Raw genomic sequence first — 72,089 nt, 5'->3', positions numbered from 1 at the left:
AGACAATCGTTTTGACAGGTGCTGTGCAGCTGAGCATCGCGCTTTCAGCGCTTGTGTGTCTGCAGATGCATGGCGAGGACCAGTGTGCAAAGAAGGTTCTTGCTATGGTTACCGAAACTGAAACAGGTCATCCTGATGGCTTTACTTATAAGCTAATAGAAAACTCCGGTCATCTATACTGTACTGGCTCACAGTTGTCATAATTAGATATAATTATAAAAAAAAACCCTTGCCAATATAAGACTCAGAAAAACACTTTTAAAGGTTGTTTTATGCTTATACATCTATCTTATGTACTTATGTTTCCTATTGACTTAATACACACAAGCTACCCAGTACTGAATCAACCAGTAAAGCCATGAACATAGTGCTTTTATAAAGAGAAGTTGGAAATGTACTCTGTAGTGAGACCCCAGAAGCTATTTTGGAAAACAAGACACAGTGGAGAATGAAAAAAAGGCAAGTGAACCATTGATCAGAGACCTAAGGAGAGAGAACAAGTTTTGTGTGCACCCTTCTGAGAGCCACCGCTGCCACCTCCTTCTTTGGTTTCTAGCCCTGCCTGTGTGAGGATTCATTACAGAATAAGTAATCTCATCTGTGAGACAGCTAAGGAGACAGCACTGCTCTCTACTCCAAGGAAGGAGTGGACACTGAGAACAACAGCAACAAAAGATACTTATTTGAAAGGGCCGGGTGTGGTGGCGCACGTCTTTAATCCCAGCACTTGGGAGGCAGAGGCAGGTGGATCACTGTGAGTTCGAGGCCAGCCTGGTCTACAAAGTGAGTCTAGGACAGCCAAAGCTATCACAGAGAAACCTTGTCTCGAAAAAAACAAAACAAAACAAAAAAACCAAACCAAAACAAAACAAAACAAAACAAAAAAGTATCAGGGCAAGGGTGTTTCTGTGGAGCAGCTTAAGAGGGAGGGGCAAACACCACTCAGTAAACAAAGAAAGCCCATTATAAATGGTGTGACTTGTCCGTGAAGCAGAGTTTGTGGTTTCTGATTTCAAGGCAACCCATCGTTAAGAGATAACCTTCGCAAAGTTGGAAATGATAGTTGAAGTGGAAGAGACAGTAGATCTGGCCCCAGAAGCGGAAAGGAAGTGTCATAAAAAGAGAACCTGAGCCGGGCGTGGGGGCGCATGCCTTTAATCCCAGCACTCGGGAGGCAGAGGCAGGCGGATCGCTGTGAGTTCGAGGCCAGCCTGGTCTACAAAGTGACTCCAAGACAGCCAAGGCTACACAGAGAAACCCTGTCTCGAAAAACCAAAAAAAAAAAAAAAAAAAAAGAACCTGTTAAAGACCCACAATACATTCTCAGCCAGGATGCTGTAATCTGGCCCTCACCCTTACCCATGATGCTCTCTCCCTGAAGGAGCCCCTCCTACCACACTTCACTTCCTGGGAACTCTGCCGCTTGATTCAGACTAAAGGTCCTTGTCTTTCCTGCTGCCCTTCCGCGCCTTTCCTATTAGCTATTCTTTATGTTACTGACCTCTCTGGTAGAGACGCTCGCTACCAAGGACCCCACAGCCACCACACTCGCTTAGGGATCCAGCGTGGGCAAGAGCAGGAAGGACTGGAACACCCACGCAGGAAAGACTAGACGAGATAGTGTGTACAAAGAAACAGTGCAAACATCGTAACTCCAGATGCTTAGGTCCCAGTGCAGAAAGAAAAACCTGAACAGCTAAGGCATATACCGTGTTTCCTCCAGAAGCCACCAACTGTGCTACAATAGACCCTAAGGAAAGATATTTATCTGAAGCATTAGGAGAAGGATTTCTTTAAGTGCCAACACTTACTTACCATGCCAGGGCCACCTGATATGGCCACAAGGACACAAGGAATGAAACCAGGCTTAGGTTGGAGGGACCACAGCAAGACTGAGGCTGCGACATTTAATTGAGAGCAACCAGACTTTGTATACCTTTATCAGAAACAGAGTCTAATGGCAATTGCAAAGGTAAATCCAGCTACGATTGACAGGATACAGCAAAGTATGCAAGCTATGCAGGTTATACAAGATTAATGTCTAAGACCAATTGTCAGCCACATAGGGTCTCAGCTTCACTCTCTGCCCTTCTGGTCCCACACACTTAAGCTACTGTACACTTTGTTTTATTTGATATAATTTTCCAATTCCCATACTTTCTGTATAAACCTTCTGAAGTGGCCAATTTGGATTCCAGAACTTTTTGAGAAAGGATAAAGACATCTGCTTCTGTGTCCACCAAACCTTTTATTTCAACACCATTCACTGGTATAATTAATTTAGGTCTCTGATCATTAACTATTGTTTGCCAGAACACATGTGTCCATGTACTTTCAAATGCACCTGTTCTTTCCACTGGAGCGGCTTTGCCCTTAATGTAAGGAGAGAGTAACAGCTGAGCAATTCTATTCCCTGCATTAATTTGCATCTCCTGCTTTACACATGCCATGATTTTTATTTGCTCTTTACAGTCCCCATCTATAATACTGGGATGCACAGCAAGACCTTGAGAAGTCAACTCATTTCTTCCTAGAATTATTCCTACTGTGCCTGAAGGCCAAGGACTGAAAACACCAGTACTTAATTTGTAACATTCAACCTGTGGAAATAGTGTAAGGGGCATATCTGAGGCCAGATCCAAGGCTGCACTGCCTTCAATAGCATGCATCAGGTCATTGACACCTAATTCTGTTTTACTGCAAGTCCATTACTTGTGGACTGGCCAGGGAAATCTGGCTTGTATTGTTGGTGGGGCCCCAAGCCGATGGGCCCCTACTGCCATTTCCTGTTGGCAAGATATTACCAATATTTTCCTTCCCCACAGTGCTACAGTGCCCTGGAAGTCTTGGCACCTCATTACCATCATGGCCAGAAGATCCTTTTACTCTCCTATGAGTTATATTTTCTTCTGGGTTATTGCACTGGTTATTCTGAGGTCTGGAACTTCTGCCTCTACAGTTTCTTTGTACATGCCCAATTTTACCACAATGAAAGCGCCAGGTGTTATGATATTTGGGACCTCTGGCTATAGCTTGTCCTACAATATTGTTTTAATGCTCCTGAGAGTTAATATTAACTGTCTCTTTTACCCGTTCATCTAATGGAGCTCCTCTTTCCTTTAATGGTCTAGTTGCCCTCTTACATTTAGTATTTGCATTCTCATAAGCCATAATCAGTTTTAGTGCCTTTTTGATCTCAGAATCTGGTATCGCTCTATCCAGAGCAGATCCCAATCTCTGCAAAAATTCTGTGAAGACTTCGCCAGACCCTTGAAATACCGTAGTAAACGGAGTGGTTGTTATACCACAATTTTCTACCAGCTCCTAAGCTCTTTTTTTGTTTTTTTTGTTTTTTGCTTTTTGTTTTTTTTGAGACAGGGTTTCTCTGTGTAGCCTTGGCCATCCTGGACTCACTTTGTAGACCAGGCTGGCCTCGAACTCACAGCGATCCGCCTGCCTCTGCCTCCTGAGTGCTGGGATTAAAGGCGTGTGCCACCACGCCTGGCTCCAGCTCCTAAGCTCTTAAGGCTGCACCACGAGATTGTTCAATCACTATCTTCAGATTGAACTTGTTCTCTTAAGTCAGCATGTCGCTCTTCACGAAGCAATTGATCTTTATCAATATTTATCTCCCTTGCCCTGTTTTTTTTGTTCCATTCTTGTGGCCTCACTTTACCACCACGACAAACGTTGTAACTGTTGCACCGCTTTTAATACTGCTGAAACCAACCTTTTCCAATCTTGGGGAGCAAGTCTATGTTGCATGGCCCAGTTATTCAACATTTGTTTAACAAAAGTCAAGTGCACTCCATACCTGATGATAGATTCCTTAAAATGTCTTAAGCCCAACATATCTATTGGATGCCATGCCATCTTATCATAAGCTGCAGCACCATTTTGAGCAGTCATGTGTCTTATAGTAACTGGAAAAGATGAAGGTGTCTGAGTGACTCTGGAGGGTTCCTCCATTGGAACATTTTCCCCCAAAGACCCTTTTGTTTGTCTGCTTCCTTGTTCCTCTAGTTTGTGTCTTTCCTCATCCTCTTTTACCAAAGGTGCTTTCTGCCTTTCCAGCCCTTCATTTTTTTTTCTTCACTTTTCCCCATCTGTTCAGTCAAGTCTGTAATTCTTTCCAGAAGGATAGAACTTTTTGACTCTTCCAGTTTTTCTATTTCATCAGTCTTTCTTCTAATCCTACTAAGAATGGAACACAATAAAAGGACATAGAAAAAACAGAAAATTCCCTCTAAGTATAAATCAGGAAAGAGTTTTGCAAGGCAGTTGCAATTTTACTGATACAATGAAACAGTATTTCTATATCTTTGAAATTTGAACCTTCCCTCATACCATTAGAAATTACAGAACCCATCGTGCCCCACATCAAGCGCCACTTGTTAATTTACCAATATTATTAGGCCTAGCATGTTAGGTGTCACTTGTTGGCTCCTCAGGTTCCTTAGCAATTAAACTATATTATGAATTTATTAAACAAAGGTATCTTCCTTACAACTTATCCTAAGCAGGATGGAAAAGAGATTAAGGAGAATAAGAATGGAACCTTCTGGGTGTCAGTTCTGCGCTATCCTTTTGCATAATTCTCCGGGAATCTCGAAGAACCTCTGTCGGACAGAAGAAAACAACTCTGCTTGTGGCCCAAACTTAGAACCTTCTTCCTTGCTCTGCAGGCTCCTCTCCTCTCCAACCACTTGCGCCATTGGACAGAACCACTGGTCTCTCCTCAGGATGCCTCCTCCAATCCATGGTCATAATTTTGCAATTCAATAGCCCCGCTGGAGTTCTGCTCTCCCCCGCCCCCCTACCTTGTCCTGAATCCCAGGCCCAAAATGGCTCCTCTCAGTCTATCACAGATGTTTATCTCACTGAGGTGTCTGTGGGGTCTCAATGGGGTCAAGCCACCAGGTCTAAGGCATGATCACATTCCCTTCACAGCCAATTGTCCTGTCAAGTTTCCATGATACCTTGACTACTAAGGGAACAGACAGAGAAACTCAAAGTGGCCTGAGTGCTTCACTGCCTGAGGGAGCACATTGGTGTCTTGGGATCTGGAAGGGACCTTCTGCTCTATGACACATGCCTGTCAAGGCTGCTAGGCCAGGCCAACTCCGTGGTTCCCTGAAAACTTCAAAGCATCAATTGTGTGTATGTTTGAGGATTTTAAAGAAGATAGTAATAAATGCCTTAATAAAGACCACCCCCAAACACAAACAATTTAATGAAATAATGAACATGGGCTGGAGAGATGGCTTAGAGGATAAGAGCGCCGGCTGCTCCTCTAGAGGACCTGGGTTCAATTCCCAGCAACCACATGGCAGCCCACAATTGTCTGTAACTGTCTATGGGACCCATGGCAACAGGCATGCATGTGGTACATACATCTGTGCAGGCAAAATACCCAGGCACATAAAATAAAGAAGAAAATGAAAACATTATAAGACATGAAAATAGACTTAAAAAAAAAAAAATAAAATCACTAAAGAAAACCCAAGCAAAAATAGAACTGAAAATAAAAAACTTAGGATACAAACAAAAACTTCATAGTTAAGCCTTACCAACAGATTCAAAGATGTAGAAGAGAAAATTTCAGGCCTTGAAGCCAAAATAAAAGAAATGAATAGCTCAGTGAAAAGAAATGTGAAATAAAAAACAAAACAAAACAAACAAACAAACAAACAAACAAACAAAAAACACTCCAGGAACAAAATATCTAAAAAAATCTGGGACATCATGAAAAAAACCAAACTTATGAATAATAGGTATAAAGGCACAGATTTTTTAAAAAGCAAAATCATTGAAAAAGTTCCTCATTAAAAAAAAAAAGATGCTTATCAAGGTACAAGAAGTATACAGAAAAGCAAATAGGATCAGAAAAAAAAATTTTCACAATACCTAATAACCAAACCATTAAGTATATAGAACAAGGAAAGGAAAGGAAAAGGCTACAAGGGAAAAAGCCCAGATCACACATAAAGGCAGGCCCATTAGGATAACACCTGACTGACTACTTAGAAAGGACTCCGCAGATGCTGTACAGGATCTGAGAGACCAGAGGTGCTGGCCCAGACTGCCATGCTCAACAAAACCATCAATGACAACCGATGGAAGAAGAAACACATTCCACTATAAAACCAAGGAAACTTCTGTCTGCCAGTCCAGCTCTGCAGGCTAGAATGAAAACTTCAGTCTGAGGAGGTTAACCACATCTGAAAGGACACAAAGAACAAGTAACCCAAGAATAGTAAACCAAAAGAGACAGAGAAACAACCACAGCACAGCCACAACATAACAGGAATAAGTAAGAAACTTCTTTTTGATGACTATAGTGTCTCAATTCCCCCAATAAAAAGACACAGACTAAAAGATTGGATTAAAAAACAGGGTCTATGCATAGCCGGGCGTGGTGACCCACGCTTTTAATCCCAGCACTCGGGAGGCAGAGGCAGGCGGATCGCTGTGAGTTCGAGGCCAGCCTGGTCTACAAAGTGAGTCCAGGATGGCCAAGGCTACACGGAGAAACCCTGTCTCGAAAAACCAAAACCAAAACCAAAACCAAAAAAAAAAAAAAAAAGGGGGGGGGTCTAATTTTCTGCTGTGTCTAAGAAACACACCTCATCAAGGACAGCTATCTCTTCAGGGAAAAAGGACAGCAAAGGGATAGCTAAGCAAATGGGTCCAAGAAGCAAGCAAATATAGCTATTTTATTTTTATTAAAAAATAGATTCTTCTTTCATACAATACACCCTAATCACAGTTTCCCCTCCCTTCACTCCTCATAGCTCCCTTCCCCTCCTCTCTTCCCCAGATCCATTCCTCTTCTGTTTCCTCTTTCTTTTTGGTTTTGTTTTGTTTTGAGAGACAGGGTTTCTCTGTGTAGCCTTGGCTGTGCTGGACTCACTTTGTAGACCAGGCTGGCCTTGAACTCATAGAGATCCACCTGCCTCTGTCTCCTCGAGTTCTGGGATTACAAGAGTGCTGTGTACAATTTACCCTTGTTTATTTGAATGATGATTTCTCTACCCTACTATCTGGGTCAATTGGGACACTGCACTGTGATATTCATTCTAAGTATCTCTTGTTTCGTTTGCATAAACACGTCACCATTTGTTCTCTGTGTTGTCAATAAAACAAACTAACCAATGCTGAGCAACAGCAGAGAATAGGGTGGGACATCCTGATGGAGTGAGGGGAGGAGAAAGAGAAAGAAGGAGAGGATGGAGCCATGAAGAGACCAGGAAACATCAGGAGAAATGAACCAGGTCTAGCAGACGATTTAAAAGCAAGTAAAATGTGGGAAATCAGGATGGGAGGAAACTATACTAGCATGGAGGTTTAGGATGAAGTAATTATTGTACAGCATTGTGCTCTAGGCTAATTAAATAGATCTTGGTCTCTCTGTGTGGGTATTTGGGTATAAAGCTGGTTAAGGAGTAACCACTGCTGTTTCCCTGATTAACTTTCTTAGCCCATGACACTTGTATATAGGAGGGCTACTTTTTATTTTTATTTATTTATTTTATTTTATTTTTTGGTTTTTCGAGACAGGGTTTCTCTGTGTAGCCTTGGCCATCCTGGACTCACTTTGTAGACCAGGCTGGCCTCGAACTCACAGCGATCTGCCTGCCTCTGCCTCCCGAATGCTGGGATTAAAGGCGTGTGCCACCACGCCCGGCTTTTTTTTTTTTTTTTAATGAGTTAATATTGTATCCAGCAACTCTGCTGAAAGTGTTTATCAGCTACAGTTCTTTGGTGGAACTTTTGGGGGTCACTTCTGTATACTATCATATCCTCTGGAAATAACAATACTTTGGCTTCTTCCTTTCCTGTTTTTATCCCCTTGATCTCCTTCAGTTGTCTTATTTTTCTAATTAAAACTTCAAGTAGTAAGCTGAATCGATACGGAGGGAGTGGACAGCTTGGTCTTATTTCTAACTTTAGCGGAATTGCTTTTAGTTTTTCCCTGTTTAATTTGATGTTGCCTATAGGGTTGCTGTATATTGCCTTTATTACGTTTAGGTATGTCCTTTGTATTTATAATCTCTCCAGGACTACTTATGTCATGAAGGGGTGTTGGATTTTGAATTGAGATTCTGAGCTTTGGGTCTGAAGAGCCTGCCGTGCTTACTTAACATGAAGCCGGCACCATTGACGCGTAGGACAATTGATAGAGGATTAGCTGGAATCAAGAAATCAGTGGTGATTGAGACCAAATTCATTGAACGAGTGGTTCTGGCATTTCTAGTCTCCAGGCAGAACATTCCTGAAAGCAGCTGCATTCGGGTCCCTGCCTTAAGCTGCCGGGCTCTCACCTGCTACAAGAGTGCTGAAGCTCAGAAACTTCACGCAGACTGGGTGCACGTTGTTATGTAGAAAACCTAGTGCAGATAGTGCCTCCCTGTGGCTTGTCCTAGCATTGCAACAAACGGAATAAGGCTCTCTCCAGTAGCATGGTTATTGTTTTAAACATGAGGAACCCGGTCTTCCAGTTGGAAGTTGGAAAGAGAGGCTACTGAGTTTAGAAGACCCTTGAGGATTGTCTGCTTGGACAAGATTGTTGCTTAGTTCTGGCCTGATCAACTTGAAGGAGTGGGCGGCTATTTTGCATTTCATTGTGGGTAAAAATTAATGTGCACAAAACTTATACATCGTGTTACGAATGAGTTAATTTTATCTGTTAGCTATGCAATTGAGCAAAGAGAAAAGATTACCACACATTACATTTACATTGCATTCTAGGATATTAAACAGTTTGGCATCTGTCATCAAAGTCGATTCACCATCCATGGTTGTGTATATATGTTTATGTTTCTGAAGTTTCCTTTAGGCACCTTACTGTTAATGAATGCGATGGATAAAATCTTCCACTGGTTTTCATTTTATATTTGCACGAGAATAAAGATTGCATGCTGTTTTCACTTTAAAGACATTGTAATTTAGGGCTGGAAAGACTAGCTGCCCTCCCAGAGCACCTGAGTTCCATTCCCAGTCCCTGCATAATAGCTCACAATTGTCTGTCTCTCTAGTCCAAAGGGATCAATTGCCTTTTCCTGGCCTCTGAGAGCAACAGGCATGAATACAGTGCAAAGACGTAAGTGTAAGTAAAGCCTCACAAACATTTAAAAAGATTATAGTTTAACAATAAAATGTTTGATACTTTTCTTCTCACGTTTAAATACTTTTCATTTAAAAAGCCAGTCGGTTAGGTTATCAAATGTTTACATTTCAATTAGACAAAAGTGAGTCGTGAGGCCTGGGCTAGAAAGAGCCCTTATGACTTTAATTTTTGTACGCAGTGTAGAAATTGTGTAACATGTAGCATCTTCTAAGGTAAGAGGATGTCCATGACACGTGCCATCTGTGAATCTTGCTTCTGCGAGACCTGGCCTTCTTACATAGCCTAGTCTGGCTTTGAACCCCGGATGCTCCTGATTCATCCCATGTGCTGAAATTGTAGGTGTGTACCTCCATGACAAGGCCTGCTTAAGCTTTTGAATCCAAAAAGTGGAAAAAGCAGTTTTCGAGATGGCGAAGTTAGGCAGTTACGAAATGAAGACACCAATCACCTGTGTCTTTCTGGACGAGGTCTCCATGCAGGCCTTGGGTGTTAGAAGCTCAGCCGGTCCCAAGAGAATGCTTGCTTCTCATCACAGTGAACCCAGTGGTTTCTCTGTCTATCAGGAAGGATGTAAATGCTCCACAGCCTGAACACAGATTCCTCTACTGTAGTTTTCTCTCTTAGAAAGAGCCAAAGCACAGTCATTTGGCAGCTTTTAAAATACAATTGTTTCAGAGGTGTCCCCTCCCCACATCAGTTTCCTTTCTCCCAACCCTCTCATTTTTCCCCCCCTGCTCTCCCCCCACCTGATCCCCACCCTTGTTCCCGTTCCTACCTCCACTTCCCCCCCCCCACTACAGGGTAGGCTTCTGGGTGGAATTGTGGATGACTCTGGCTGAGACTCCTAGCTGTGGGGGATATGGGGACTGAAGTGGACATCTCTTATATCCAGGCAAGCTTCCAGTGGAGGAAGTGGGCACCAACCCATCCACAAAGCCCTTGACCCAGATTTTGCCCTGCCAACAAGGTATACAGGAATAAAGATGGAGCAGAGATTGAGGGATGGGCCAAGCAATGCCTCTCCCAACTTGAGACCCACCCCATGGGGGAGAGAACCAACCCCTGACATTATTAATGATACTTTGCTTTGCTTGCAGACAGGAGCCTAGCATAGCCATCTTCTGAGAGGCTCCACCCAGCAGCTGATGGAAACAGATGCAGAGTCCCACAGCCAAACATTAGGAGGCGCTCAGGGATTCTTGTGGAAGAGTTGAGGGAAGGATAGAGAGAGCTGGAGGGGTCAAGGACACCTCAAGAAGGCCAACAGAGCCAACTAACGGAGGTCCATGGGGGCTCACAGAGACTGAACCACCAACCAAAGAACATGCATGGACTGGATGTAGGTCCCCTACACACATGTAGCTGATGCGGGCAACTTGGTCTTCATGAGAGTCTTCTAGCAATTAAGGGGTCGGGGAGGCCGTCTCTGACATGGACTTTGGTACCTGCTTTTGGATCATTTCCCCCTATCTGGGTTGCTATGTCGGGCCTCAGCAGAAGAGAATACACTTAGTCCTAATGGAAGTGGGGTGTTTGTGTCTGGCGGAGTGGGGGGTGAGGGGCTGGGGGGGCTCCTCCTGTTTTCTTTTGTTTGTTTTTTGTTTTCAAGACAAGGTTTCTCTGTGTAGCCTTGGCTGTCCTGGACTCACTTTGTAAACCAGGCTGGCCTCGAACTCTCAGAGATCCGCCTGCCTCTGCGTCATTGAGTGCTGGAATTACAGGGGTGCGCTACCGAGCCCAGATAGTGAATATATTTTTAAAAGTTTAAAAATATCACACATACATACACACACACACACACACACACACACACACACACACACACACACACACACACACACACCACACCACACACACTAAAAATACAATTGTTTTCTTAGGAGCAATTTACTTAGTGGATTTACAAAAGAAACGAGGATGTTGCCATCTAGTGGTTTAACTGAAGAAACTCAGCTAAGCAAGTTTTTGCAATGAGGACCCGAATATGAAAGCAGATCTGGCCACAGATCATTCTTTTTCAGGCCATATGCCGTATTGAATACAGTAGGATATGATTCCGAAAACACAAAAATCTTTTCCTAATTGAAAATACTAACAAAGTACAATGTTTAACTAAAAAAATTAAACTTGTCAAATTAGGACTTACAAATATGGAAACAACTAAAATAAAATATATAGGTACATAATATGTAACAATTATATATACCTATGGGTGTAAGTAATGTTTCCTGAAATATGTCAAAGCTAGTGTTTTTATATTTTATTGAAAACTTTCATTAGAGCTGGCAATATAGCTCAGCAAGTCAAGGTACTTGCTGCAAAGCTTGAGGACCTGAGTTTAATCCCCAGGACCCACATAGTGGAAGGAGAATACGGGGACCCCATAAGTTGTTCTCTGTGTAAATGTCATAGCATGAACGTAGGAATGTACATATGCATGCACATATACAGAGATACAGAAATAAATATTAAAAAAACTTCATTACAATAAGAGTGAATACAAAGCAATGTCCTATTAAATATTATATTATCACTGAATTGTAGTATAAAATACTTCTGTGGCACTCCCTAAGAAGCTTGACATATAAGCATTTAAAAATAATATCTATACTCCAAGCAAAATGTTAATGTGTAAATCAGATAAGTCGCTGATAACATTATTTACTTTTCTTATTAATGTAAGCTTTTTTTCCTCTGAAAAAGAGAATCAGGCACTCAGGAGGCAGAGGCAGAGGCAGGTGGATCGCTGTGAGTTCGAGGCCAGCCTGGTCTACCAAGTGAGTCCAGGACAATCAAGGATACACAGAGAAACCCTCCATTCTGCTGTAGATCTATTTTGTTTCTAATGAAGATGGCAATAAGGACAAAATATGTTACAGATAGCACCACAATACATGGACGATTTTTTTCAGACTCCCCTTAAAGGCCAAAAATTATCATTAAGTTGAGTGGAAGATCTATCCCCCAATTCCTAAGCATTTTGACTCCACTTTTTTTCTCTTTTAAAAAGAAGATTTAAGATTTAGTTTATGTGTATAATGATTGTTCCATGTACAATAGCTTGGTCTGACCTGAGAAGATAAGAAGAGGGCATCTGATTCCACAGAAGTAGAGTTAGGGACGGTTGTGAATCACCATGTGGGTGCTTGGGATTGAACCAACGACCTATGAAGGAGCCGCAAGTGCTCTAAACACCGAGCCATCTATGCAGGCCCTTCACTCTGTTTTTTAAAGCAAGCTTTGGATTTGTGGGAGCATAATCACTTACCCAGGATTAATCAGTGACCCAACTTGCGGGGTTCGACTAAAACTCGGGAGGAGGGTCACCTGTTGAAAATGCAAGACACAAAGAAGAGGAGAGCAAGTCTGATTGATCAAACTCTCAAACTTTATTAGTCAGGCAGCAGCTTTTATAAGTCAGAAGGCAGGGGAGCATATTGCTATAGCAACGCAGCTGCAGGTTTTTCTCAAAACACAGGGAATTCCAGGCAGGGTCATGACATCCTGCTACACAGGGTATCTTGCTTTGTCTTCATCTAGCTTTAGTCTAACTGCTGACTCACAACAGGGTCACTCCATCCCTGTCTGTCTTTGGCTGCTGACTCACAACAGGGTCGCTCCATCCCTATCTGTATTTAGCTGCTGACTCACAACAGGGTCAGCTAGTTTCTGGTGAAAGATAAGCTCTGGGAAAGACAGAGACTTAAAGGTGCAGACTTGGACAAGATAGCTGAACATTGGCCATATGGCCTATTGTCCCCAGCAAATCAGCAGAGTGCTTCTTTCTCAGCCGTAGTCTGGAAGGCTCTGCTATAGTGCCCATTGAGGGCTCTGCCACAGTGCCCATTCAGCCGTAGACAGGCAAGATTCTGGCTCTTTTATGGACAATTTCCTGGACAGATTGAAGAGTCTAGAGGGGAGATAAAGAACTAAACCGAAGAACAGAGGAGCTCTGTCTATGGACCCTCCACAAACATTCTTATACTTTCTTCCATTCTGAAGGTGTTGTGGCGCAGAGGCCTTGACACTCCTGGATAGTTTCCATGGGAGTAGAAATGTGTGTTCTAGTCTCTGTCCTGCTGCCCTCCAACTGTCCTTACAGCTTCTGCTAAGATGCAGAATAGAAGAGTGGAGGTCACATCAGCACACATGCACTGTGGTGGCTGAGAGATCACATTTGCGAGCTACGTTTCTATAGAAGCAGAAGCAGTCAAAGAAGAAAGAGGAGGAGAAGAAGAAGGAGGAGGTCTTTAATCCACTTGGACTTGAAGTGGATCAAAGACCTCAACATAAAACCAGAGACACTAAATCACTTAGAAGAAAAAGTCGAGAAGAGCCTGGAACACATTGGCACAGGAGACAACTTCCTGAACAGAACACCAACAGGCCAGGCCTTAAGATCAACAATTAATAAATGGGACCTCATGAGGCTGAGAAGCTTCTGTAAGGCAAGAGACACTGCCAACAGAACAAAGTGACTGCCTGCAGAGTAGGAAAAGATCTTCACCAACCCTACATCTGACAAAGGTCTAATATCCAAAATATATAAAGAACTCAAGAAATTAAACATCACTAAACCAAATAACCCAATTGAAAAATGGGGCTCAGAACTAAACAGAGAATTCTCAACAGAGGAATACTGAATGGCTGAGAAACACTTAAAGAAATGCTCAACATAGCTGGGCGTGGTGGCGCACGCCTTTAATCCCAGTACTCGGGAGGCAGAGGCAGGTGGATTGCTGTGAGTTCGAGGCCAGCCTGGTCTACAAAGCAAGTCCAGGACAGCCAAGGGTATACAGAGAGACACTGTCTTGAAAAACAAAACAAAACAAAACAAAACAAAACAAAAAAAAAAAAAAAAGAAAGAAAGAAAGAAACGCTCAACATCTTTAATCACCAGGGAAATGCAAATCAAAAATGACTCTGAGATTCCATATTACACCCATCAGAATGGCTAAGATCAAAAACTCAAGTGACACCACATGCTGGCAAGGATGTGGAGAGAAAGGAACACTCCTTCATTGCCGATGGGAATGCAAACTAGTACAGCCACTTTGGAAATCTATCTGGAGCTATCTCAGAAAACTGGAAATAAGGCTTCCTCATGACTGAACTATTCCACTCCTTGGAATATACCCAGAAGACACACCAGCACACAGGGACATTTGCTCAACCATGTTCATAGCGGCTTTATTCATAATAACCAGAACATGGAAACAGCCTCAGTGTCCCTCAGTAGAAGAATGGATAAAGAAACTGTGGTACACTTACACTATGGAATACTACTCAGCTATTAAAAACAAGGAATTCCTGAAATTTGTGAACAAATGGATTGAACTAGAAATGATCATAATGAGCGAGTTAACCCAGAAGCAGACAGAGTCAAATGGTATATACTCACTGATATCTGGACACTAGCCTAAGGGGCATGTCCCATGAAAGTCTTCACTTACCAGAAAAGTGGAACAGAGGGGAGAACTTCCTATTGGGACTCCAGGTGAGAGAAGCAAGGGAGAATGGGGAAATAGAAGGATCCAGAGGGTCCCAGAAACCTACAAGTAGAACATTATGATGGGAGGATCTGGGCCCAGGGGTCCTGCTCAAACTAGGGCACCAGCCAAGGACAATACATGCAGTAAACTTTGAACCCCTACCCAGATCTAGCCAATGGACAGGACATTCTCCACAGTTGAGTGGAGAGTTGGGTATGACTTTCACACGAACTCTGGTGCCCCATATTTGACCACATCCCCTAGATGGGGAGGCCTGGTGGCACTCAGAGGAAGGATAGCAGGCTACCAAGAAGAGACTTGATACCCTATGAGCATATAATGGGGGAGGAAGTCCCCCTCAGTCACAGTCATAGGGGAGGGGAGTAAGGGGAAAATGGGAGGGAGGGAGGAATAGGAGAATAGAAGGGATGGGATAACAATTGAGATGTAGTATGAATAAATTAATAAATATATCTTTAAAAAAAGAAAGAGGAGGGGGAGGAGGAGCCGGGTGGTGGTGGTGCACACCTTTAATCCCAGCACCTGAGAGGCAGAAGCAGGTGTATCTTTGAGTTCGAGGCCAGCCTGGTCTACAGAGTAAGTTCCAGGACAGTCAAGATTACACAGAAAAACCCTGTTTTGAAAAATCAAAAAAGAAAAAAAAAAAAAAATCAAAAAAGAAGAAGGAGGAGGAGGAGATGAAAGAAGGAGATGATTAAACAATGGATTTTATTTAGACGCACTAAACAGATGCATAAATCTAAAATATGAAAATACTATTCAATTTCAAGAGCTGTTTGTCAAGTGTTCTGATAACTTCTTCAAACAAGTCACTTTCTTTTCAAGTGAAAACAAAGATAATAGTGGTGGTTTCCCTTTGTAGAATGCCTTTTTCCAGGCTGTTTATATGATATGCAGATATTTTTGTTACGAAGCATAATTTTTTCCTTGAAGATCTTATTAAAGATACTGAACTTTAGTCTGGGGAGGAGGCTCATTGCAGAGCATGAGGGTAGCATGTGCAAGGTGCTCTATCCAGCCCACTGCACCACAAAAAGAAACAAGCAAACAAACCCAAGACTTCAAACAATGAAGACTAGCGCTTGGCCATCTTTGTTTTTTAAAAAAGGTTCTCCTGGGCCTTTCTGACATCTGAGTTTGAGAAGTTCTTTTCCAGGCTCCAGTGGATAAACTAATACAACTAAAGACCTTTTTGGAAGAGGTTTTAAGGCAATCAAGGGTGAAAAAATAGAACAACTGGTCAATTTTAGTAGCCCCTTAGCTATAGAACTGGCAGATCACCAATAAGATTTAATACTTAACACGCCCATCTGTATGGGGACTGTACTTTTAAGGCGTTTTATTGCCACAGATGGCAACTTGGTAAAAACCAGTGCGCAATAGTGGACATATTCAAAACACATTTGTATTGATTAACTAAAATGTTACTTACAGAGCACCAAGGGCAAAGTTAGGATTGATGAGAGGCATCAGAATTCCAAAAAGAGGGGTTCTCTGCTTTAGGAAACCTGTTGCATGATCAGATGATTGATAGACGTCAGTGTAGCTATGACTCATCTGTGAACTTCTCAAGAACTCAAGTACTCAACATCTGCTTGTAAAGAATAGTAACGCAATTAGCAAGACAACATAAATGCATATTTATAACGCAAGCGATAAGGTCCACGTTGCTACTGCTATTGTTTTGAGACAGTATCTCACAGTATAGCCCACGCTGGCCTGGAACTTGCTATCTAGTCCAGAGTGGCCTGGAACTTGCAGTGATTGGCTTTCGTGTGCTGTGATTACAGACACGTGCCACCGTGCTTGACATAAGTGGTACATTTTAAAAGACATCTACAAAGATGCTGCCTGACCACTGGTTCAGACCAGAAGAGAGAGAAGGTAATGGTGATCTCTTTTCATAGAAACTGACAGTACCTTGAATTGCTGAATAAGAGCTGGGCTTACTGATGACAGAGGGAAAAGACTTGGACAATGGCTAGGAATGAGAAGTGTGGAACATAGTAAACACTATTCTACGTTAGGGATTTAAGGGTTGAGAGGAAGACAGGAAGAGGACAGACTGAAGAAGAAGAAGAAGAAGGAAGGGAGAAGTGTGAAGGTGGAGATAGACTGTAGAGAAATATGGAGGTAGGGAGGAAGAGGAAGATGGGGGGTGAAAGCATGACTGCCAGATTTTATTCCACTCATTTTAGTGATGATATGATAACTCCATTTGTGGGAAACCCCTCCTTTTGTCATCTTCATACCCAGTAGTTTGTATTTAAACTGCTGTGTCTCTTGTTGGGTGGTTGCAACGTTCTAGGCTCTGGAATGGGAAGCACGTCATCTCACTAGGACAAATGCTGTCAGCATCCCACTTATCCTCCTTCCGGGAGGTGTTGGCAGCCTTAAAAGGTACTTCCCGTTCTAGAGGAACATTACTCCTGCAACACAGCTACTCTGGCAAATCATCACACCCAAAGACTGTGTGATCCAGCGGGAACACAGACACACCCTTAGTGCACACCTTTAATCCCAAATGATGACATCCAATTCAGAGGCAGAGAAAGAGATGAACCAGAGAAAGATTTAAACGAGTGAGTCAGAGATAGGACACACCCAACTTTCAGGAGAACAGACAGGAAAGAGAAGCTAATTAAGAGCAGCACAGAGAGAGCAGAGAGGAGGGGAGCACAGTACAGGCATGTAGTAGACTTTGTGCAGTCAGTACAGTTTGTGCAGGCTGGTGGAGTTCTGTGCAGGCAGTTTGGTGCAGTTCATTTCGTGGAGATCACAGGCAGTTTTTCCAAGCAGAGTTATTCAGTGAGAAACTGAGAGAGGCCAATTGGAACCTGTCAGTTTGGAGAGGAGTTTTGAACCAGAACAGCTGAGTTGAACCAGCCAGCCAGAGTTCAGAAAGAACTGGAAAGTATGCATTTATTCAGAAGTAAGTTTCAGTGGCTGAAAACATTTTAGGCTTGGGTTAGCAGATAAGGTCTGCAAGTTGAAGCCTTCAAGGTCTGGGCTTGCAGAAGGTTAGATCTGCAACTAGAAGCTTCCAGGCCTAGGCCTAGGGATATTCAGATAGAGATGCTCTGGGCTCAGCCCAAGCCATGTATTAGTAACAGCTGGGTACAGCTCTCATCTCATCCTGAGGAAATAAAAGTGACATTTACATCTTATGGACACTCAAAGCTTTCTGCCTTAAGCCCCAAGTCTTTATGTAGGGATTGTTTCTGTGCACTCTTATGTGATCCAAATCTGTGGTCAGGGCAGAAGCATTAGGGAATTAACGACCAGTGAATGGAGACTGGAGATATGGGCCCTTCTGTGATGCCCAGCCCTTTAAGTAAAGCTGATGCCCCTGTTAAGACAGTGTTCTTGTTGGCCTTTCTTCCTTCCCTGCCTCACTGCAATGTGGCCTCACCGTTTCCTGGGGTCATTTGTCAACTAACCGACTTGTATTCAGATCATGTCCTGGAATTGCTTTGGGCCACAAATAAAGGTAGTACGCCTCCTAACAACTCAAAGAAAAGAGTAAAGAGCAACTTCTAGTCGTTTATACATGTGCAGATGGATGCTTGAAAAGATTAGTTCAGTTGTCTGGATCACTTAGCTGGTAAATGCTAAAACCTGGACTCAAATCCAAATCAAGTGATTGTAACACCGAACGACATTGCCAGTCCCAGATTCCAAAATGCAAAGTAAGCCTCACCGATGTGGTGTGGAAGCCAGGGGCAGTCTGTCTGTCAGTTTGTTTTAAGGTAGTGTGAAACTGACTACTATTTTCAAATTCTGATTCTAATTGCTATAAATGCTGAACCTGAGACATGCCTGCTAGCTCATTATGCTTTTCCTCATGCCCACTTTAGTAGGCTGAAAATTCATCTTGTACTTTCTTCCTCTGGCTGGGAATGGCAGGCACAGAGCATTTAGAAGGGGGGGGGGGGGGGGAATCACATACCCCCTCACTCCCACCCCCCGCTCCCCAGGCAGTCAACTGCAATCACAAATTGGAAAGTGCTTTGGCCCATCAAGTTTGTTTGTTTGTTTTTTGGTTTGTCAAGACAGGATTTTTCTGTGTAGCCTTGGCTGTCCTGGACTTGCTTTATAGGCCAGGCTGGCCTCGAACTCACAGGGATCTGCCTGCCTCTGCATCCCTGAGTACAGGTGTGCGCCACCACACCTGGCTTTCATCAAAGTATTCTTGATCCATTTCTGTACTGATCTCACACACACACACACACACACACGCACGCACGCACGCACGCACGCACGCACGCACGCACGCACGCACGCGCACGCACGCGCTCGCGCGCGCGGCCCATAACACGTCATTGCTTTGCTTTTTCTTGAGTACGAATATGAAGTGGACGTGAGTGACCAGAAGAAGTGGAAAAGAAGGATTCCGTCTAACACATTAGCATCTCCGAGTGGCCTCTCCTTATCCGTGACCAAAATGACACACGTGCCTCCACACGGTAGGAAAACACTGCCAGGAAGGCAGACCTGGTCTCAGCTCCTTCACCAAGGGGCTGTGTGAAACTGAGCAAATCACCTCACTGCTCTGGGTCCTTCTGGCTCTCTGCAAACAAAGGAGTTTCAAATGCAGTTTGTTTCCTGTTTCAGCACTTCCTTGGGGCTCTCACTCCTGAGAGAGCGGCTGAAGGAGCATCAGAGTTGCCTGCCACATTCCACTTTGCGCTCTGCAGGAACTGTTGACTCCTGAGTTTCCGCGTCCGTTTTAGCGTTCCCTGCCGTCTAGAAAGCTGTTCCTCTTTCAGAAGTTCGAACCGACTTTTAACATTCTTAATGATTACAGGAATAATCGGGCCCTCCTCTGAATCCCTAAGTATTTATTATCGCACCACTCATGCATATGGCACTTAGCATTTATAGCACAAGAAAACCCTGCAAGAGACTTTACGGTATGCACAGACTATGGTATTAATTGCTGGAGAAGTGGTTCGGAGTGGAGTTCTCAACATGTGGTGGAAAAGTCGCATTGCGAATCACTAATCTAAGACTGTGCTCCTTTCTTCCTGATCAGACCCATGCCAGCACACCGCACACTGCAGGATGAGGATAATTAGTATATAAATGAAGTCAAATACCCATATACTCCATAATGCACCAAATGAAACAGTAGCTGGCAGAGAGAGAAGGGACTCGCACATAGGAAACCATAATTCCCACCTGCAGGGGGCAGCAGCGCCTCGACTGTGAGGGCACAGCACCCGTGTGCAGGATCTGGCTTCTTTAAGAAAAGCCCTAAACTGAAAGTCTTTGTTCTTTGTTCCTGATTTTATAATGCTAGCAACAAAGCCAAGTATTTTAAATATACCCTTTTAAGGTCTTCTTTTGCGGTAGGTAGTCTCTTTAGGCTATGAAGAGTTCTTCTTCAGTCCAACGTGGGGCGGCTTTTCCAAAAGCGTGTAATTGCCCCCAAGGGTTCCCTAAACCAGCTTTGGTGACCAAGAAAACTAACTTGACAGGACCAAACCGTGTGCCAACCAGATTCTCAGATCACCTCTCCCTTTCTCCATCCCTTCCCCTTTCTTTCTCTTTTGATAGAAACCTCACAAGATAAATAAATTATATTAAATTATATATGTGCAACACATGGAGGGAGTGGAACTACAACACAAAAACGAGTAGCTCTATTCTGCTGCACTTCCAGAAGGAGCAGCCTGACTTTCTGAACCAATGTGGTACACTTACTTTTGTGTCCCTTCTGTCTCTGTCTCTGCCTCCTTTTCCCTCCCTCCCTCTCTCCCTCCCTCCCTCCCTCCCTTCCTCCCTCCCTCCCTCCCTCCCTTCCTCTCCCTCTCCCCTCCCCCTCCGCCCCTCTCCTCTTATGCATGTTCGGCCTCCTTGGCTTTCTCAAGTTCTAAGTTACTCACGGTAGACGCCAGTCTCCTTTTTCTATTATATGTGAAAAGCCCTTCCTTCTGGAAACTTCCGACCACGTACAAACATAGAATAGTATTCTCAACCCCTGCATGCTCAACCTTCCTCAACAGGGACGGACCAGTTGTGTGTTCTGAAGATATGAGAGTATTTCTTCCCAAGGCTTTACAGTGTTAGATCTTCAATGTGAGGCATCCTGAGGAGCTTGAATGAAATGTATGACAGGGGGTGGACCTTTGCTTGTTAGTTATTACTCTTTGTGAGGGTGCATGCTGGGATTGAACCCAAGGCCTCGAATAGGCTTACCCTGTGCAGTAACACTGACCTCCAGCCCTACTCCAGCACACAGGAAGAGGCAGAATTATAATAGATGAGGGGTGGAGGAAGAAATTATTTCTCACATTTCCAGGTAAATCTATGGGTTTAAAATGTATACTAGCCTATGGTTCCCATTACAGACAAAACAAAAGAAGAGAAAACAAAACCCTTCAAAATGCATTTTGCATAAGTCTCAGTTAACAGTAGAAATGCTGTGACCACTTCCTGTGCTAGCGTTCCACAAAGGGGAATATTTTTGTGTTTTGTTAATTGTTTTACTGTTCTGTTACTTTTATTTATTCTCTCTATAGAAATTTAGCATGGTGCCACTTACCAGAGTGGATGACTTGTGCTTTTGTGAACACACACAGACACATGTGTGCACGAATACACACAAATACATCCCCTTGGGTCTTCCACGTCCCGAGGGATGGACTAGACACCACGTAGCATCTACTGATCTGTAGCACACGTGTGAAGGAGGCAGGAGAGCTAAGGCCTCGTGGAGTGGAGGGACTCAGTGTTGAGTTGCCTGAGTGTTTTGTTTCGAAGAGCCTAGAATGTGTGAGGGAGGAGGAGCAGGCCATCAGCCCACTCAGTTCAGCAGAAGCAACGCAACCCCACACAACAAAAACCATAAAATACTTCGATAAAGCCAGCTCCCTTGATCCAAGGACCAAGAGAGGCCAATCTAACAAGATAAAACTTAAGGAAATGACTAATAGACAGTTACAAAGCAAAAGGCAAGCACGGCCCCGTCCCTACCAAGCCAGAGGGATTGAATGGAGAATACTTGAACTCATAGTTGTAGCTTCAGCAACTCATATTGCTTGCCTTTAAAAACATATGTTAGGTCATGTTAGCTACTAATATTGTTCATCATAGTATTGTGCGCATTTCCTCCCTTCCACTACTCTTCAAGCAAACCCAATTCCTTGGTAATTCCTTTGTCACACACTCTCGCAGATACCTACTGAATAAGTGTGCCCTTTTCCTTGTCCCACAAAAACAAACAAAAACCAAACTCAGTATCTTCTTTTGTAAGTAACTTTAGTGGTGTTGGCTGAGGAATATTGACAGTATGGACTGGTATCAACCCTTATCAGTATTAACTTTTTCTCAATTGATTAGTATATTTTATCTTGAATATACCTGTTTTTACTTTTTCATATTTTCTTAATGCTTTTTTAAAGACACACTGCATGTTAGTTCACATAGAACTGTTTATTCGCGTTCTTTTTAATAGTTCCATATCCGTTCCATAGCATTTGTATTTGTTATCCTGCTCTCTGTTCATGAACATTTCGAATCTTTGTTTTTCAAGCTGCATGGATAACTTCCTAGGTGCTTCACGCACAAATGCAGGTGTGTCTACAGGACAGTTTCTGAGAAGAAGAAAACTGTTTCAGGGGCTGGAGAGATGGCACAGAGTTAAGAGCGCTCATTAGTCTTCTAGTAATTTCATTCCCAACACTCATGCCTGGCTCACAATTGCCTGTAACTCCAGCTCCAAGTATTTGACACACTCTGATCTTTGGGGACGCCTCCATATAGGTGGTGCATGTGTGCATGCGCGCGCGCGCGCGCGCGCGCACACACACACACACACACACACACACACACACACACACACACACACACCCCACTTAAAAACCTGGTTCAAAAGATTTGCGTACTTCAGTGTTGATATGCACAGTCTACATGGCTTCCCACAGAAATTTCTCTAAGTTATGTCAACGATGTTGACAGAGGCCTGTTGTGCAGGTCTTACCACACTGCATTTTTATTAGCAAACCCAGCAAAGTTGGTATCTTGTAGGGTTTTTTGGGGAGGAGCATTTATCTTATTTTTAAGGTTCAGTAAGTAAGGCTAGTTACAAACCTTTGAGTGGTTTTTATTCTTAGATAGTTCAGGTTCCACAATATATAAATTAGTATCACAGCAGTAAATGACATGTGTACATAATAGTGTGGCTAATCTTTGTGCCCTTGTAATCCACTGGGTTTTTCCTGGAGAGTTTATCACACAACGCTGCAAGTACACTGGTGTAGTTTCTCATTGTGAGCCGTGAGAGCTCCTGCTGGGGTTCAGTTTCATGTACACACACCCCCTTTAACTCTGATACTCAAATATTGATAGTTCAAATCCCTAAAGTTTTTTTTTTTTTTTTTGATTTTCAGAGTTTCTCTTTTCTTTACTAACTTCCTTCCTTCCATTCATTCCTTGTTCCAGACAGGGTCTCTCTGTGTAGCCGCGGCTGTCCTGGACTTGCTTTATAGACTCACAGCGATCTACCCGCCTCTGCCTCCCTGAGTGCTGGGAGCAAGGGTGTCCACCACCATGCCTGGCTTAGTTTTCATACTTTACAGAAAAATATTTTCTTTTAGCTTTGATACTCTGTTGAATAGCTGAATTCTCCCTTCATTTTCTGTGCTCTCGTTTTCTCTCCTCTTCGGTTTCCTTCTTTCCCATCCTCCTTTTTTCCTACCCCTCACCCTTTGGACTCATCTAAGCTGTTGTCACAGCGATCACTTTGTATAATTAGATGCCCCAATTTGGGGAGGAAGTAGAAGAGTTTTTCAGGAGCATTATGGTTTATTAAACGAAAAGAACCATTATTTTGCTCCTGCTCTGGATGTTGTCTTGATGTTGTATGTAGGTGGCAGCTAAAAATAACCCTATTAATATTCTTCTCTATGTTGTATTCACTAGCATGTTTAGTGCCTCATTACTAATGAGAATTCATCAAAAAATAATGTAGAATCCTTTGTTTCTGATGGTTGTGATAAGAGCACAATTTGAGTTCAAAGACATCTTGTGAATCTACAAATATGAATATCTAAATACAACTTGCCCAACTGTAAGACATATAAAGCAGACAAAAGCAGAGGATACGACATTTCTCCTTCTTCTCCTCCTCCTCCTCCTTCTTCTTCTTTTTCTTCTTTTTGCAAAGCCTCACAAATGCTAGTTTCAGAACTACTGCTAGCTACAGAGCATTCTGGCTTGAAGAACAGAGCTGAGATGATTATGTCATTTTCCGTTTTATGCAGTACTTCATACACAGCAGGGCCAGGAAGAATGACTTGAATATTCCTAACATTTCAAAAAGATAGAACGATTTTGAATGTTCTCACTATAAAGAAAAGACAAATAATCAAGGAGACAGCTTGCATTTAACCCAATTTAAGCAGCACCCAATGTGTACATACAAAGCGAAAAATAAAAAGGAATATAAAAACCCAAATGGGTAAATGCTTCTTCAGACATTAAAAACAGCCCTTTAGTAAGGATTTAGAGATTTGAATTCATGCTATGGTTTTTATGGAGAGTCTTCTGAGCCTGGGGTGTACGGTCATTTTAGTCTAAGTGTTACTACAGACTACCTGCATTTACTGTCGGAAGCCGGAAGTGCTGACAATCATGAGCCTACATCTACCTAGGTAGATTGTTCTCAGTTTCCTTCTCAAGCATTCCAGCTCAGGGCTCCTTTGCCCCCAGGTCTCTCCCAACACATTCCCTTCCACAGGAGGGGGGGTGGAACCTGAAATCTGCATTCATCTCTTTGCCCTCCAAACACTCAGAACCCCAAATCTCTACCCATGTTGCCCGGAGCCCCCCCTCCCCCAGACATCCACATGGCAAGGACTGTGACGTAGAGGGTGCATCCCGAAGACCAACGGTGTCCAAGAGTGAGATAGAGCTTGGATTTGCAGAATGGAACATACAAACTCATGTACTGGAGGATGATGGAGAGTCAGGAGGAGGAGAAGGTGTTCAGTGTTGCAGGTTTTTCTCCTCTTGATACAAATATTCTAACAAAAGCAACTTCATGAACAAACAGTTTGTTGCAGTTCAAAGCTCAAGGCGCAGCCTTTCATAGTAGGGAAAGAACAGGAGCAGGTGCTGGAGGCTGCTGATCACACTGCAAACTGTGGAGCAGTAGGGTCACCCCAGTCCATTCATTTCCTCTTGGGGAGAAGTTCCTTAAGACTAGAATGTTCTAAAGCAGTGGGTCTTCTCAACCTTCCTACTGCTGCAACCCTTTAATACAGTTCCCCATGTTGTGGTGACCCGCAACCATAAAACTATTTGCGTTGCTATTCCATAACTGTAATTTTGCTAATGTTATAAGTAGAAACACAAGTGTCTGATATGCAGGATATCGGACACGCGACGCCTATGAAAGGGTCCATTGATTCTCAAAGGGGTCGCTATGCACAGGTTGAGAACCATTTTCTAAAGGGAGGTGAAACATTCCATTGTACAGACGGAGTAAACAACCCAGTTGCTTCAGGAAGTCCCCCAAAACGGACTCACTGGATCCCTCTTTCCCTACTTTCTTACTTTGCCTGTGAGGTCAAAAAAAAAAAAAAAAAAAAAAAAAAAAAAAAAAGTTCTAGTCTCTTTGAATGTACAAGATGTTTCCATAAAATCGTTCTCATTACAGAAGCAAGGTAGAGAGTGAAGAAAACCGATTTGAAACTTGAACGTAAGGTCAAAGGATGAAGCATTGCTTTACATATGTACCCGACTAGCATTTAATTCTGTAGGAACTATGCCGTTGCTTGATTTGTTAACACACCTTGGTTCAGTTTGTTATTTACTGTGCGTTAGAGTTAAGGCTGCTTGTTGTAGAAAATAAAAATAAGATAATACAGTTTATTATTAAATCCTATAATTATTACAGTGGTATTATCGAACCCGCTATCATAATCAATAAAAGACACACAGACACCCGTTGTATTTTACAATGAGCTTTATTTTACCTGGGGCTGGGCCGATAATGTCACCTAAGCTATCTCTTATCTCCCAGCCCCAACCCATGCCATCTGCTTTAATCACTTCTATCTGGGCCACTTCGCATCCATAATTCCATTAATCCTTGCTTATGCTGTTCATCTGGGCCACTTCTCTCCATGCGGAGCTTCAGAGTTCCTCCTTCCGGCCCACGTGGTTCTTTTCCTATCCCACTGTGACTCTGCTCTTTTTTTCTCCTCTGGTACCTGGCTCCTCCTACCCGTGAGCCTTCTGTCCCCCAGGCCCTCGAACCTTAGCTCTGCCCCTCGTTTCTGCCCCTCCCTTTTGCCTTTTATTCAGTCAATAAGGAATAATTTCTTAGGCAAGGTTACAAACGTCATCTTGGGGGTACGTGAATGTCTCCTCATAAAAGACAGCAAGCAGACATCGGGGAGCAAGATAATTAACATTCAAATGCATAGTACCAGACCAACGTGCGCCCCCCCCCCCCACGCCACCCCTCCCCTCACTGGGCCCACCCCCCCTTCAGCAGCTACTTTAATGGCAGCTTGTAGACTTTTGCCCTATGGAGCTGCAAACAATTTTTGTCTAGTAGAAAAAAAAATGTAGCTCTAAATATTCATTCACTTCCACTACATAGTGTTAAGACGCAGGATATTAAAGCTTAATCCTATTCCTGATCTCATGTAACAGGGTGTGACCGTACCTTTTCTGTGAGTCACCTACTCCAGTTTTCTGGTCTCCTCATAAAGAGTTAAATAGATCTTGGAAACATTCATTCTATATTTGTATGACTGGCATATCTTTAAATTTTGAAAATTGTATTTTGACAATTATGAGGAGTTAACCTCATTCTAAGGGGTTACGTGAACTGGGTGACTGGTGTTGCTGTTACTCATGACAGAGGGAAAAAAGAAGAGAGAATACATTAAAGGAAACGTAGAAGGTAATAGGTTTTGTTTCGGTATATTATGTTCTGTTGAGGTACAAATATATGACCCACAGATTGAAATCTAAGTTTCAAGAATGATCTAACTAGAGTGTTACAAATGAATAGATTTTTAAAAATTTTAGTCATTAGCGTATGAGACATACTTAAAGAAAAAGAGTAAACATTTGGGGGACTGTTGGGGGAATGAACAGTATCAGAAATCAGGGAAAGCTACGGGAAATAGCTGGGAGAGCAGTTTCAAGGAACAAGGGGTTAATCATCAGTTGTGATGCAAAATGATGAGATGCAATTGAATTTAGCAACTATCAAGGTAGTTGATAACCTAGCAAAACTTTCTCTGAGAAAGGCAGGCTTGATTCGCCTTGGCTTGGGAGAAAACAAGACACGGGGAAATGAATCCTAGAGATACAGATGGCCGTTTAAGGAAATTCAGGTCTAAAATCTACATTAAAGCATAGCAACAGCTCGAAGTCTGTTAATGTCTTTTCATTGCACTTAGAATAAAATTCCCTCTGGCATCATGGTCCAGTAGGATCCAGATGAACATAACTGTACTTACAAGTTTGAGTTCTTATATCGTCTTACTTGTTTTGTCTTTCTTTTTCTTTCTTTCTTTCTTTCTTTCTTTCTTTCTTTTGTTCTTTTTTCCAAGAAGGGGTTTCTCTGTGTAGCCTTGGCTGTGCTGGACTCACTTTGTAGACCAGGCTGGCCTTGAACTCACAGCGGTCTGCCTGCCTCTGTCTCCGGAATGCTGGGATTAACGGTGTGCACAGTTAACAGTGTATCAGTTTGCAATGTCAGTGTGCTTTGCACTGTTCTCCCTTTTCCTCTAACACATCAATGCTTTTTCTATCTTAGGGCGTAGCCTTCGCCATTTGATATAGGCTCCTCCCAGAGGTTATTGGGAGCACAGTGAAGACATTGCTCAGATCTTTCTTTGAGAGAACCCACTGTGAAGAGCAGAGGCAATGCCTTTTAGCATCTATAGGGTCACAAACATCCCCACACTCAACGCTGGACTGGCAGTTAGAAGAGTCGCTGGGTATGGCCATCTGGGATGTCAAAGCTTAACCAGTCCTGTGTGTGTCGCCTCTAAGTGGTAACTTTTGTTTGGGGGTACCTACTGAACTGGGACTTTCTTATAACCCTGTTACTCACTGAAGTCCTATAAAACAATTTTCCTGCCTGCTTTCCTTTTTCATGTGTTTCTGAACTACCTTGTGGTCTGAAGGCTACCCAGCCTTCTGTTTGCTATACATTGTCTGTTCACAGGTAGTTTCTGGTCTCTTTTTTGCCCCCTGGAAGGAATGACTGTGACATGGTAGCAACCATTTAACCTCTCAGCTCAGATGCCACCTTGCCAGACACCTTTACTTATCTCCGTTTCTTCTCCCATTTTGTTTTCTTATATTGTTGTACCTTTTACTTCTTCAACTCTTTTGTTGCATACTATTTTAAAGTAAATCACAAACATTTTGAACATTTTACCTTGAAAAACCTTAGTTTGCGTCTCTAAAAATAGCATTTTTATAAGTGGACAAAAATATTATTAGAATGCCTGACAGAATTAATAATTTCTTTGTATAATTGAATTCCCCATTCATATACAAATTTCCTCAATTATCTCCATAATGCCTTTTACAGCTGCTTTGTCAAAACTCTTGTCTAAGCCAGGATAAGGCTTTTCTCGAGTCCCTAAGTCTTTTAAAATCTAAGTTGACCCCCCTTTTTTTTTCCTACTCTGATTTGATGAGAGGCAAAGGCAGCTGCCCTAAAGGATACTTTGCTTTTTTTTTTTTTGATTTGCCTGGTTGTTTGTGCACAGTGGCTTTATAAAAATGAATAAATAAAGGTGCTTCATCTGTCATTAATCCCAACCTGACGCTCTGTACCAGGAAAACAGTAGCTACTTCCCCATTTCCTTCTCCCTGCAGTCTTTAGGAACAACTTCTTCCAGGTATTTCTTACAAGCAGAATAATATGAGGTGTATCTTTTTTGGTGCCTGGCTTATTTCACTTAATGCAAATCAACCATATTCTAGACACACATGGATTTTTATTTCTTGAGGCCAAATGATACTTGATTATACATATATAGTATATTTTATTCCTTCATTCATCTGTCCATATATATTAATTTGTTTCCACATTTTGACTTATGTGAATAATACCACTATGAGTGTGGATGTATAGTTTCCTGTTTGAATTTTTGCTTGGGCATATGCCTTGGGGGTATATCATGTAGGTTTATTCATTTTTTTAAGAATCGCATTGTTTTTCATGGTGACATTTTCTATTCACAGCTGCAATCTTATGACAGGGTGCTGGTGCTTGCCTAGGGAGTCACTTGGTTTGTTCTCTGGCATTGACAAAGAATTGAGCATGTAGAAGACAGAAGACCAAGCCTCTGCAAAAGGGACAATAAAAGCTGTGTCCCTTCAGGATGGTAGGAGCCTTAAGGCTGGGAATCCAGTAAATGAATGGCGGCTTGGGTCCATTGTTGAGCCTGTTCAGACACTGTGCCCTTGCCTTCCTCCTCCATAACACTTGTGACCACGAAGCCAGCATCTCAGGGAGCAGGGCCACTTTTGCCTTCTTCGTCTATATCCTTTAATTCTCCTTCAGCCCCATATCCCTACCAACAGGTGCTAATGTTTTTATTTCATACTGTTATTTTATGCTTTTAATCGACATGATTATTGTACACAAATGAAAGGGGTACAATTTGGTGTTTTGGTTCATATATGCAGACTATTGACCAATTCAGGGTATTTAGTATAGCCATCTTTCAAAACATCATTTCTTTCTGTAATACAAATGAAACCTCCCCTTTCTATCTACTTTGGAATGTGGAATACATTATTACTAGTTATAGCCACCTTGGAAAGAATAAATTAAAGCATTCCTCTTCTGTAATTGTGACATTGTACATACTGACCCCGCCCCTCTCTCTCTATTTGTTCCACCCACAATCCTTCATAGCCTCTGGCAGCACTATTCCATTTTCTACTTCTACATGATCAACTTTTTAAAGACCCTACTAGACTCTAAACATTTAAACTCTTTGGATATTTAATCCCAGAATGGTATCTGATAGTAGTTTTGAGCAGAAAATACTCAACCACCCAGTCATCCCTTTAGCCCTATAATTTATGTCTCCTTTAAAAAGCATTTGAATTACTTTTGTTGCCATTGGAACAAAATGTCAGAAGAATGTATCTTAGGGAAATAAGTGTGGTGGCTTTTATAAGAGTTGCAGTGGTCATGGCAACATAGATGGCTCTATCAGATTTCTGTAGTTTGGATTGACTGACTAGGAAAAGCACTGCAATAGAACACTGGCTAAGACAGGAAGAGGTGACTGATTGTGGCTCACAGTTTGAGGCTGCAGTCTACCATGGCATGCAAGAGGCAGGTGCTTGCATTGCATCTGCAGCAAGGAGGCAGAGAAAGAGGAGTAGTTCTGCGCAACGCTTGTTTGTCTTCATCACTAAGGCGTGATGTGAGCTCAAGGAATGGTGCCCTTCACGCTTACGCTTGCTCTACCAATCTACTCTAGAAATGCCCTCACAGATATGTTTGTTTCCATGGTGACTTTAAACCCCATCAGACTGGCAATCAAAATTAAGCATCACAGTAGGTTATCTATTTCCCTTTTATATCTAAATCATTATGCTAGAACTATTTTGCTTTATTTAATTGGACAATGTATTTCTTGTATTTTTAAAAAATTCTATCAGATTTCTGTAGTTTGATGACTAGGAAAAGCACTATAATAAAGATGTATGCAAACTGGGTTGGGATAGAAGGATTCTTAGAAACAAGTTCCATAAGGGACTAGCAGAGAAGATTGGGTAGAGGGAGAGGAGGAGCTCTGAGGTGACTGAGACAGAAGCCCCAGAGGATGGCATAGTGATCCACGAAGTTGGAGAAGTCTCTCAGTGTTTCCTTGTGTGAGAAAACAGGAAGGAAAAAACCAGCCTTCCCCTTCTTCATGTTGAGAAGTCTTTGGGTGCATCTTGCCTTCAGGCTGCCCATAGATCACTGCTCAAGGCATCTAGTTTGTGGAGAACAACTGCCCAAGTGTAATGAGTTTTGAGTTTTCAGTAGCCAGGACGCTTGGGATCTGGAGGAAGAAGGTTCTGGTTTCTGAAAAGGAAACGTGAGTTGTCTGCCATTACATTTACTATCACCTGCTGTAGTGTTATTTTATTTTGGTCATTTTAAAGAAATGGCATTCGTATTATCTTCCAAGGACTTGCTAATTGTCTTTGATTTTCTGTATAACATAGAAACATTGTTTTCAGCTCGTCACTGAATACATTTACCTTCTTTTTCTCCATTCCTAGTGCGTGGAATCCATTTAACTTTTCTTCTTGAGAATTTTCCTCCCAGTTCCCATCAATCAATTTTAGGCCAACAGCTTTTTTTTTTTTTTTAAATTTTAAAATTTTAAACTTTTTAATTTTTATTTTTTGGCCAACAGCTTTTTATGCTTTGGTACCTCCCCGTTTTCTTTGTTGACTTGTAAAGAGTTTTCATTTAATATTGCTCACAGAACAGATTTCCACAAGCCTGGTGGCTTAAAACAACATCACTGATGAGGCCTCATTTCTATAGATTAGATAGCTGGTCTAGTACGGTATCAGTTAATTACTTGCTTAGGGCCTTGCAATCCCTATGTAGGCATGTGCACAGTATACTCCTTTCTGGAGGCTTCTGAAGATGGCTTTTTCTTTTTGAGATTGTTAATCCAGATCAGTTCCTTGCCTTTGTAGGACTGAGTTCCCTTCCCTTTCTCTTTAAGGATCACTGTATTAGTATAAGAGACGAACAGCAGAGTAGGCACGTTGTAAGTCTTGGTAGCTTCCCAGAAAAGATGGGAGAAACAGCTGAAGAAGCACGATGTTTGTAAGCACCATTGAATTTGCGTGACTGCAAAAGGTTTTAGGGTGCTGAAGGTTTTCACTAGCTACCTTGCCCACAAAATAAACATTCCATAATGACCACACCTGAATCAAGAACACAGGGATTAGCTTAAGAATCTTAAAGCTCTTGCACAAAAATCCAAGTGGGTTGAATAATTTTTAGTTGTGGACATGGATACTTTTTTTTTTTTAGTTTTGTCTATATTGACCAAATTTTGTTTTCCAACTTTTAGTTACCTTTGTTTTTCTTAATTTCATTTTGATTGTATGTATCAGAAGCATCAAGTTTATAATTATTAGTATTGTATTTATGTGCACATTCATGTGTGCATGTGGGCCACAGGTGTGGTACATGTATGGTAGTCAGAAGACAACTTTTGGGGGTTCTCTCCTTCCACAATGGGTTTCCAGTGGGGTGTGGATCCAACTGAAGTCATCAAGCCTGTATGAGAAGTACTTTTAACTAATGCACTGTCTTGCTGGCCTATTTAAACCTCGCTTTTAAAGAACTAACTTTACATAATAATAGTCCCTTTTTATTTTATTTTCTACAAGTCTGTGAAATTTGTGTTAAAATATTAAATGAGAATATTTTACCAATTTATTTATATCAAGTTCCCTTAAAATTGTCTCATTATTTTATTTTTCAATAAGTTATTCCCAATTTAGTTTATTTTGCCATTTGTTTCCATCATCTTCATATAATTGGCTTATTTTGCCATTTGTTTCCATCATCTTCAGATAATTGGCCTATTTTTACCTTTATTTAATAATTTTCTTCTTAGGCTTGGTTTTACAATCTTAAAAATGCAGTGGTTCTTTCAATAATGTTTAGTATGTAATTCATCTACTTTCCCTTTTAAACTTGATGATTAATAAAAGTTAATAGTTTTTATTTCTGACACAGGGTTTTACTATTTAGTTAGTCCTGGCTGGCCTGAAACTTGCAATGTAAATCAGGCTGGGCCTAAACTCCGAGATCTGCCTGCATCTCAGAGTCTTGGGTTCTGGGATTCAAAGTGTGTGCCATGATACTCAATTCGTTTTTAAACATTTTCTACTTTGGTTTGGGGGTGCTATCATGTAGTCATCAATTTTTTAGCTTTATCCTCTTTACTTGTCCATATTCATATCTGCTTAACATAATACAGCCGATTACGGTGCACCCTTCCTTCCTGTGCAAGCTTCACATACAGTATTGTCCTTTTAAAACTCCTACTGCCAGATAATTGTGTTTATATAGGAGAACTGCACGTTAGCTCAGCCATTTCCAAGTTTTCCACAATAAGACCTCATTTTATGCAACGGGTATTTATGGAGCACCTAAGTACCAGGCATTCTATTTAGTATAAATATTTGGTTAAAAGGAAGGCAGAATCGCAGCCTGGAAGACAGTCAGCTTAGCTACTTGATGATCCAAGTGAGCTTCAAGAGGCTTGGTGGGGAGTGGAGATAACGCCACATAAAGTTTACAGAACCAGGCGGATCGGAAGCAAACAAATACATTTCAAATCACATAAAAGAAGAAAAGGATGGCTTAGATGGTTTCACTGTAGATAACCTAACAAACCAACAACACGACAAGCCTAATCCAGTCTTCCTTAAAATCCCTTGGAAAAGCTGTTAACAGCAAAACGCTTAGCTTGGTAGTTACTGAAGAATTGAGAACGGAGAACGACGCCTTTAGATTTAAGTTTCTCTGATACACGGGCCAACCAAAATTGTAGATATTTTCGCGGCCCTGGTTCCCCAGTGGCCGCTCCCATCTTTTGGAGCCGGTTGCTCTTGCTGTCCTTTTTCCCGTTCTTCCGTCCGTGCTGTGCACACGTGCCCGTGCACACCATGTCACGCGTGGATTCCCTGCCTTGACGGCCTGAACCCCAGCACGACAGGCGTGCCAGTGTGTACTTGATTGACACGAACGGTGACCAATGACAGCAGAGGACCAGCGACGCTTCCGCCTCAAATGGGCCGACTGTTGGCAATCGTCAGCCAATCGCGTCCAGGAAATTGTTCGGTGGGTGGTCCCTGGGGGGCCGTGGAGGTTGGCGGCTGTTGAGCGGTGTTGGCGGTAAAGTCCTTGAGCGGAACATCTCTGTCGGAAGAGAAAATGAGTTTAGCTCTGAGGTCGGTAACGAGGAGGCCGCGTCTCCATTCCCTAGAGGGCCAGGGCGGGCGTGGAAGGGAAGCCAGGCCGGAGCCGGTGCAGAGAGCCGAGCACCAAACCTCGGCGGTTCCCGCCTCCCGGAGGCCGCCGCACCCCGAGGGAAGTCTCGCGAGGTTTCCCTCCTGCGTCTGCGGGACTCGGGCCTGGCCGCCTCTTTCCTGAGTCCCAGCCTTTCTCCAGGGTCGGAGGCCGTCCGCGCTTTCTCCGGCTCCGGTGGCCCTAGTTTCCGGCATTCTTCCATTCACTTCCGGGCACGCCCCCCCACATTGGCTGCTCGCCCTGTCCTTCCACACTTAGAGGCGCCCCCTCCGCCCCCCCCATCCCCCGTCCGCTTCAGGATTATGCGTGATGCTGGCGGCCTGGCGTGGGTGCGTGCGGAGGGTGGGGTCAGGTCGGGTCACTTGGGGAAGGTGACCCCCGGCCACCATCATCACCTGCCCAACGCTAAACCGGCCCCCCCCCCCATGCCCTTTTGCTCTGGGATGGTGTTCCTGAGCGAGACCCCTTTCAGATGTAAATAAGGCGTGCTGTGGGTTTTATACTTTGAGGTTTTAGAGCTTCCATCACTTAAAAACGTGCCGATACACGTGTTGTATCCTCATTAAAACATTTGGACTGCTTTTACGTTGGCAGCTTCTAAGGCAGACATTTTCATCTCCAAATGTCCTTTTTAGATTTTTTTTTCTTCAAGCTTCTCCAGACTTTTCAAGTGAAGACGTTTAACCTATCTATCGTTTACATGTTAAGTGAGAGTTACAACACTTTAAAACATCGTGTAGACTTCAGCACTAATATTAGATGCTATTATTTTGGGCGTCTAGTATTTGTATGTTTATGCCTTGTTATATTTTGGCTGGTTAGTATCCGTGGAATGAAAACACAAAGCACGTTAGAAATGTATAAATCTAAAAATGTTTTGAACTTACAGTGCCATGGTAACTTTTTAAAGTGTTAGGGATGACTTTTGTAGTAATTGTGAGAATTTAATTATAAACTGTCCAGAGCAAACCAAATACATCCTGGTTGTCATTTATGAATTATACTTCATATGGATTTTGTTTCTTTTTATGCTCTGGGTAGGTTACATGAATAAGTATGGTACTTTTGATTTCGGTTAGCATTTCTGTTATAAAAGTACACTTGGAATACAGGAGTTTGACTCAGGCATAACTGCTCTATCAGCAGACTACTCTGTGTGGTTGAAATCTAGAAAACCATTCTTTGCCCTAAGTGAGTTGGGTTGAAGTGGACTAAAGACATTTTTCTGTGCCCTAGAGGTGAGCTTGTAGTAGACAAAACAAAGAGGAAAAAACGAAGAGAACTCTCTGAAGAACAGAAACAAGAAATTAAAGATGCTTTTGAGCTCTTTGATACCGACAAAGACCAAGCCATAGATTATCATGAATTAAAGGTAATTGTTCTTCAAGGCTCAGTTTTATTTAAATGAATTGCATTTTTGACTGTTGCTTCAAGGTCTATTTTTAAAAGCTTGTTTGCAGTACCCACCCACAGGTACTACAATAAAACTGAATAAAAACCCTAATATGGCTTTTAGAAAAATTGTATTTAAATGTAAAAAGTACATCCTGATGAAAAGTGTGACTTGTTAATTCATTCAGTTAAAGAAACAGTTCTTAGCACATTCCCATTTTTGGTTTCTTTTGGAGGATGGCATAGCATGCTCCTGTGCAGGCATGCACACCACATTGTGCAGCACCTGGAGGGCAGAGTAGGGCCTGGTGTGTCTTCTTTTACTCTCCACCTTACTGCCTTGGGACACGGTAAATCCCTGGACTGGAAGCTAGAAAATGATCACACCTGCCTGTAGCCCCCAGTGCCGGGGTTACAGGCACCTGCAGGCATGCCTGGCTTTCTGAGTGAGAGCTGGGGATTTGGCCTCTGGTGCTCGTGGTGGCAGAGCAAGCACTCTTACCCACTGAGCCATCTCTCAGTCCAGCTTCAGCAGTTTTGAGATTGAGAATGTTGTCTTTCAAGCTTTACCATAATACTAAGACACTCCTAGTCGACTTTTCACTGTTACAAAGGATATAAATTGTCAGATGCCTAATGTTGATACACACTGAAGGAAAATGACAAAGTTAAGCCTTAAAATTACTAGTAAAGATAGAAGAGGATTGATAAAGGTCTTATATTTCTTCTGTTCAGCCTAGTAAGAAAGATAACACTTTGGTATCTTTACGTGGCCTTAAATGTTTATTTAGTAGTTTTAAATTTGCAGCATTGTAGGGGATTTTTTTACATTTCAAGTAGGGGTAAGAACTATGTAGTGAGAGGATAGAATATATGTAGAAGTAATAATAGGCCTGAGCCTTTGGCTTCATTTTTTTTTTTTTTTTTTCGAGACAAGGTTTCTCTGTGATAGCTTTGGCTGTCCTAGACTCACTTTGTAGACTAGGCTGGCCTCGAACTCACAGTGATCCACCTGCCTCTGCCTCACAAGTGCTGGGATTAAATGTGTGCGCCACCACGCCCGGCCCTTTGGCTTCAATCTTGAGGTCATCTTTTGGCTCTTACCTGATCCCACTGTTCTGTTGCTGCTGTTACCCTCCCCCATATAGCATGTGCTCTTCGTGTACAATGTCTTAGCCATTTGTTGTCATTGACCATCATGGTTAGGGACTTTATTTCAAAGCTGAAGCTTTCTCACTTCTTGTTGTCCTTTTACATTACTATTAAATTAGCATCTTTCTTAAATTCTTTGACCATGACCATTGCTCATAAACCTTTACTGGCTGCTCCCTGCACTAAGTAAAGATTCCTCTGTTTTCATTTTCTTCTGAACGCTGTTTTTCCCACTTTTTAAATACTTCTACCCAAACACTTATCATTTTGAGAAAGTCAACAACCGCTCTGTTTATTGTCCCTCCGTCCTAGTCTTCGTTTCGGCATCTGTTTTTACCCCACATCCTTTGTACCAACTCCTCATCTGCTCCTTAAAAGATGACTTGACTCTAGAAGACTTCACTAACCAGCCGCACATCTTTCCTTTCCTGTTATTAGGAGCAGCTTTCTGTTTAAACTCACTCATGTGACACTAATTGCCTGGTAGCTAGTTATGTATTCTCTGATGGGATGGCTGTTTGTTGAGAAAGGATCTTTACGTGTTTCCTATCCTAGTCTTAACCCTACAACAGTCTTCTGTCTCAGTCTCTGGAGTGATTAGATCATAAAGTTCCCCTATGTCTACTGCGCAGGCCTGAACTTTTTATGCTTTTTACTGCTTTTATCCCCTTCAGTAGCCTTTTAATATTTATGGCATGTCTTTAATCCCTCGGTAGCATTGTTATTGGTGTATTTAGTGCATTGTCTTATGTATGTTGTGTAAAGTTTTTTAGTTGGTCATATAAAACAGCAAAATGTCCATGAAAAATTTTCTATTTAATTTCAAAATGAAAGACCCAATATGGTATAATTTCCTTAAGCTAGAGACAAAAAATGCAAAATAATTATGCTTTAGTAATGTATTGTCATCCTCTAAGATATAAATTTTCTTAGAAATCAATGATTACTTCTTTTGTAATGAGTGCTTTATAATTTGTTTTTCCCTTTTAATCCAAAAGGTGGCAATGAGAGCTTTGGGTTTTGATGTGAAAAAGGCTGATGTACTGAAGATTCTTAAAGACTATGACAGAGAAGCCACCGGCAAGATCACCTTTGAAGACTTTAGTGAAGTTGGTGTGTACTTAAGGAGTCTTTGTTATTAGTAGTTGCTGGGAAATTAGAAGGTTTTTGTTTCATTTCAAAGAAAAAATATTTTCAGCTACACTGTGAGAATTAGTTTTGACTTTTGATGATTTAAGCAAGGAATTATTGTCTAACTTCTCATGGTTTGTTAATGTTATGTCACTAAAGGGTGACTAGAAATATTTCCTGTTAGTAAAACAGAAGATTTAGTATCCTGGTGTTTAGGAACTATTTGTGAAGACTGCTGTGCTGTGTGGGTTTTGTTGGTACAGTGGGAAAAGAGTGAAGCAACACTAGTGTCTCCATGGGAGAGGAAGCCTGTCTTGTTAAGTGGACAGGCTGTGAGGTTCAGTGAGAGTGAGCCCCTTGTTGCACCGTGAGGACTCAGACAGGCTGTTGTGAGGGAGGCCTTCGCAGGCGGCAGCATGAGAACTCATTTATTTTAGGAACACTGCCTGAAGATGGCGGGAGCCTACTGTGGTTGTATCCTGCAGAGTGGATTTTAACAAGTTACTCATGATATATACAGATAAAGCTTTTTCATAGATTTGGGAAGGCTAGGAATTGGCTAGGATTACCTAAATATATTGTCTACTGTAATACACATACTTTAATGACTATTCAGGTTCATTTTTGTTAAGTTACCTTTCAAAACCAATGATACCATTTTAGGGGTCATAAGCTAAGCATGTCGTATAGTTATTTTCATATATTAAAAAATTGAAAATAAATGCAGTTATACATATGCACAAAACCCTTATTTAAATATTAAAGGAGAAGTAATATGGGAAAGAAAAAGAAATGGTAATGGAAAGCAAATAGATCTGTGTCATTTTCTCTCCCTCTCCCTCTCTCCCTCCCTAGCCCCCTCCTCCCCTTTGTTAACACTTGTACCAAAAGCACAGAAGTAAAATGACAGATCTAAGAGGAAAAAACATTCTCCTGACATAGCAGACCCTCAGCCTAGAAACCAGATTGTTTAGTGAGGCACACTGTCCAATTTAGAAGCATATTTATTTTCTCCTTTCTCATTTGTAGAATTGTTGTCTTGAGAAGAGAGCAAGAGCCACCTCTCTCCTCACGGTGTCAGTGGTCTCCCAAGGTTGATCATAGTCAGGCTTTAGCATGGATCATTTATAGAAGCGAGATGTCAGGACATGTGGAAGTAGTGCAGTCATGGAAAAGCTATAATGGAGGCACATAAAAAGCACCACAGTGTAGTGTTTTAGCACAGGCTACCCTGGAACCAGATTTCCTGGCTTCTGACTCTAAATGTCTGTGAAAAGTTAGTTTCCTTGTCTGCGCCTCCCTTGCGTCTATAAACTGGGGATAGTGTAGTGACTCAGGCCTCTGTGAGGTTAGGTACTTGGTTGACATGTGAAATGCCAAAGGCTGCAGTATGTCGGAAGAGCTACTAAAGCTGCTACTCTGCTTAAGAATTATCCCAGCAGCACTCGGGAGGAAGAGGGAAGCCATTCTCTGAGTTTGAGGTCAGCTTGCTCAGCATAGGAGGTCCCTGGCCATGCAGGGCTAATGTGACCCTCTCTCTGAAAGAAAAACACACAGTGGAAAGGGTTGCGCGGTGGGGAGAATAATAGTGCTTTCTTCTGTTTCAGAATCCAGGAGTTGGAAATGTATTGGGACATTAAAACATTCTATTCTAGATTCTCATTGTCTTATTTTCTGTTTTTCGTCATTGAAGGCTACATTAAACATTATTACTCATAGTATTTGTAAATTTTTTTTCCATAAATACAATTTTAAGAATTACAGTTTTTAGTATTTTAGAACAGAGTTCTGTACTACCTAGACCTCAGCTTTATGGACCATTTGTTGTTGCCCAAGGACACTGTTCCACACATAGTTCCAGATGATCCTGGCACGTGCTGGGTTTTCCCCGTTATGAGAAAAAAGCCTTAAAGTGTACCCCATGCAAGGGTGGTAGCATCGGTCTCCCAAAGCTAATGGTACCAGGTGTTTCAGGAACTTCTGCCTGTAGGGTAAGATCAATACAAGTGTGGTGTCTTTACTTCATCTGTTCCTGGCTTGGATTATGTACATTTTGAGTCCTATCTAAAATGCAGTATTATATTGTTCTCATTCTGATTATTCAGCAGTGACAATTTTGCATTTGGTGGGAAGATTGGGAGTTAGTTAAAATTACCAAGAAATTACCTTGAGGACCTTAGGATTTAAGTATAGGTAACAACAAACTTTGGTTCTGTGTGATAAAGAGACATTGCTATCTGGGGCAAAGTTGTCCAACTGTAGCCTTGGAACTGAACTTGACTGTGTTCTCTGTTCTCTCCCATTTGTTTGTGCTGCTTCTCTGCTACCACAATTAAGTAGTTTAGACTGTGAGCCTAGGTCCTCCAAAATGCTTTCTATCAGGCCTTTTATAGGAATTGTCTGTCAAGTCTTCATCCAGAGAAATGAAGACTTTGCAAAGGGGATTTTTAATTTAAATCCTTAGGAATCTAAGATTCCCAAAGAGACTGTAGGAGTAGAGGAGATGCAGTCTAGGCATGGAATGTGACAGTGCAGAGTGGCACTAGAGGTTCAGAATGTTCGAGAAGCTAAATCTCGTGTAGTCCTCTGCTAGAGGATGGTAGAGTACTGGGAAGGCAGAACTAGGTCAGACTGATGGTCTTACACACTGGAGTAAGATTGGACTTTAGTCACCACAATTTAAGGATGATTGTGCTTTACAGCAGTAGCTGATGAGAAGATTGAAGATGTGCTGAAGAGATTGTGGAGACAGAAAGTTCTAGACTTTAGGATTGTTAGGATGAAAAGAAATAGGGTTCTATTTAAGAATAAAACAAGATAGTATCTTCAGAACAAGGTAGTATCTTCAGAACTGTAGTGTCCATTAACTGCATAATTAAATGACATTTATGGGATGGAAAGTGATACTACTATGTCAAAGTGAGTAAATGATGGATTATCTTTCTGTCAGGGAGGCAGCACAGTGGGTATGGTGGTGTAGAAAGACTTGAAAGTCCAACACTTTTGAGTTGGAGATAAGTATTGTATGTTTGGATAGAACTCGACATTATCTTTCTGATTTTTGATATATTTTTAATGTAGTTTCAGAATTGCTATTTCCTTACATGGTTTTTATAAGGTCTAATATTTTGGTGGAGGGACATTTCTGACAGTATAGTTAAACCATGTACCTTGGTAAATGGTTTTAAATCAAAACAACAAAAAGTAGTTGCATGGACTGAAACGTGGAATTCTGTAAATCAGGTGCTATCTCAACTGTGTGTGTATTAATTGCTGTACATCTTCCTGCTGGATTATACAAATCACCATGCCTGGCTTGTTTCCATCAGGAAAAAAAAAGATGTCTTACCATGAAATTGTACTTGTAGAACAGAAATGCAATGTGAAGGTATGGAAGAGATTCACCCTAAATTACTTCATGTTGGGTAATGCTTTAGCCTCTCAGAGTTACGGGCAATTACAAGTCCTAAGAAAGCTGCATTCTGTGGGAGAGTATTGATAGGCAATTATATAGACAAATTATCTGAAATACTAACACAGAGTGCCAGTGGAGAAGTGTTTGCACATTTTGGCGCCCCATCTGTTGTGTCTCAGTGCAGTAGTATTTTCAGCAGTCTGCCTTTCTGGTTTACCTGTCATGTATGTTACTTAATCGATGAAGAAGATTTCATAACACTTTTTTCCTTGTCCTGCTTTCTTGTTGGGACTGAATTCAAAATAAATTGAGTGTGTGCCATAGAGTTAAGTGTGTTATTTTATTTTGGTGTTATGGCTGTAGGTATGCCAATTCCTTTTACTGAATATTTATGAGCTTTGATTTGCATACTTATAGTAATAGACTTCAATTAGTTTCTTGGAAGCCTGTTTTTTGGATAAAATTAATGGCTAAAAGATAATTTTGGATATATGTGTAGTTGATGTACCATTAGCTTGACTAGGTGCTTATTCAGCCAAATGCAGATGAAATTGCAGTAGGCAACAACTTGTAGAGGACTTAAATTGTATTTTTTTCACTTTGGGCTCATTAAACATCCGAGCACTTTCTATCTACAGGCATTTGAAAGTTTCAGATGAATCTATAGATCACAGTAGGAGCAAGTTACTTTTAACAATAGAATGCAAATAATAATGCCTTTTCTTGTAGTAGCAGAACAGCATGTGCAGTTACTTCATTAATGCTCACTTAGAGAGTTCGAGAATTCTGTCAAGCAACATAAAAATGTATACACAGACATCAATTTTTATTATGACTTGCTTAAAGGCCTATGCTATTAAAATATATAAACAGTCTATTATTATGTGGCTTTATTTTTAATATACTAAGATTCACTAGCTGGGCTCGGTGGCACGCGCCTGTAATCCCAGCATCGGGGAGGCAGAGGCAGGTGGATCTCTGTGAGTCGAGGCTAGCCTGGACTATAAAGCGAGTCTAGGACAGCCAAGGCTACACAGAGAAACCTTGTCTTGGAAAAAAAACAAAACAATGACAACAACAACAACAACAACAAAAAAGATTTACTATTATTGAAGTCTTCAGTGACTCATTTCTATTTAACTAGTTTGAGAATTATTATTTTGCTTTAAAAAAAAAAAAAAAAAAAAAAAAAAAAAGGCCTGATTTAGATCCCCTTCCAGAGCTTTTGGTTATGTTTTACTGTGACTAGGTTTAATTGTTTTAACCCATCTTCAATGCTGAAAAGGCTGTTTCTTTTACTCATGAAGAGTGCTGATAGCATTTGCGTAACTATCTTGTGTTATGTTTATACTGGTGATGGCAACGACTTTTATTCATTCCTCAGGCTGCGTTGGGTTAAGTTTGAGGAAGAATTTGGGTATTATGCTAGCTAACAGCTTTCACCTGGCCAGCCTAATTGTTTACTTCAACTTAGTGGTCTGAGAGAGATGGAGCCAGTTACTCTTAAAAAATTGTTCTCACACATGTAATTATTTTGTGTGTCATTATTGACTCTTTGCTTGAGTGTTTTGCTCACATGTATCTTTGTACCACACGAGTGTGAGGTGCCTAGGCCAGCAGAGGGCATCGGGTCCCTGGAACTGGAGCTACAGACTGTTGTGACTGCCATGTGCTTGCTGAGAATTGAACTCAGGTCCTCTGCAAGGACAAGTGGTCGTAACTGCTGAGCCAGCTCTCATCACCACTTTTGTTCTTATTTATTTATTTATTTATTTATTTATTTATTTATTTATTTATTTATTTTAACCACTTTTGTTCTTAACAGCAGTGGGCTTTAAAGAAATTGTGTGTGTATATGTGTGTGTGTGTGTGTGTGTGTGTGTGTTAATGTTATATATAACAATGTCTCCCTTTTGGCCTTCATACAATGTAGTTTTGCTTACATTTATATTTATAGATACTAAAAGATTAACATTTAAAATCTGGATTTGGAATTCAAGTTTTATTTCTGAGTTTTAATGATGTACCTTGACATTTCTTATTAGACTAAATGTTGACAGATTCACAGCTGTTGCTCTCATTGAATAGTTGTTTGGTTTTTACAATGAATGTCCTCTGACTATTCAGGCTTGATTTAAGAAGTTTCTTTTAACTCTAGTGACAGACTGGATATTGGAAAGAGATCCACATGAAGAGATACTGAAAGCATTTAAACTATTTGATGATGATGATTCAGGTAAAATAAGCTTGAGGAATTTGCGGCGTGTTGCCAGAGAACTGGGTGAAAACATGAGTGATGAAGAACTTCGGGCTATGATAGAAGAGTTTGATAAAGACGGTGATGGAGAAAGTAAGTTTAGCCTTACTTAAAAAAAAATTTGTTGATTTTCAAAACTCCAAGCAAATTCTCTCTCTCTCCCCCATTTTCTTTCTCTTTTGTTTTCGAAGATGCACCTCATGTTACCATGACGTTATTTCAAGGTTGATCTTGGACTTACCGTTTTGCCTCAGCTTCAAGTTGGTGCCAAACTCTATAAGCTTCTAGTTATACGGAAGTAGGTCGTAAAACAACTGTACCAGTTATAGTGTGAAATAGCATGCATACGTCTCTGAAGATGAAATTTCACCAAATTTTAGCTAGTTTCTAAAATTTTAGATTTCAGTGCTTCCTCCTTTAGCCTGCTTACACTTCTCAACTTTTACTAAATTCATTGATTTTCTTCCAACCACCTTTAATCTGGTTCCCCCCTCCCTGCCCCTTTCCCCCCTCCACTACCCCTCCCCCTGCTGCTGCTCTGGTCAGGCCCTGACCAGTATCCTGGCTTCCTGTGAGGTGCAGTGTCCTGTGTGCCTCCTGTCCTGCACACAGGAGTCTCTTACAGCCGTCCCATGCCCTCTGTGCTCACACATCTTCAATCTCTTTTTTTATTCTAACGATAATTTTCTTTTCCTAAACTGTAGGTTATAGAGTTGTCATTCTGTGTTCAGACACTGAAAAGCGAGTCTTCAGGTACAAAGCTGCACGTCAGTCCTAACCGCAGTGTCCAGGGTTATTTCTGCTGTGTTCTTCTTTCCTGCTTTCCCTCTAGGTACAGAATCCTCTGGATCCTGAGGACATTCTGTTTGCACTTGCCACGCTGCTTCTTTCTCCTAGTGTGCTGCCTGCCCCTTTGTCTGCAGAAGTGTTTCTCACCTTCCCCACCAAGTACATTTGAAGCGCCATCTTTTTCTCGAAAGCCTCGACAGTGGTGTTTAGCTGGTGAGGGTTACACTGAGGGCTCGTGGCCCTTTCAAGAGCAAGCTGCTAAAGATACAAATACTTTGCTGCCTTTTTGTGACCTTTAGTAACTCATTTGTTCTTAGAAATGTTTGATGCTAGTGTGTGTGTATGTGTGTGTGTTTGTCTCTCTGTGTTTGTGTGTATGGGTCTGTGTGTGTGTGTGTGTGTGTGTTTGTCTCTCTGTGTTTATGGGTCTGTGTGTCTGTGTGTCTGTGTGTCTGTCTGTGTGTCTGTCTGTCTGTCTCTGTCTCTCTCTCTCTCTCTCTCTCTCTCTCTCTGTGTGTGTGTGTGTGTGTTTGTCTCTCTGTCTGTGTTTATGGGTCTGTGTGTCTGTGTGTCTGTGTGTCTGTCTGTGTGTCTGTGTGTCTGTCTCTCTTTCTCTCTCTCTCTCTCTCTCTCTCTCTCTCTCTCTCTGTGTGTGTGTGTGTGTGTGTGTGTGTGTGTGTGTGTGTGTTGGGGAGTCATTTCTCACCATCCTCTTTGCTGAGGTGGTGACTCCTGTTTCTGCTTCTGGGCTATGTACTCCAGGCTAGCTGGCCTGTGAGAGTTCTCGTATCGCAGATGTGCAGTTCCTCATCAGCTTTTGCCTGGGTCCCAGGGGTTGAATCCTGGTCATCAGGCCTTTGTGGGGTGTCCTTGGACACTCAGATGGTGTTGTGCTGGACTGTTAGAAAGATTGCTGGTGAAGTTAGAAAACCTGGCTTATCATCTGCAGCCTCCCTGGTAGTCAAGGAGCTAGTTTGGTTCCTTTAGTTACTTTCTGTGCTTTACTTTTTTAGACTTAAGTGTTAGGATTTTAGATATTAAATCATGAAATAGATTAAAATATTTTTGAGATGCTGTTATACTTTAAAGTATATATAACTATTATAAAACAGCTATTTATGATTTTAGAACTTCTATATGACACTTAATTTGAAATTTGATTATTGAAATTTTATATTTTAAGAAAAGTAAAACCCTTAATAAAACTTAAGTACTTCTTGGCTTTTGAGTATTGTAATCATAGGTCTGTTACAATGTTAAATGATTAGTAGTCAAATCATTTTGTGAGTCCTTTTTTTTGCTTTCTTTTTTTATGATATTGAGGCGTTTATTTTTTGAGCATGGGGAGAGAAGAAAAGAGAGGAGAGAGAGAGAGAGGAAGAGAAAGAGTGACAGAGAGACAGATAGAGGAAGAAGAAGAGAGAAAGAGAGCATAGTAAAAGAGAAGAGGTAGGAGAGCTATTGCTTTCGTAAGGTTTTGGCCTAGAAGCCTCAGTGTAGATTGCTTCAAACAAGGGTTTTTCGCTGAAGGCCCACACTGTCCTAGGATTCTTGCCTATTTGAAATCTTACTTAGGGCATGAGCAGGTCATACTCTCACAAGCTCTTCAGTTGTGTTCTTTCACTGCAAAGGTCACAACTGTAATTTCTCAGGTCCTTGAGTGGCTTAAGAGTATTATTGTAGGACTGTATCCTGTTTTCTCCATGTCTCTCAGTGCCGTGTAAGTCTTTAAGACTGAACAGGAGTTCACGGATGTCTGCTTACTCCTGAACCTCTCATCTGTCTTAACTCACAGATTATTTTCTAGGTGCGTGTTCTCTTCCTGTGCTTGTGCTTGCATTCCCCTTGGCTTTCTTTCCAATTTCTTTCTAAATGCTGTGTTTTTAATTTCCAATCCAAATTGTGATTTGCTTATATATAAAATCTTCTCACTAATGATTTCTTCTACAGTGGTATTTTCCAATGCCGCTTGATCTGTGTTTTATAGTATATTGTTTTATATTCCATACATTCGTTCTCTAGTTCAGATTTATCATAAAAGTTGTACTAGCTCTAGAATTCCTTTATTAATTCCTGATATATATGTTTTAATTCAACATTTTCTAAACCACTTGAAAGTAACTTTACTTTATCCACATATTAAGAACATGACTCTCTAATATTGTAGCACCCAGATGTGTCATACCATTGTTTCATTCATTAACACCAGCTTTACAGTGACAGCTGTTCCCTTCTGTTTGACTCTAGTGTACTGTAGAAGAGCAGCCCCGTGTCTGTGTAGATGCGTTAGACAGTACCTTGTGTGGTGTTGGCGTTCATTCCACACCTGAAAATGTATGAGTCAGTAAGTCACTGCCTGGAATTCAAAGAGAACAGTCTAAAGCAACCTCTTATGCAAAACTGTTTAGTGCCGAGCTGTGACTAGAAGCCAGGTCTGTGTTTTTTGATGTGGTGTTGTTTTCCCCCCATAATAAGAATTGCTGTCTGTAGCTTGCACCTGAAAGATGATTTACAAAGTCTTGGTGTTCATATCCTCCCCTGGTTTACATAGGAAGCTTTCTTTTTTAAATAGTCCTGTATATCAGTGTGTGTGTACTTCTTAAAAATTATTTTTAGGATTGTTCAGTCCTGTCTTAAACATACTTTATACATTAATGTTTCCCACTAAACTTTATAGTTTTAGTAAAGTGTCAAATAGTTATCATGAGTGGTTATTTCCTGTATTTTTAGTTTTCTTGTTTTATAGTTGTATAATAATCTGTATTTTCTTCAATTACTATTTCTATTGATGCGTTTGAGTTTATATGACCTTGCTTCAGTTATTTATTTATTTTTTTAAATAAGCTTTCAAAATAAAAAATTTACTCCCCCGCCCACCTCAGTTTTGAAACATTTTCACTTTTAGAATTCTTTTAGTTCACATGCCTGGCATATAGACTCCCTTATGAATGGAAGCCTTATGAATGTATTAGTAAGGACTGGCTATAAAAATGGTTGTTTAGCTACTTATATTAGACCTGTTACTTTTTAAACCTTTTGTGCACAAGTATTATGTCTGTGGCTGACTTTTATGGTAACAGATATCATCTGTTGTCCCTACTTAATGTGATAGAATGTTCATTTCTTTAAATTGCTTATCACATTTGTATATTTTTTATTTTAGAAGTTCCACTGAATAAAGTTATGTTTTGACTTATATTATAAAGTTATGTTATAACTTATAAAGTTTAATACATTGTAAAATGATGAGTATATTTCTTGAGGAAAGAAGGTTTCTGTGTTCCTGATGCTACATTGTCTTTCTTGCCACAGTAAATCAAGAGGAATTCATTGCTATTATGACTGGTGACATATAAGGAATTACAAGAATCAACACCAACATGTTGCAGTTACCACCTATATTCTCTCTTTGTGCCTGGAGTCCTGTTTAAAAAAAAAAAAAAAATCCAACCTAGTTCTTTTCCTGAAAGGACCAAAACCAAGCATCTTTTGTGTTTATATTTCAGTACTGTTAACGTGTCTTTGTGTGATCAGTGTTGTTAACATTAATAGTTAACTTCCCATTTATAATGCAGGCTTATATAAAGCTTTAAAAAAAATCAAATCATGTGGTGTATATTATTTGGAGCCTTCTACATTTAACATTAGCTAGTTGCTTTTATTTTAGTGCACATGTTTTTTTAAACATTCATTAATAAAGTATTTATTTTATTAGTATGTTAATGTTTGGTAAATTCTCTATTTTAGATTTCTGATACCTATTAACACTTGGTAGTAGTTTTTTTATTTTATTTTGTTTTTTAAAAATCTTTTTACACTTTTACTTGTATTTTAAAATACATCAGAAAACAAATTATAATAGAACATTTGTCCATCACCTAAGTGTTCATCAAGGTTGACTTTCTGCATTTCAGTACAGGATAATTCCGTGTAAGTCTAATTCCTTCCCAAGAGTGTTGTCCTTTGGTTTGGAGGCACCATGGACTATGCATATAGGCCCATCTTTCCTGCATATTGCATTTCAGAAATCTCTTCTGTGTGTGTTTTCTTTAATGACAAGTTAAATGTGAATATTTCCTTGTTAAACTTGTTGAATACAATTATAATCATTTAACTTCTTGGCAAAATGAAAGGTTTAAATTTTGAATTTTGATGTGTTAAGACAATGAGGAAAAGAGAAAAATGACAAGCCATATGAAACACTTACGGGTTGGTTTATCTAGGTAAACCACGATGGGTCAACAAACAGTGGCGATAGGCTCCAGGCACCAATGGGTCATTCTACTTTACTGAAGCTAGGAGCAAACAAAAGATTAGGAGGGATAGGTCACAGAAAAATGGTACCCTACCACATCTTCAGCATTGCAGTTTGGATGATATGAGCTTTCCTAAGAAGAAGAAGAAAGTTGAGTTGCTGTTTAAGTGACTTTTCTTTAAATTAAAAAAAAAAAAAAAAAAGCAATGCAATTTGAGGTAGTTGGAATACTTTGAGCCTGCTAGAGTAGTGAAAACAAGTAACGTCAGAGCTTTATCTGTGGTATGTGTGAGAGATGTCCCAATGAGGAGCACTCAAAGTATTTAGTGTAATTAGTTATTAAGTAACTGTATATAAAAATCTAAGTGCCTTTTTATTAGAACTTCAGAAGTTATACATTTTATACTGAGAATACATAAACATTTCTCAGTATGCAGTGGTTTTTAGGAATATGACATTTTATAGAACCTAAGATCAGCAGGTTACTTTCATTTTATACTTAATTAACAATATTTTAGAATAGATTTTCTTTATTCTATAATAAAAGAAATCAGGGATACTTAATAGAATCCCTGGAGTTAGACATTTCTGATTTTAATATGCTTGTAACACTTGTCCAACACACCACTGTGTTCTCTAAAAAAAGCAACCATTTTCTCTGTGTGGCATTACCATAGACTGCCTATCCCCAGGGTCTCCAGAAAGGTCCACGCAAATCTGACAGCAAGGGCACATGTACACTGTAGGACACAAATTCCCAGGATTACTGACGGAAGCCGACTAATAGGTGGCTCTTAGAATAAAAACCACTCGGTGCATCAACTAAGGCTGAGTGATAAAAACATTTCCAAACCATGTTTCCTACCATTGAAAGCCACTGCAAAGGTAGCAGCAGGGTAAAGGTTTTGGGTTGGCCGACTGAGGAGTAATCTCTCTCTATTAAACGTGTGTTTTGATTATTCTCAAAGTTCATGCATTTAAAGTCTCTGCCAAACAGGTAGATGCAACTATATTTTAATCAAGATCTACATTTCCTTTTTCATTTACCATGAAGATTGTATTCCGTTAAGTCTGAGTAACTGGCCCAGACTATGCTTTCTGGGCGATTCTGTAGCAATCTTGCTGGGTGATAATTGTTACGAATCTTAAGTCCCAAGGAATAGTGGGACAATTTTCAACAGTGGCAATAAAAATAAAGTAACTCCTGTGGAATTAGTGGGGAAAAAGATGAAAGATTTGTATTTTAAGATTTTAAAATCTAATTGGCTTCGCCATTGTGCCAAGAAGAAAAAAAAAAAAAAAAAAAAGCTACAAAAGTAACTGGATATCATGTGGGGAAAAAATAAATGAAATTATATTGTGAAAATGTGAATTGCAAAGACAAATGAAAATATAAACTCTTACAATTAGACCTCTTCTGTAGTTTAAATTATTGGCCCATGGGCCCAATTGCCTATAATTCTGTAATCACTTGGCCTTGGAAAGTCTGAGATCTTCAGGGACTCTCAGGACCTTTTAAATACACAGACCCAAAATAGCTAGAATATTGTTTAGAGGTAAATTGTTATTATCATTTTTTTCTTTTAATACTAGGGATCGGACCCAGCACCTGGTGCACACTAGGCAGGCACTCTCCCACTGAGCTATCAATGAGGGTTGGTACAGTGGGAGCTAGTGGAAGTCCCAGGGAAAATACTGAGCCTGGTGAGACTTGGAGGACACAGCGCGGGCTGCCAAGTCATTACTGGCCTGGGTGCTCAAGCAGCTCCCATCTGGCCTTGGATGTCTCAGGTTCCTGGTGCGCTCCAAGTTAGGATTTCAAGTTTAGATTAATTTCTCCCGTATTCACGTTAGTAAGCCAAGTGTTCCATTCGTTTGCAGGAAGTACGATCCGAGGAACTCTGCATCATGTGTTATTAACAGCTGGTTGAAATAAGCTGAAAAGTTATGATCTGTCTAGCCAGCTTCTTGGGTAGTTGTTAAGGGCCAAAGGTTTTATCTATTTTTTAATAAGCTCCCCTTGCTTCTGACCGTCTCTTAGGATCTCCACTTTTGTAAGGTGATGCAGGTGGAAACAAAAAGATGAAGCACATTCTTTAAAATGTATTTTCCTGTTTTATAATTTATACATTTCGTTTTTCTTTTCAAGAATATGTTAGTGGCAGAGTTTTACAAATATATTAGGATTATTAAATTAAAAACAAAATGCCAACTAGAACAAGAAAAATAAATATAGGCAGCTTTAGTTATTTGAGGCCAGGTAAAGGGATCTTTAGACCAAACACAATTAGGCCAGATCTCCAGAAGCAAACTAGGCCTTCACAGCACTTCTCTCTACTCCCTGCTGCTGCAGTGCCCCTGCCTTCCAGCCACCTCTGGCTGCCTACTTCCTTAGAAATTCCGAGTTAACTTTCATGAGGATTTCTGCTTATAGTGGCGGGGAAGTACATCAAGAGGAATGTATGCTAGTCCTGGTGTTTCATGCTGGTGACACCAGTATTGGGCCAGTGCTATCCTCCCTAAGTGGGTTGAGGTTATATAGTATTAGGCCTAGTATTTTATGATGCAGGGATTTTGGTGGATTAAGCTCCAAGAAATACCCAAACTATATCAGTAGGCCTCCCAGGGCTGCGTCTGTGACTAAGTCAGAGATTTAGGATTGAAGTATTGAAAGCCACCGGTGAATAATGCACAACAGAAGGACAGTGGTTTTTGTTTTTTGTTTTTTTTGTTTTTGTTTTGATTTTTTGAGACAGGGCCTCTCTGTGTAGCCTTGGCTGTCCTGAACTCGCTTTGTAGACCAGGGTGGCCTCGAACTCATAGCGATCTGCCTGCCCCTGCCTCCCGAGTGCTGGGATTAAAGACGTGCACCACCACGCCCGGGGCTACTGTCAAGAATTTACTGGTCTGAGTTCAAGTGATTTACAGTCTCTACACAGATATGGGCTGTTCGGGTCCTCCATGGCCTTCTGGGATACAAGAACCAGCCAGTTGTGCTTTGAGACTCTGTTGTTGCCCTGAGCTGACAGTGCTTATTGGTTTGCAAAGGGAAACAGAATGCAGTCTGTACTCCCTGAGGCTCTGAAGCGAACTTCGAGGTGGGCGTCCACTGATGAGGCTCGCCCTCAGGCACGCCCGATTCCGCTTCAAGGACTTCTGTTTTACTCATCCGTAGAGGTTGGCGCATGCACCTCTGATTCCTAGGACAGAGTATTGCCTAATGGAACCTCAGAGTGCACACATTCTTTCCGTGATTGTCTCGGGAGCTTTAATGAACAATGAAAGCTCTTTCCCATCTCGGGAATCATTCGTCTTATATGTCCATGAATATACACCAAGTACGATGAATCTTTGCTAGATTTGTGCAATCTAAGTCTAATTTTATTTTATTTTATTTTTATGTTTTTTTTTTGAGACAAGGTCTCTCTGTGTATCCTTGGCTGTCCCGGAATCACTTTGTAGACCAGGCTGGCCTCGAACTCACAGCAATCCACCTGCCTCTGCCTCCCATGTGCTGGGATTAAAGGCGTGCGCCACCACACCCGGCCTAAGTCTAATTTTAAAAGGCATCGAATACCACAGATTGCAGGTTGTACTATCAATTGGAACTTCATGTATTGGCCAGTTTGTGGGGTGTAGGGGATTTGATTTTTGCCATTATGAGTATTGTCAGGTACACACGTAGAGAAGGCAGGCGAGCCTTTATCCTGTCCACTGTCCTTTAATCGGCACCTTTTTTTTTTGAACCACAGAAAACTAGGACACATATAACTTCAATCTCCACCAGGGGGACCTATTGCTGCAACTTACAAAAAAAAATCCGAGGAAGAACTTGGCATTTTGCAAGACAGTTATATGCTATTCTAGTTTTTATTTTGTTTGTGTTTTATGTTGTTGGGGATCGAAATAAGACCCTTGTGTCTGCTAGGCAAATGCTCAAACACTGAGTTACACCCCAGCACTACAGATGTTATTTTTAAAAAATGTATACACCTGTTTGGAAAAAAAAACCCAACACCTTCTACGTTCCGCATAATGGCATTTCATGTTATTTTACCCTACAGAATATATAATTAGATATACAGATAACCTGAGGCTTTTTTATTTGTTAGTGTCAGTCTTTTTAATAGAGTAATTATGAGATCACAGCATAGTAAGTCTTTGAGGATAATTTATACTTCAGATATTACACAGTTACTTGTAGAAAGCAAGAAAATATGTTTCTCATAAAGCACTTCTTTCCAAGTTTTCCTAATTCACTGTATCTTATTTTTCCCTTTGCCTGGCATGTAAAGATGATTTTTGTGAAACATTTTAATACTATAACATTCATACTGACAAAATGGGAACGTTCTGTAAGCACAAAATGAGTGAATCCATCTTCACGCCTCACTTTTCACTATGAGGACATTTCTGTTGTGGTTTTTGGTTGCAGTTTGTCAGCACCTGGTGCTGCTGCTCTGCTACTGTGCACTTGTGTCTCCTAATAGTCCTTATTTTTTATGGCACAGATACTGTCCTGAGAAAGCTGTATAATTTTTATATTGCATATGTTTTTATCCAACTCATGACTACCTCAATCCTGACTTTATCAATTAGCAATACTTTCTGTGGAGGTTTCAGTGGTGAGCAGTTGGCAGGCACTGCTAAATGTTCCTCTCCCTACATTTCAGATAAGGAAATGGGGCGGAGATTGATCACATTATTTGGTTAATGTGACATTTTCTGCCTTGTAATTTTAAGACCAATGTTCTTTTCAAAGCACACAGCTGACTAATAAGATATTTCAGATAGAGACGAGCTGTCGATAAAAGCATGTTTCCTTAACCAAGCTAGGCCGGTGAACTTGTAATCAGAGTGTGAGTGTGCATGCTGTCACAGACGTGGTCTGCACGAGAAAAACCTTGCTCTGCCAACTGCTTTATCGTTATTTTCATTGTACGTACTAAATATGTGTATTTTAGATGTAGTGGAGATTTTTTTTTACATACTTTAATTCCTTTGAGCTAATGCTTACACTCATACACAACATAAATAATATACATTTTTTTCCTTCATTAGTGGCTTACTATAAGCACACAGTGCAACTGAAGCATAACAAAATGAACTATATCTTAAGACATATAAAAATGTCATAAGGAAATGTGAAATTAAAATGTATTAGAAACCAGTGTCCCCCTATTTATTATTGTGAGATACTCTCTGTTCAATACTAGAAAGAAGGCAAAAACTAAACAAAATGAACCAAAAAGAGAAACAAAAAACCCAACCCAGATACTATATCACTATTATGTATAAGAATTGGTGTAACCCTCACGCACAGTGCTTGGCGACGTGGGTCAACATACCACTTGATATGACATGTTCACTGAAACTTAGCCTATGTCTATATTGTATATGTCAAAATTACTTTTCCCCAAGATTGTTTATTAAAAGTGTGTTAGAAGCAAAGATTAGAAATAAATCGGCTGCCCTGTCATAGAAAATTGCCTAGGTGATACCGCATACATGAATTATAAAAATGTCTTGATGTTCTCGATGACACGGAATGCATGTCAAGCCATGGCAACTGAGAACTGCCAAGTGCAGCACAGTCTTCCAGAAAGCTGCCTTCCATACAAAGAGAGCAAGCAGGTATGCTAATTTCCTGAAGAAACCCACGAAGGATGGAGGAGTAATAAATATTGGCCCTGATTGGGATTAGGGACTGAAGAAGGCAACTGGGAGCTGCGAGAAACAACTATTTTCTTCAGAACGAGAGCATCCCGCTCACTTCAGTATGTGAAATGTGAGTATGAGAGGCAAGGGGGGGGGGGAATATGCGAGCCATCGTTTTACTAACCCTAAAGCAGAAGATTATATGTTTGCTCTCTAAAATAATATTGGATTTTCCTAAAAAGTACACACCCACAGGACAAAAGGAATGGAAGAGGAAGCAAAATTTGGAAGCTAGAAAGCGGCTGAATGGACGGTACTGACCTCAGCAGGCTTAGGAAGCCAAATTCTTTGCTGACAGTGGGAAAATCCGAGATGCTCTCAACTGCAAAAATATTGAAGAGGTTTAAGAATTGGCATTTCCAGGTATGTGTGGAAGTGGGTTTGAAGATAGAACTAAAAGAAGGATAATTGAAGAAAATCTTCATGTTTAAGTAAATATGCAGTTACATAGATAGACAACTTCTACAACCTGAGAAGCACACGCACACACACACACACACACACACACACACACACACACACACACACCATACTTGACGGCAAGGAAGGGCAGCTATTTGAAATTGAATTGGAAACAATGTGATAAATTGTATATTTGTTTTTTATATTTTATTTTTAAAAATTTATTTATTAATTTGTTCATATTACATCTCAATTGTTATCCCATCCCTTCTATCCTCCCATTCTTCCCTCCCTCCCACTTTCACCCTATTCCCTTCCCCTATGACTGTGACTGAGGGGACTTCCTCCCCCTGTATATGCTCATAGGGTATCAAGTCTCTTCTTGGTAACCTGCTAGCCTTTCTCTGAGTGCCACCGTCAAATATGGGGCACCAGAGTTCATGTGAAAGTCAGTCCTCACTCTCCACTCAACTGTGGAGAATGTCCTGTCCATTGGCTAGATCTGGGTAGAGGTTTGAAGTTTACTGCATGTATTGTCCTTGGCTGGTGCCATAGTTTGAGCAGAACCTCTGGGCCCAGATCTGCCCATCATAATGTTCTACTTGTAGGTTTCTAGGACCTTTTGGATCCTTCTATTTTCCCATCCTCCTATACTTCTCTCACCTAGAGCCCAAAAGGATGTCCTCACATCTATCCCACTTTCATGGTAGGTGAAGACTTTCATGGGACATGCCCCTTAGGCTAGTGTCTAGTTATAAGTGAATATATACCATTTGACTCTTTCTGCTTCTGGGTTAACTCACTCATTATGATAATTTCTAGTTCAATCAATGTCCACAAGTTTCGGGAATTCTTTGCTGAATAGTATTCCATAGTGTAAATGTACCACAGTTTCTTTATCCATTCTCCTACTGAGGGACACTTAGGCTGTTTCCATGTTCTGGCTATTATAATAAGGCTGCTATGAACATGGTTGAGCAAGTGTTCTTGTTGTGTGCTGGAGCATCTTCTGGATATATTCCAAGGAGTGGAATAGCTGGGTCTTGAGGAAGCCTTATTCCCAGTTTTCTGAGATAGAGCCAGATGGATTTCCAAAGTGGCTGCTGTATTAGTTTGCATTCCCACCAACAATGAAGGAGTGTTCCTCTTTCTCTATATCTTTGCCAGCATGTGGTGTCACTTGAGTTTTTGATCTTAGCCATTCTGATGGGTATAAGATGGAATCTCAGAGTCGTTTTGATTTGCATTTCTCTGATGACTAAAGACGTTGAGCATTTCTTTAAGTGTTTCTCAGCCATTCAATATTCCTTTGTTGAGAATTCTCTGTTTAGTTCTGAGCCCCATTTCTCAGTTAGGTTATTTGGTTTGGTGGTGTTTAATTTCTTGAGTTCTTTATATATTTTGGATATTAGACCTTTGTCAGATATAGGGTTGGTGAAGATATTTTCCTAGTTTGTAGGTGGTTGCTTTGTTCTGTTGACAGTGTCTCCTGCCTTACAGAAGCTTCTCATCCTCATGAGGTCCCATTTATTAATTGTTGACCTTAAGGCCTGGACTGTTTGTGTTCTGTTCAGGAAGTTATCTCCTGTGCCAATGTGTTCCAGGCTCTTCACTTTTTCTTCCAACTGATTTAGTGTCTCTGGTTTTATGTTGAGGTCATTCATCCACTTGGACTTGAGTTTTGTCCATGGTGACAAATATGGGTCCAATTGCATTTTTCTACATGTAGACCAGCACCATTTGTTGAATAAGCTATCATTTTTCCATTGAATAGATTTAGCTTCTTTGTAAAAAATCAAGTGATCATATGTGTGTAGATTCATTTCTGGGCCTTTGATTCAATTCCATTGATCAACCATCCTATTGCTGTGCCAATACAATGCTCTTTTAATTACTCTTGCTCTATAGTACAGCTTGAGATCAGGCATGGAGATTCCTCTGGAGAATCTTTTATTGTATAGGATTGTTTTAGCTGTTCTGGGTGTTTTGGTTTTCCATATGAAGTTGAGAATTGATCTTTCAATGTCTTTAAAATATTCTGTAGGTATTTTGATATGGATTGCATTGAAACTGTAGATTGCTTTTGCTAATATGGCCATTTTTACTATGTTAATTCTCCCGATCCATGAGCAATGGAGATCCCTCCATCTTCTGATGTCATCTTCAATCTCTTTCTTCAGAGATTTAAAGCTTTTTTCAAACAAGTCCTTCACTTGCTTGGTTAGAGTTATTCCTAAATATTTTATATTGCTTGTGGCTATTGTGAAGGGTGTAGTTTTCTGAATTTCTTCCTCTGCATGATTGTCATTTGTATAAAGGAAGGCTACTGACTTTTTTGAGTTAATTTTGTATCCAGCCAGTTTGCTGAAGGTGTTTATCTGCTGTAGGAGTTCTCTGGTGGAATTTTTGGTGTCACTTATATACTATCATATCATCTGCAAATAGGGATAATTTGACTTCCTCCTTTCCCATTTGGATCCCTTTGATCTCCTTGTGTTGTCTTATTGCTCTGTCTAGAACTTCAAGAACTATATTGAAAAGATATGGAGAAAGTGGGCAGCCCTGTCTGGTCCCCAATTTTAGAGGAATTTCCTTTAGTATCTCTACATTTAATTTGATTTTGGCTATTGGCTTGCTGTATATAGCCTCTATTATGTTTAGGTGTGTGCCTTGAATTCCCAATCTCTCCAGAACTTTAAACATGAATGAGTGTGGATTTTGTCAAATGCTTTTTCTGCATCTAAGGAGATGATCATGTGGTTTTTTTCTTTTAGTTTGTTTATATGGTGGATTACATTGATGGATTTCCGTATATTCAACCATCCCTGCATGCCTGGAATGAAGCCTACCTGGTCATGGTGAATGATATCTCTAATATGTTCTTGTTTTGTGAGTAGTTTGTTTATTGAGTAGTTTTGTGTCAATGTTTATAAGAGAAATTGGTCTGAAATTCTCCTTTTTTGTTGGGTCTTTGCGGGGTTTAGGTATCAATGTAACTGTGGCCTCATAGAATGAGTTTGGTAATGTTCCATCTGTTTGTGTCTTTTGGAGTAGCTTGAAGAGTATTGGTATTAGCTCTTCTTTGGAGGTCTGGTAGAATTCTGCGCTGAAACCATCCTGCCCTGGGATTTTTTTTTTTTTGGGGGGGGGGGCTTGGGAGACTATCAATGATTGCTTCTATTTCTATAGGAGAAATAGGATTATTTAATTTGTTTATCTGATTTTGATTCAATTTTGGCAAGTGGAATCGATCAAGAAAATTGTCCATTTTCCTTAGATTTTCAAATTTTGTGGCATATATGCCTTTAAAGTAGGATCTTATGATTCTTTGTATTTCTTCAGTGTCTGTTGTTATGTCTCCCTTTTTGTTTCTGATTTTGATGATTTGGATACTGTCCCTCTGCCTTTTAGTTAGTTTGGCTAATGGTTTGTCTATCTTGTTGATTTTCTCACAGAACCAGCTTCTGGTTTTGTTGATTCCTTGAATTGTTCTCTTTGTTTCTAATTTATTAATTTCAGCTCTGAGTTTTATTGATAAATTGTATATTTGTGTGCCAAGTGTTCACACCCTGCCTCAGATGTCTACCTGCCTCAGTTGACTACCAGAGTGATGGTAACCCAGTCAGGCCAAAGATGCTTCCTTATGGAATCTGGCCTGTCAAGAGAAAAGTTAATTGAGAACCAGTGAAATGAAGGGCCAAAGCACTCTATAGTAGAGATCATAGTAGTTAACAGCCAACACCGAGCTTGTAGTGAGTGTTTCCAAACCCGCTTTAGGATGGCTCACTTAAATATGAAATACCAAAGATCACCAAGTAACTGACAGGAAGTCCTGATGCAGAAGACTGACCACAGAGGATATGTTGCATTGTGAAGACTGTTCTTCCCAAGATGGGGTATTTCCTCTAGCTGTTGGGCGAGGCTGGCACCTGCAGGCTAACAGATGAATGGTGCTACTTGATAAAAATGGCATCATTTACCAGGAGCTTCCTGCATGAGGTGCTAGGCGGAGACGTGAACACATAGCTGGCTTAGTTATCTTAATTAGGAACCATTCTGAATGTCCAGTCCTGTTCTAGAACATCTCAACCTCCAGCAGAGGCAGCTGCATCACTGTTTAAGTTCTATTTGTCTTTTGCATATTCCCCCATTTTTTTAAAAGTATTTTTAGAATTAAAAAAAAAAAAAGATTTATTTATTATGTATACAGTGTTCTGCCTGCATGTATACCTGCATGCCAGGAGAGGGCAGCAGATCTCACAGATGGTTGTAAGCCACCGTGTGGTTGCTGGGAATTGAATTCATGACCTCTGGAAGAGAAGCCAGTGCTCTTCACATCTGAGCCATCTCTCCAGCTCCCATAAAAGTATTCTTTAGAAATGAATGAGAAATTTGTGGAGAGGTGAAATGGAGAATGATGGGTCAGGAAGGTGGGAGTTGGGAATGGTCAGCACACAGTGTCTATGCATCAAATTATCTTAGAACAGATTTAATAAAATGTTACAATTATAAGAAGGTATTTGTCCCAAGGACACTCCTCAATTAATCATCTGCCTGAAAATTTGGACACAGGAAACTACAATAGCATTCAAACCTAAGAAAGAGAAAGTGTAGGATGAAGAGATTAATAACCCTAGATAAGAGGCTATATTACACCCATAATACAAAGGCAAAGAACTACAAGAAATCAGCATTAAAAAAAAATTATGACTTCCAGGATAAAGAAATGATTGTAGGAATGAAAGACCTCAATAGATCAATTAGGAGATGATAAAGTTGATCTCCGGGGATCTCAGGATGTAAAGGGGTTAGGGTGGAAAAGAGAAACATTTAGGAAGCAAGTTTTTGGCATCTGTATAAAGGAGATTCAGATTGAACAGAGAAATGTGTGCCATGGCGTGAGAACAGGAAGCAGTTTTTACCAGACTAACTCAACATGTCCAGAGCTTGAGGATGTGAGTTTCCAAGTGCTTGACCCAATGAGTTACATAACTCAAAACAAACTTTTGGAATAGTAGTATTTGTCACAAGAATTTAGGCGACTAGGAGTAGTCACAGGGAGAGTGGTTTCAGGCAAACCTCAGACTGAAGGACCTGGATCTGAATCACCTTTGCCTCTGACACACATACCACAAAGTTACAGTGTCTGTGAAATAAATACTTTTTTTTGAACTGGGTCTTCTTATGTTTCCCTGGCTGGTCTTGAACTCGCCATCCACCGGCTTCAGCCTCCTCAGTGTACAGCACTACACTTGATCTGAAAGACTAACTCAGAGCCATGCCAAACAGAAACTCCCATGATGGTTAAACAAGATACAAGATGGTGGCCATTTTAGGCTTAGAGAGTAACTCGTTCAAACTGGGGAAGGCCTGATGGCTCTGGCAGAAATTACCTCAATAAATGAAATTACTAGACTAAATGATGTGAGCAAAGGGTGAGAGGGAATTAACACATTCCCAATTGTGTCTTGGCCTTTTGGCAAGGAAATTTCATAATTTTCAGAGAGTTTACAGTTAAATCAATGACAGTTATGAAAAAAACTAAGCAAGAATAAAAAGACTAACTATAGGGAATGAGAACTCATGTGAGAAATAATGTCCTTTGTTGTTTGATTTGTAATAAACACAAACATAAACACTTAATATTGATTTAAATGAATTTTATGGAATATGGAAAGATACACTGTGTGTGTGTGTGTGTGTGTATGTGTGCACGCATGCGCGTGTGTGCCTGTGTGCGCACACGTCTAGAGTTGAAAGGGCGACTGGCCATCATTCATAGTAAATTCTTACTATGAATGAATAGAACATGATTCTTTTTTCTATGTTAGTTCTTTGATTGCTGAGATCTCAATGTTATCTCCTAATTCATCTAAGGTGTTTCATTTGTGCCACCATGTTTTCCCCTTAGGACACAGAGCATAGAGAAGGGCCCCATCTTTATGTCCTTGATGTAATCTAAGTCAGCCCACATTATGTGCTGCACACTCATGTATTTCGTAGCATTATCCACAATAGCCAAGATATCCTAGGTGCTTATTAATAGTTAATAGATAAGAAAACATATAATTAATAACATACATGAGACCTACTCAACCGTACATGACACAATCGCATCATTTTCAGGAAAATGATTGGAATTGGTGTTTATTGTGTTCAATGAGATAAGCCAGACCCAGGAGGACAAGCATCTCAGTTCTTCTGCCATGTGTGCACTCTGGAGTAAAGGCAGACAGGAAAGTAGAGAAGTGTTGGGGAAGAGAAAGGGATGGGATAGGGAAGGCAGAGGAGAGAATTTTATACAAGTTGTAAACATATATAAAAGTGTCACAGGCCAGATGTGGTGGTGCATGCCTTTAAATGCAGCAGTCATGATGCCAGGGGAAGGCAGATCACTCAGGCCAGCCTGTTCTGCATAGTGCGCCAGAGGCACACAGTGGGACCTTGTTTTTTCAACTGTCAATGAAATACAATACTTTGTACATGAGTACATGTACTCAGACATAAGGACAAGTTGTAGAGTCTTTGGTTGACAAAGTTCCAAAGACCTCTGTCTGATCACCACTGTCCTTAAATATTTTGTATGGTCCAGGTGTAAATTTGCCTAAAAACTACATTGAAATCTGCTTTTTGGCCTAAAACTGCCTTTCTATTTCTCACTTTGACTATAAGCCCTAATGAAATTGACACCGGAAAACTTTTTCCCACAGAGAATGTTGAAAGAAGGCATCTGGTCAAAGGCTTGAGACAGTGCAAGAGTTTTGGGTCTGACTATTGTAATCAGCCAGGAAGAAATTGCTTGAAAAGAAGGTTATGACTTTGACATAGCAGTACCTGGTTAGATATTGTTAGCTGTAGAAAAGTAAAACTTGATTCTTTAAAATATGCTTTGAAAGTAATAGAAGGTCATCTTGGAATGTCATACTTTACAGATATTTTACAAGAGAGTGCTCCTTGGCAGTTAGCTTAGGGTTGGATAGCACACCTGTTGGTTTGGGACTGGAAGTAAGTCAAGTTTTTTTCTGTGTTACCAACATTTAGTTTCAAGCTATGTAGCTATGACGATCATGTTAATGCAATGGCTTTAGCTACTGGCCATGGTGAGACACACCTTTAATCTCCAGCACTTGGGAGGCAGAGGCAGATGGATCGCTGTGAGTTCGAGGCCAGCCTGGCCTACAAAGTGAGTCTAGGACAGTGAAGGCTACACAGAGAAACCCTGTCTCGAAAAACCAGAACAACAACAACAACAACAACAACAACAACAAATAACCAAAAAATGGCTTTAGCCTGGGGAAATTTATGATTTAGCTTTCCTGATTATTGTTTAAGAAATAATAATCAAGTCATGCTGACCATTGCTTGGCTATTGATTGATTTTTGCTATATGCTTGATTGTAGGTTAAACAGAGCTATTTGTATCTCTCGTTAGATTATTTTCTTGCTCCGTTGATTTTTAAATGCTCTATTGATTGTAAAAGGTGAGAAAATCATGGCGTAATCTGTAATGAAAAAAATTGAACTCCACTGTAAGTAAAGTACTGGAGTTGGCCCAAGGAAGACAGCAGAAGAAAAATAAAGTTCTCCTGGGTTAGAAGGCCTTGCAGTTTTGTGCCACAATTTATGCCTGGGCCTCAATATTTCTTTTTCTCCCCTGTTCCTCAACGTCTCCTCAACAATTCATTCCTTTAACTAATTGTTCACCAACAGCTGGCCTCTCTGGCTGGCTGTTCCCTGCCTGCTGAATTCTCCCTGCCTCGGAACCACCGAGACTTTCTCTTCACTGATGCTGAAGCTGGTCTACGGGAGGCATGCACTAATTAAGACAAAGGCATGCTTTACCTGAAGCTACAGCACCCTCCCCCAACATGCCTTCTCTTATGGTCATAATGGTATTATAGGCCATTCTTTTTTTTTTTTATTTTTTTATTTATTATTATTATTTTTTTTTATAGGCCATTCTTACAGCCACTGAGCAGGATGACATAATTGTGCTGTCTGTCTAATCCAAATTCTATTTCACTCTTTGAAATCAGATAGGGCACAAATCCCTCTGAACAACCTTTCTTATCCACACAGGACAGAATCATGACTACGTCAGAGAGGAATCCAGGAGAAGGCCACGGGTATGCTAAAGGGAAGAAGACATACATCATAGAGACAGTTCTGGCCATGCAGTAGAGAAAGTAAACAAATCCTTTCACTGTGAGAAAAGAGAGAGAGAGAGAAAGAGAGAGAAAGAGGGAGAGAGAGAGAGAGAGAGAGAGAGAGAGAGAGAGAGAGAGAGAGAGAGAGAGAGAAGGGAAGGCTCAGAACTGCATCCCCACTTCTCTGGTTTAAAGCCTGAGAGGAGTATCACGGACCAGCCTGAGAATTCCTGGAAGGGATCGCTCAGCTTCACACTGATGCTCAGGGCACAGCATGGGAACTAGACCAAGGCCAAAGACATCTGCTTGTCCTGGAAAAGAGAGAATGGCTGGGGGACCTAGTCAGTGGGGTAGGTCTAAGGTATCTGAAGTTTCTGGGAGGATGGAGCCAGGCAGGCAGGTCTCCCTGAGTTCCTATGGAACAACGGAGGGGGCAGAGACATGGAGGGGGCAGAGCCACGGAGGGGGCAGAGACATGGAGGGGGCAGAGACACGGAGGGGGCAGAGACACGGAGGGGCAGAGACACGGAGGGGCAGAGACACGGAGGGGGCAGAGACACGGAGGGGGCAGAGACACGGAGGGGCAGAGACACGGAGGGGGCAGAGACACGGAGGGGGCAGAGACTGCGAGAATTGGCAGAACGTGTGAACCACGTGGGCTCTTTTTTCTTGCACTGCCTGAAAACATGAAAATTCCTCTGTTCTGTTCTCTCAAAACAGGAAAATTAAAAACAGGGGCTTTGAAGTTAGCCTTGACTGAGCATATATTTTTTTAAACACAAATAAGCTGAGTTAGACATAACCACCGTGTTTGTGTGCTGGTGGGACGTGGCTGTGGAAGCAGAGGTCACTAACATACCAAATATTAATTTTTTTTCACCTCAAAGTATTTGACTCATCCACAGTCCATGCATTTCACTTTTAAAAACATTGGGGAAATAACTGAACAAGTGGAAAAAGAATGAAATGTGAAGATGGAGGGCTGTGGGGCCTTCAAGAGAAATTAGATATACATGCTTTCAGAAAGCATCACTTAGGATTATGTAAAAATAAAGCTATTTAGCTAGTCAGTTTACACCTAACAAGGTAAATGGTCGATGAGTGTTTTTTTGGTATACAAAAAGGCAAGTATGAGCTTCTTTAGTTGGGGTTTTATGATGCATGCATTGCAATGCATTTTTAGTATGTAAAGTTTATTATATAACCTTGACTCACACAGAAACAAGCTACCAGGTCACTGTTGTTTCTTTTCTTTTTCTTTCTTTTTTGCATTATATGTTTTTTCTATATATATGTTTAACTGGGTGGAAAACAACAGTAAATTTCTATCATTTAAAACAATTATAATTTACTTAGGGATCAGACATTTTCTAATTACATTACAATCAAGAATATTTGTGGCAAAAAAAGAATATTTGTGACCACATGTAATACCCAGTTTAAACTCAATGCATGGATAAATATATTAAGAAAATTTGCTGGTCAAAATGTTGTAATAGCTACTAAAGATACATGAAAAAAATTTAAAATACAGATAGGGGAAAACCAGACATACCACGTATTTCTGAGGCACATGTATCATTTGAACGGACGCCAGAGCTCTGTAGCTAAAGATTATAGTGGGATTTAGAGACACACTCCACTCCAAATGCAGGAGTTTCCCCCTTCATTAACATTAATAGAATTTACATGCCCTGCTTAGAGGTGAGAACTGAAATTTGTTGAAAGGCAAAGGGGGATGGCTGTTAACTTTGCCTATAATTCCAGGAGCGTGGGCTATATTACTAAAAGCTCTGTGAAGGACCCTAATTTAGGAACTGGGACTTAGCAGCTTCATATCACACTACTGCATACACAACAGTGTTTGGGCTGTTAGAGAAAAGGGAGCCAGAAAAGCCAAAGGATCTGTGAAAGGCTGTTTGGGGATTGCACATAGGAATGGGAAAGAATGTGCATTTTGGGCAAGGTAATTTGAAGAACATGAGAAACTGTTAGTCTGAGAGAACATGTGACTCGTGCCTGCACATAGTAGGGCACACATGCATAGTAGGGCACACATGCATAGTAGGGCACACATGCACGTGCTCACACATGCATAGTAGGGCACACATGCATAGTAGGGCACACACGCATAGTAGGGCACACACGCATAGTAGGGCACACACGCATAGTAGGGCACACATGCACGTGCTCACACATGCATAGTAGGGCACACACGCATAGTAGGGCACACATGCATAGTAGGGCACACATGCACGTGCTCACACATGTTGTTTACATCACTTACAGTGTTCACAAGCATCTGTGTCCCAGCCAGGCTTTGAGAAACCGCAGTTATGCTGCCTGCTGGCTGCATTTCTTCTCTTTGCTTCAAGAGCGTCAAAGACATCAGTGAGCCCAAATGCCCCAGAGTAAAGCTTCTGAGGAGTTGGGATGAAAATCAAGTTTGTGTCTTCCCACCCAGTGCTTCCAGGAAGGAGTTCCTGCTCAGCTTCTCCATTCCTGTAGTATGGACCAGCATGGAGTCAGCTAAGTATCGAGTGATCCCAACATGGCGCTACGTGATAGATGCAACTTCTGATAGAAGCATTGTATTTGAAAACACTCTTGTTTTGAAAACTGCTCAGGCCACGAGCCCATTTATTCAGTTAGCACATTCCCAGCAAGCTCATACTGTGTGCAATCACATTTTTGACTGTCTTGATGCAGAGAGCAATAAGATAAAGTTGCGGACCTAGTATGTTTTACAAGTGAGCGACTTGTATTAAAGAATACAGAGGATGGAGACTGCAGAGATGGCTCGGTGGTTAGAAGTACATGCTACTCTTGCAGAAGACCTGGGTTTGGTTCCCATTGCCAAGTTGGGTGGCTTACACTGCCTGTATCTCCAGCTCCGGGGAAATTTAACACCCTTGTCTGGCCTCTGCAGGCACAGACTCAGAGATGCACACACCCCACCCCAAAGTCCATAATTAAAAAAAAAAAAACTTAAAAATGAAAAGGAATGCTAAAAAATATTAGTAATTTTTAGGTGGTTACTAGATCTTTTAAAACTAAACTACTATTATAATTCCTTAAACATTTCCACTAAGTTGACAAATGCATGTTTTCATTGCGTCATTTTTTTTTATAATAAGACTTCCATGTGTATGGTGTATATATACATACCACGTGTATGCCTGGTGCCTACCGAAGGTGAGACAGTGGGCATTGGTTCCCCAGGAATTGGAATTATGGTTTGTTGTGAGCTGCCATGTGGATGTTGGGAACCAAACCCAAGTCTTCTGAAAGAGCAATAGATGTTCTTAACTGCTGAACCATCACTCCAGACTCAGCACAATTATTATAATGCTATACTATAATTTCCCTAAATGGGCATCAGTAGAAAATATTATATGCTAAATACATTTGAGTGTGTGCACATGTGTGTAGTGGTGGAGACTTACCCCCAGCCTTGCACATGTGAGACAAATGCGTTGTTGCTGAGCTGTGTCTCTAGCCCATTGAATCTTCTAAAAATAAACACCTCCAGGTAGAAAACTCTGGAATACTTTTAGTTGTCTTGAAACGTTCAGTATCCTGAAATTCCTGAGCACACACACTTTTTGACTGAGACATATGAAACTGAGAATATGGTGGGAACAGACACTTGTGAAAGCAAGCCTGTCTCTTCCTTTTTGCATCACCTCCTGGCTTCTGGAAGACGTCAGTTCTTGTGCCTGAACACCTTAGTGGATTGTTTCATGTTCTGACTTGAATTAATGGAGATGTGCATTATATGGTATTATAGACTTGAGCCATATTTGAGCTTCAACTTGGAATAGAAGTGTTTTTATTTCTTATCAAGAAATATGTTGCAACTTAAAAATTTTTTATTACGTTTTTTCATGTACTATATTTTGACCATGTTCTGTCCCTTTTCTCAACTCTTTCCAGATCCTACCAACACCCTATCCATTCAACTTCATGTTCTTTCTCTCTCAAAAATAAGTTCCGCTGTTTCCTGTAGTTGTTTGCTTGCTTTGAGACAGGGTTCTCAGGACTGGGCGGTCCTGGCTGACCTGGAACTCACCGACTAAGTGACTGACCTTGTACTTTCAGTGATTCTTCTGTCTCTTCTTCCCAAGTGCTGGGTCTACAGATGCGCACCACCACTCCTAGCTCTATGCTGCTGTATTTTACACGTAATTTATTATCATATACTCCAATGCAAAAATTAAAGCTAAAACAATTATTAATAATTATAAAAACACACATTTTTATTCACAAACCCTCACTGAACAAAATATTCTTTCAAGTAGGTTTAATAATAATTTTAAAAACACCTAACTGGTTATTAAATAATAATGAGTCAGAAAGTTATTGATCTTTAAAATCTCCAACATCAAACAGATTATCCTTTCTGTAGCTACCTTTATTAGGGCAGGAAGTGTCTTTAAATTTTAAGGATGGCTTTTCCTGTGGACCAGGCCAGTCCCATGTACTTCCCATGTGGTGAGTATTGTTTCAGCAAAGCCTGCAAATGAAGCTGCCAGTGTCTTGTAAAGAGTAACTAGTGGGCTCTTTTGTAGTTTAGCAAAGACTTTTGGATCCCTTTCCCCTAGCTGGGCTGCCTTGTCTGGCCTAAGTAGGAGAGGACGTGCTTAGCCCTGCTATGACTTGATGTGCCAGGTACCCATGGTGGGACCTCCCCTTCTCTGAGAAGAAGGGGAGAGGGAATAGGTGAAGGGAAGTGTGAGGGCGGGACTGGGATGAGAGGAGGGAGGGGGCTGGGTTCAGGCTTTAAAGTGATTTAATAAATGAATAAACAAATAAGTAGGAAAATCCAATATAAAGTTTAAAAAAGCCATATATAGATGAAATCATTGCTTTAGAACTAGGTATATGAAGACTCTTCCAAATCTTGACCAAAGGGAATGGAGACTGCTTAGTGTATTTATTTATTTATTTATTTAATAAACAAACTAGCAGTTTCTAAGTATGATTCAATGGATCTCAGTTTACCCACTAAATTATAACTTCCTTATATTTCAAGTAAGTTGTCACAAACTGAAGATACATTGCCTTATTTATTGGTAAGACATCCACTATGAAGACATGTCATATTCCTAATACTCTTAAGAAGAAGATAATTATGAGGGCTGGCAAGATGGCTCAGTGGGTAAAAAGGCGCTTGCCACCAAGCTTGAGGATCTGAGTTTCATCCCTAGGCCTGCCTCATAGCAAAAGGAAGGAACTGACTCCTGCAAGGTATCCTCCACCTCAGCCTGCATACCATGTTTCTCTCTCTCTCTCTCTCTCTCTCTCTCTCTCTCTCTCACAGACACACACACACACACAAACACAGACACACACACACACACAGAGCACTGATTGTATATGCTTTCCTAGTGAGTTCATTTTACTGCTTTCTCTGGTTCCACGTCTTTCCTTTTTCATCCCAAAGTTCTAGAATTTTTATGGCTTGTTTTGATTGTCTTATGATTACAGTTTTATCACAGGAAAAAGATACTAATCCGAGTCGGCTAAGAGTAGATGCACACAAGGGTGCTATGTCTCAGTAGGGAGACCTCCATGTGGGAGGTTCCTAGCGTCTTCATCCTATGGAGTTAGGATATAGCCACTGACCTGACACACTGGTAGTACAGTGACTTAAGCAGACAAATGCTACCAGGGATAATCACCTAAGCTTTTGTGTTCATGGCATTTATTAGGGTGTTATTGTGTAAGCAAGAGCGATTGAGTCACTGGCCACTGGCTGGATTCAGTCTCCATGTCTGTTCCCATCAGGCTGATCTCACATGTCTCAACACCCCCTGACTCCATAGTCACATGAGGAGTAGCCAGGCCCCAATCCTGTGTCATTAATCATCTCGTTAGTATAAGCCAGAAGGGCTCACAGGCAATAGCAAGGCTCCCCCGACACTTAAGAGGTTTTCAGGACCACCCTCTAAGAAGTGAAGACAAAGCCGGACAATTCCCATAATTGCAGCTGGGCTCTTGACCAACAGTGGAAAGCAGCTGCACTGATTCTACTCCCTGACCACCGCTCACCATCCTTCTGTATCTCTCGTCTTTCAGCCTCATGGAGACTCCCCACCATGTCAAGTCCTCACCACTTTGGAAGCCTCTCCTCTTCCCTCCGTAAACTTACGGTCATCAGAACCCATCCTAGAGAATTGTTTCATCGGATTTTCTTTCTTTCTTTCTTTCTTTCTTTCTTTCTTTCTTTCTTTCTTTCTCTCTCTCTCTCTCTCTCTCTCTCTCTCTCTCTCTCTCTCTCTCTCTCTCTCTTTCTTTCATTGTCCTTGCTGAGCCAGACTACATATCTGCTTAAACCCCGAGCTTTCAGCTGTTTATTGCAGCCCTGTAACCGTGAGGCTGAGTGTGGTTAGTAGAAGACACACCCTTTACTGATTAGCTTCCTGTGGGATCCAAGACCACAGAGCTCTTATAAGACCTCATGAGACCGATGAATATATAGCTATATCTATGTAATCTGGGAGGTGAGAGAGTAAATACATGATTATTTTTGTACCTCCCTCTCATATAATACTTTGAATACTTTTAATTCTTTTTTTAAGGCAGCCAATAACTTCCGATCATGCTTTCAATATTTTCCATTCTTTTTAGCTGATAACCCTTCTGACTACTTTATAAAAATTTTAAAGAGGACATCCATAGAATCCCATTGTCATAACCACCAGCATTTATTCAACAAACTTTCTTTTTAGCACCATTAGAAATAAATGAAAATGACTTAATTATAAACACACCTTTCTGGAGAGAGAACCTTATTGGAAAACCTTTCATCTACCATCTATTCATTACATGATTAATTCTAAAAAATGGCCCCCGGTCACTGCACATTGCTCCACCTCCTTGTCCATCTGTCTGGATGAAATGGTTTCCCTCAGAGAAGAAGATGGATTCGCCAAGTGTGTATGCTCAGCTTACTGTGGCACTGTAGGTTCTTGTCCTCTCATTTTATGGGCCGTTTTAGGATACTTTGGAACAGAGTGGCCTTGGTGCTCTACTCTTGGACAGACTGACTGAATTGGCATGGAATATTGTGAGGTAGAGCTCAAGAATCTGTGCTGTAGCAAGTTTCTCCTTTGTCTGCTTATGGAAACAGAATTGGGAAAGGTTTTTGGAGGTAAATATAGTGACAAGAATCGGCCCTTTCCTGATTAGAAGCGGGGGAGTGCAATGCACACAAGCCCAGCTGTCCTTTCCTGTCCTTAGACTCTCCTAGTGGCCATTTTGCCTTTCGAGGTCTTTATGCTGTTTTTAGTTCTAATATAATTAAAACCTCATCTCTTTTTGCACCTTCAGATTTCATTAGTGGTGTCTCTTGTTGAGGTACAGTAGAAAAAGCATTAGCCTTGAAATCAAATTGAAAGTACATTCCATTTCTGCCATAATAGGGTTATGATGACAGCAAATTCAATGAACTCTGTGCAACTCAAGTGTCCTGTATGTTAAATGGAGATAATGCCTGAACTATGTGGCTTTTTTCTAGGATGAAACACACAGAGGCTTACAGACCTATTTCAGTTTTTTCTTTATACAATTTGTAGCTAATGTTTGTTCGAGATGGATTTAACCCAACTGAAGGCATATTTGTCATATTCAAGTTTCCATTTTTGTTTACATTTTTCAAATAGGTAGTTTGATGATGAGTAAAGGTGTTTCTCTGCTTAATTGATTGATCTTTCTATTCATAGGACACAGTATTAATTTATCTTTCTGTGTAGGGACAAAAACATCAAAGTCACAAACTAAGGAACAATTTGCTCAAAGCGTTAGACTCCTAAGTCCTTCAAACAAGTGCTGACGTCTAGTTCCAGGCTACAGCAGATGTGATGTTTATGCCCAGGCATCTTAGATGGCTCAGTGGGGAGACATTGTCAAGTGGAAAGGTAAATAAAAGCAGATTTAGTAACATGCGAAGCCACTTTAGAAGAGTTGCTGCAGGCCAGGCCAGGCCAGGCCAGGGCTGTGTTCTAATGCAGCTATCTAGGGATGCTCAGCTTTAAATGAAACAAAGGTTTCCATCAGGTTGGCTATCACCACCCACTCCTGTGTTCGAGGCAACAGGTGAAGGAATGCCGCTTGTTTCTCTGTATTTACTAACCTTCATCGCAAAGCAACAGGACACCAAATAGATGGTGCCAGTCAGTCATTCCATTTGACCACGCTAGGGCGTTCCCAGCAGACGAATAAAGCATACTTGGGTGTGTCTTGAGCAACCCAGAGACAAGGAGATCATGAGCGCTCTGGCCAAGTCAACGGATTGATCATTCAACACAGTCATAATATAGTGGCATTATTGGAAGCTTGCGGAGTAGCACCTGGGCCTGAAGACAGTCCCTGTGGGTGAGACGAACTGTCCAGCCATATATTTCTTTGGGCTCTTCCTCTATGCCCTAACCTCAGCTTCCTGTTGACCAAGAAGTACAGAAGTACTGCAGCCTATGTTCCCACCCTATGCTATTTTTCCCAAAGGGAGGGAGTTATGTGACCATGTTGGTTTGTCATAGCAGCTATGGTTGTGTGAGTACACTGTAGGCTCTCCACAGAGAGCAGCTGGGGTTGTCTGAGTACACTGTAGGCTCTCCACAGAGAACAGCTGGGGTTGTCTGAGTACACTGTAGGCTCTCCACAGAGAGCAGCTGGGGTTGTCTGAGTACACTGTAGGCTCTCCACAGAGAGCAGCTGGGGTTGTCTGAGTACACTGTAGGCTCTCCACAGAGAGCAGCTGGGGTTGTCTGAGTACACTGTAGGCTCTCCACAGAGAACAGCTGGGGTTGTCTGAGTACACTGTAGGCTCTCCACAGAGAGCAGCTAGGGTTGTCTGAGTACACTGTAGGCTCTCCACAGAGAGCAGCTAGGGTTGTGTGAGTACACTGTAGGCTCTCCACAGAGAGCAGCTGGGGTTGTCTGAGTACACTGTAGGCTCTCCACAGAGAGCAGCTAGGGTTGTGTGAGTACACTGTAGGCTCTCCACAGAGAGCAGCTGGGGTTGTCTGAGTATACTGTAGGCTCTCCACAGAGAGCAGCTATGGTTGTATGATTACACTGTAGGCTCTCTACAGAGAGCAGCTATGGTTGTATGATTACACTGTAGGCTCTCCACATTAGTCTCACCTAATGATGAGGTTCTCATAATATCATGTGATCCTAATCAGAAGATGACTTATTTAACTTACCTTAGTTTGCATTTGTCAGGTTTTATTTCGTCTGGATTTTCCTCACCAACAGTGTGTTTAAAATGTCACAATTTCATTTTCTTTATTTTACTTCAGTTTTTGTGAGATTTTCTGCTCTCTATAGATAAATATATGACAGAGAAATGTGAAGGGTTAAGGTATAAATATTCATTACCGGAAGGGCGTGTGATTTATAAGGGAAAGACAGAAAGAGACATAGTTTTTTTTTTTGGTATAAGTTCTCATTATGTAGCTCTAGTTGTCTCTGTGAACTCCTATGTAGACCAGACATCTGCCTCGTTCTAAGTGTAGGCATTAAAGGAGTACATTACAGTACCTGGTGACATTTTACAAACATATATGTATTTGTATATGTATATATATATATCTTTTAAATGCAGATTCCATCCAATTATGTTTAAGAAAATAAAAGTTAAAAAAAAGAAGGACACACAAGACAGAAACAGTCTCTCACAACAAACAGGAGATTTTTCAAAGGAGTGTTTCTTTCCAGGT

At 41.0% G+C, this 72,089-nt stretch overlaps 1 protein-coding gene across 1 annotated transcript; it reads left to right on the top strand.

Moving 5' to 3' along the window:
* Positions 1-33,462: 33,462 nt before the first annotated feature.
* On the top strand, positions 33,463-47,284 carry Cetn3 (centrin 3). Its single transcript, XM_051172402.1, has 5 exons — positions 33,463-33,624; positions 34,940-35,075; positions 37,246-37,360; positions 42,952-43,143; positions 47,152-47,284. Exons 1-5 carry the CDS (start codon positions 33,608-33,610, stop codon positions 47,193-47,195), a joined length of 504 nt encoding a protein of 167 aa, XP_051028359.1. The 5' UTR covers positions 33,463-33,607; the 3' UTR covers positions 47,196-47,284.
* The last annotated feature ends 24,805 nt before the right edge of the window (positions 47,285-72,089 follow it).

This window comes from Acomys russatus, chromosome 30 (genome assembly GCF_903995435.1).
Source record: "Acomys russatus chromosome 30, mAcoRus1.1, whole genome shotgun sequence".
NCBI lineage: Eukaryota > Metazoa > Chordata > Mammalia > Rodentia > Muridae > Acomys > Acomys russatus.
The sequence above is the reverse complement of the archived record's forward strand: the minus strand, read 5'-3'. Positions and strand labels throughout refer to the sequence as shown.

What these genes read in the sequence shown, in the direction of transcription:
- Cetn3 (XM_051172402.1), top strand. An exon ending in TAGATTATCATGAATTAAAG is followed by an intron (nt 35,076 to 37,245) that starts GTAATTGTTCTT and finishes TTAATCCAAAAG; the next exon opens with GTGGCAATGAGAGCTTTGGG. An exon ending in TAAAGACGGTGATGGAGAAA is followed by an intron (nt 43,144 to 47,151) that starts GTAAGTTTAGCC and finishes TTCTTGCCACAG; the next exon opens with TAAATCAAGAGGAATTCATT.